This window comes from Coffea arabica, chromosome 7e (assembly GCF_036785885.1).
Source record: "Coffea arabica cultivar ET-39 chromosome 7e, Coffea Arabica ET-39 HiFi, whole genome shotgun sequence".
Classification (NCBI taxonomy): domain Eukaryota; kingdom Viridiplantae; phylum Streptophyta; class Magnoliopsida; order Gentianales; family Rubiaceae; genus Coffea; species Coffea arabica.
Genome location: NC_092323.1, coordinates 10,045,316 through 10,099,516, shown reverse-complemented (window position 1 = coordinate 10,099,516; position 54,201 = coordinate 10,045,316). Strand labels below are relative to the sequence as shown.

The following is a 54,201-nucleotide window of genomic DNA, read 5'->3' as shown; positions in this document are numbered from 1 at the left end:
ATCCAAAACTATTGCAGTAACTTGTCAGAGTTATCCCAGTCGAGTTGAGTCTTGGGATATTTAAGAAAAAATGTTCTTATTAAATCATAACATATTTTTTAATCATATTTCCGTTTTTTCAATCATCATTTTTGTCAACATATATTACACCACAAAGTGCTACACTTTTATTTACAAAAATTATTCCAAATAAAATCAGCTTTGAATCTCCAGGCCACCATCCGCTGGGCTTCTCTTTCAATCTCTAGGAGTAATTTGGAATTATGATAGCAATCCTTTCATTGCCAGATCAAAGGGAAAAACTGATCATTTTTTTTGGAAACTGAAAAAGTCGACTGTCAACTCCCATCACGTGGTCATCATGCGCAATTTTCTTGATTGCTGTCCAATCTGGCTAATTAATCGGAATATTGGTCAAAAAAAAATTTATCGGACATATATGGTTCTGAGAAGGAGTATGTCCCCAACTATTGCTGCCGGGCAGTGAGTAATTAACCAGGAAAAGATTTATCGGACATGTATGGTTCTGACAAAGGGTAAGTCCCCAACTATTGCTGAAATTTTTTGGTTTTTAAAAAAAAACCGGCTGCTTCCGAGTTGTGTCAGCCCGGCAGCGGTCAAAATTTTTTTTTTAAAAAAAAATTTGTCAGCCCAACAGCCCGTTTCTTTTTACCAACTTAAGCTGAGAGGTGGTAAAAATGTAGTACAATAACATTGCTACTATTTTTTCTTTTTCTTTTTTTTTGGGTGAACAATTACTCGTATTTTATGTCTCTATTTGGGAAAATGCAAGTTTTGGTCCCTAAATTTTGGACCATGGATACATTTCATCCTCAAAATTTTTGATGCAACACATTTAGTAACTGAATTATTAATTTTTGAATAATTTCATCCTCGGATAATTAATCAATTTGAATGAAAATTTGCCCAATTAAGTAAAAAGGTTTACACAACTTAAAATCAGCAAAATTGAATGAATATGTTCACTTTTCCAACTCAAATACCTTTATTTCCAACTCCAATTTTTGTTCAAATTGATTAATTTCCCATTTGAAGATAAAATTGATTAAAAATTGATAGTTCAGATACTAAATATGTTATGCTGAAAAGTTCAAGGGCATTTTCCCATCTCTATTTCATTCTTGGGGGAATTTGACTTCACTCAAAATGTATATTTAGCAAAGAAATAGATAGACAGTAGTAGTGGTTGTTTGTGGATTAAGTATAAATTATTTGAAACTAAGCAAACTTTGAACAAGTTTCAATTAGTATTTGTAAAGTGGAACAAAAAGCAATTTATAGCATAAATCAAATCAATAGTAAATGGAAGTAATTAATTAGGATTCAATACTTAAAACTCCAAAATCAAGATTGACACAGTTTGCAGTTATGGAAAAAAATGATCTTAAAAAAAATTAAACTAGATTGGCTAACAAGGGTGGAACTGGTTTTATGGTGAACAAATAACTGAGAAATAATTAATGGCACATTTTGGGAAATGATTGTGATAATAGTAGTAAGGTGAGTAAGTGAGTTCGCATAAACGGTAGATAGTACGTTTTTGTATGGTGATAGTGATTAAAATGATAAAATCAATTCTATTTTCTAATTACTATATAGTAAGTGAAGAGATATATAACTTGAAAGCATTTCCCTAAGCAGATCTTCCCATTTTGGCTTAGAAATTTTAACATCAGACAGGCAGCCTTTGTTTGGCTTACATTACGTAGCTAGGCCAGCCTATATATATATATATATTTTAATTAATATCCAGTAATGTAGGTACTGTCGGGCTGGCAGCCTGGCATCACTGACACAGCCCGGCAGCCAGTCAAATTTAAAAAAAAAAAAAATTTGTTGACCACAATAGTTAGGGACATAGCCCCTGTCAGAATCATACATGTCCGATAAATCTTTTTTTTACCAATATTCTGAGTAATTAGCCGTCCAATCTAACATCCTACAATTTTTAAGGTCCTCGTGATCAAGAGGTTCAGCCAACAGCCCAAGGTGGAGGTGGGAGATCTTGACTTCCCACCATATATTTGTCACTGTTTGCTCCGACAGGACATCATTTGACAGTGCTTATCGATTAAACTCTCCTCTCCGTACATTAGGTTAAAATAAAGGATTAAATGCAAAAATCCCCCACAAATTATATACCTAATTGCAGTTTACCCCATAAACTATAATAATAGGCATTTTGTTCTCTTGAATGATATGTTTGGACAACACTACCCCTACTATCTTAAATCCTTTCATTTATTTCTATTATTTTTTTCATTTTTTTCCTTTTATTTTCTTTTTGTTCTCATTCTCTCGTGGAACTAGCCAACATCTCTCTCCGATGTGAAAAGACTTACATAAAAAATTTTAATATTTTTTAAACTGCTTTTTTAATTTGTTTATTTGTTAAATTCATTCTTAATAATTTGTCATAAACTCTTTGTTATTACAAAATATATGTAACTTATATTGTAAAGTGTATTAATCTAGTAATTCAACAATTTAAGTACCTATAAACTAATTAAGAGTTCACAGTTACTCAACTACTTATAATAAAAGTAAAATATTATATATCACATAAAAAAGAAAAGTTAGCAATTGTTATTTGTAGTGAAATAAAAAATAAGAATAAACAACAATAGCAGTTCGTTTTTTTTTTTTGTTATTGATACTACTAATAATTGATTAATCAATTTCTCTATTTTGTTATTATATATTTTAAAAGTTCAATTTCTTAAATGACATTGACTTCAACATTTGGAGAAAAATCTTGTATTCCATAGATTTTTTTTTTTTATAAAATATTGACATATGAAATTAAGAAATAAACAAATTTTGACTAATCTAGTCTACTTATTTAAACAATGTTTAAAGAAAAAAAGGAAGAATTTAAAAAGAAAATGATAGGGAAAAAAGAAAAATAACAATGCTTAAAATAAAAGGGGTAGATTTGTCCAAACATATCATTCAAGGGAGCAAAATGCCTATTATTATAGTTTAGGGAATAAACTGCAACTCGATATATAGTTTGTGGGGGTTTTTTTTGCATTTAACCCTAATTTATTATACCAATATATTGTTAATATCATCTTCTAGTTAAATTCTACCTCATAAATGAATATAGTAAATGAGTTGATACCCAGATTCTAGTTTTGTTCACCATGTTGTAGCACTAGATAATCTAACAATTTTATGTGAAATATCAGTCAAAAAGAAAAGGGAAAAGAGAACAAGTAATGGGCCCAGACATTTAACCTTTACGATCAATTTGTTGCTCAAGTTATATGTTCTTCGGGGTGCTATGATTGTCCGTACAATCATAGCTTGGAATGAGATGATATTACGTTCGAATATTCTAAACTCTTTACTTTTTTTTTTCCCGCAACGGAATAGAACACACACACAAAACAATGATTTGACACGCAGCAGGCATCAGCAAACCGGTCTGAAAGCAATTTAAGGGATCCACAAGAAACACCCATCCAGTCAATTGGTGACAGAAATATGCTCCTATAGATCTTAAATTCAGAGTAAATATCCCACGATCAACCGATGTGTACTGAAGTCTTTGAATAAGTGTAACTATTTCCTGTTAGTAATGGTATTTTTTTCTAGTTTTCCTCGAAGCCAGATCTGGAATTATCTAAATGCTTTCTTTTTTTTTTTTGATAATGAAAACGGAGCTTCATTAAAGTAAATCTGCTTTTGCAGCGTACATAATCTCCTTTGGGAAGTTTACAAACCAGACGTGGCTTCCCTCAAGTGACAGAGACAAATGAGACAATAAATGAGCAGGAACATTGTTCTTCCTTCTTACATGTGAAACCGTATGGAACAAAAATCCTTCAGCATATCTCTAATGCCTCTGATCAAGTTACCTGACAGCGATAAGTCAAGACTTTTTTTTTTTTTTTTTTGATAAGGGAAAAAACCTTTCATTGCAAATCAGCAATAGCGGCCTTAGTAACCGGCGTGGGGAAGTTTACAAACCAGACCCTACTTCCCTCAAAAGATAATGATAACTTAGACATGATGTGAGCGGGGACATTATTGGTCCTCCTCACATGGCTAACCTTAACAAAATCAAAAGAATGCAGCATGGTCCTGATGCCATGGCTATTCATTCTCTGGACAATACCCAAGGCATCCCCTTCTAGAGTGAGATGAGAAATATCAAAATCTTTGGCAAATTGTAAAGCTTTAAGAAAAGCCAAGCATTCCACATGCTCTGCATTAAGGGCCTCCGAAACTCTTTCAGCCATTAAAGCTTCCACTTGTCCTTGAGTGTCTCTCACCACAACTCCAATTCCAGCCCCAGTTATTTAAGTGCTTATCCAATTCCACTTATCTAAATGCTTTCTGTCATGTTCTCGTGGCATACTACCATACTTGTATGCCAGCTCTAAACTTGTATAAAAATGTTTGACCCTATCCCTAGTGATTCCAAATCTTCAAGAAAGTCTTCCTTTGGGACAAAAAATAAAATACATACATATAAAGTGTGTTTGCACAGGAGATTATTTGTTCAAATTTATTTGTTTATATCATCGTTACAATTTTCAATACATTTTTTTATCTCACATACATCACATCATAAAAAGTGTTACAGTAAAAATATCTCAAATAATTTACAATCCAAACACACTACAGGCATCATTTGGCAAGTAAATTTTTTGGGTATTTGTCTAAAACTTTACTGTAGTTTACTATAGGAGTTTTTAAAAAAATGTTTGAAGTGTGTTTTTTTTTTGAATATTTTGAAATGTATAATTTAAAAACTTTGAGAAATTTTCTGAAGTTTCTGTAGCCAAAATTTTTAAAAAATTTGTAGTAAATAAACTTGGCAAAAAACTTATCTGATGACAAGGCAAGACGCAGGAAATGACGGCGACTTCCTTTTTTTTACTCCAATTATCACGTAAACGTCGCGTTCAAACCCATTCTTGATAAACATGTTCCTGCATTCTGTCCACGTGTATAATTCCTTATGTAGAACAACTGATTACTTTCAATATAACAACAGGATGGCCTTTGTCTTACACACTCTTCTCTGAAACTTCGCTGCCATGAACCAATTCATCAAGAAATCATTGGCAGGCTGGTTTTATCACGGCCGGAAAAGAGTTGTGCCTTATTGTGTTAAAAGAAGTACTCGCGGGCTAAGTCAATTGACTTCAGAGAATCTTGAAATTGAGTCATCATGGCAGTCCATGGAGGGTCTGGTTAGATGTTCTGCCAATTATGTTCCTTTGACACCAATAAGTTTTTTGAATCGATCAGCAAAGATTTTCGGAGATAGAACATCGGTCATATATGGTTCTGTCAGGTACACTTGGGCAGAGACTCGTGCAAGATGTCTGAAGTTAGCTTCTGCTTTGGCCCAGCTGGGGATTTCTAGAGGGGATATTGTAAGTTTTTATTTCTCCTACAAATATTTGGTTATTTCTTGCTCTAATGGCCGTTGGAATCAATGCTAAATTGCAGTAGCTTCAATCTATTGTCTAATTGCTTTATTATCTGAAGTTCCGAGCAAATACGGGGGTAAAAAAACTTGAATTGAAATGAGAGGATTCTTAGGATTAGACCTGCTAATCTAGTGCGAGTGTCATGTGTAAGTTTTTTCAGAAAATGCTCTTATAAATGGCTTAGATTCCCGTTGATGTGGATATAGTCATTTATACTTATTGTTTGGTACCCTATTATACCTTGATAAACTGGCAAAATCTACAAAATAATTGATTCTTGCAGTTCTCCTCAACAGAGAGAATCTGATATTGTTGATTGTTTCCTGTAAATGCAGCGTCATCTACCTGAACAAGTTTAAAATTGACTAGATGCGCAAATGCAACATTGGGTGTGTTTGTTGAATGGTACTTGTAATCCGTTGAGTTAGTCAAAGCATTGCAGAATTCCCTTTTTTTTTTTTTTATGAGCAAAACTGTTCAATTTATTGATAGAAGGAATCAGTGCTTGCACTCTAGCAGGGACCATCTTTACATTTACTATATACTCGTACTGTTCCCATCTTATCTATAAATACTGCATTGCTGAAATCATTTCTGGGTAAATAAGCTCAAACGCTGTACATATCAATCATTAGTTGTTGGATGCGGGATTTGAACTGAAACGACTAATGAGGGCCTGATTGATTTTCTTACCAGTTCAATTGGGGAGAATATATAATACTCGGCCAAATGCCATCAATATGCTTTACCACGACTCTTGTGCAATGTGCAGAATATTTCTAAGTTGGCATGGATTTTTACTTCCTGAACAGGTTGCTACACTGGCTCCAAACATACCAGCAATGCAGGAATTGCATTTTGCAGTGCCAATGGCTGGAGGAGTTTTGTGCACGCTCAATACACGCCATGACTCAGCTATGATATCAGTCTTGTTGAGGCATTCAGAAGCCAAGGTAATCTTTGTGGACTACCAGTTTCTTGAGGTCGCTCAAGGGGCATTTGATCTTCTTCAAAGTGCCCAAACAGAGCCTCCAATTCTGGTAGTAATCCCTGAATCAGACAACTCATGTCCCTCCATTGATACCTCTAACAGTCATGAATATGAAAGTCTACTGTCAACCGGAAATTGTCAATTTCCTATCAGGTGGCCTAAAACTGAATGGGATCCCATAAGTGTAAACTATACTTCTGGCACGACTTCGCGACCCAAAGGGGTTGTTTACAACCACAGAGGTGCTTACCTAAATGCCATTGCCACATTTTTTATTCATGGCATGGCCTCAGTGCCTGTTTATCTTTGGACAGTACCAATGTTCCACTGTAATGCGTGGTGCCTGGTTTGGGGATTGGCGGGCTTTGGTGGAACTAATGTTTGCCTTAGACGTGTTACTCCAAAAGACATCTTTGACAACATAGTTCTCCATAAGGTCACAAACATAGGTGGGGCACCAACCGTCTTAAACATGATCGTCAATTCGGCACCAAGTGATCGGAAGCTACTTCCTCACAAGGTTGATATTATGACTGGTGGTTCACCGCCACCTCCCCAGATCCTATTTAAGATTGAGGAGCTAGGCTTCAGAGTATCACACCTATATGGACTCACAGAAACTTATGGTCCAGGAACATCTTGCATGTGGAGGCCAGAGTGGGATTCTCTGCCTCCTGATGAACGAGCAAAGCAGAAAGCACGACAAGGAGTGCAGCATCTTGGTTTAGAGGAAGTTGACGTTAAGGATCGTGTCACCATGGATAGTGTGCCTGCTGATGGGAAAACAATTGGTGAAATTATGTTTAGAGGAAACACTGTGATGAGTGGATACTTGAAAGATTTGAAGGCAACAGAAGAAGCATTCGGAGGTGGGTGGTTCAGGAGTGGTGATCTTGCTGTAAAACATCCAGATGGCTACATTGAAGTTAAAGACCGTCTGAAAGACGTCATAATTTCAGGCGGTGAAAATATAAGCAGTGTTGAAGTAGAAACCGTTCTGTTTAGTCATCCAGCAATTCTTGAAGCTGCCGTTGTGGCGAGACCAGATAATCATTGGGGTCAGACCCCTTGTGCGTTTGTGAAGTTGAAGGAGGGTTTTAAGGTTGATCCTGAAGAGATAATCAAATTTTGCAGGGATAAATTGCCTCATTATATGGCACCAAGAACAGTCATTTTTGAAGACCTGCCAAAAACATCCACTGGCAAAGTTCAGAAATTTATCCTCAGGGAGAAAGCGAAGGCCTTGGGAAGCCTTTTCTAAAATGAAAAGCTAAGCAGTTATTCAACTTATCCGTGGAGCAGAAAGTGTCGCAGATTCTTGCTTCCCCTCTTAATACTGATTTTCTGTTACTGGTACAACCTCTTGCGGTCACATTGAGCTCGAAATCTGATGAATTGGAAAGATGGTGGAAAGAATCCAGGGGAAGAAATTTGGAGAAAGGACCGAAGGCAAGTTTGTCTTCTAATCCGAGACTTCGGAAATTGGACTGCCGGCTCCATTCTTGGGAGCTGCCTCATGAATCATGATATTGTCTAACCCCAGAATATCATTCTTCCCATCACGTCATAACTCATAAATGATGCTTCATTCTTCGGCTTGATGTCAGGCTTCAGTTGATAATCCTTTTTTCTCTTCAGAACATGATACTACAGTACCCAGATATGCTAAAATAACAGGTTATGCTCAGTGGTTTTAGCCTGGCAGGAATAACCACAAATGATTAGTGCCATGAAGTTCTTTATCGTCTGTAATCAAGTATCGTGTACATTAAACAACTTCCATGAGAAACATTTATAGCAGAACATGCAAAAATTTCTTTCTTATTTTACTTTGTTGTTTCAAATGAGAAAGTATGCAATCATTAACAATCTCTCTGGAGCTAGAAAAGTCGGCTCCCAAGGCACCTTAGAGCGATCTAAACTTGTGTGTTCAATTCTTATGTTTTGTAGTTAAGGGGTTGTTTATTCTCTCATTTTCTTTCTTCTTCAACTATAGATTTGGGCCACATATAGATTAGTCTCTGCCCCAAAGAGACCCCGCAATACACCAGCGGAGCATTTAATGTTGAACGGTGACAAATTGTGATCCTCTCTCAATCATGTTTTGCATAATTGATTCTAAACATCTCCATCATTCCTTGTATCATCTTCTTCATAAGACTTGCCTGCAAGTAAACAGCATGCTTTTAAAGGAAACTAAAGATAATGTGGTAGGAAGATACTTAAAAATGGTAAAAAGATCAATCATCGTCAAAGGAATCAATTCTCTTTGCAATTAGAAGTTAAGTTTCTATTTTCTTTCTTTGAGATCTTGATATGCTCATACAATCTTACCACAAAATATATCATACGCTTCCCTTTTTGTTTCTTTTTTAACTAAACAAATAAAGTTTCAAATCTATTAAACAATAAGGAAAAAAGAATAGAATCTTCATAACTTTCCAATTTATAGTTTGCATGAAAAAAACTTGCCAATTTAAATTATGTAGAAGTTAACAACGACTGTACTGTTAGATATGTATATTTAAGTGGACATAATAAGCTTGATCGAACAATCCAAATTTACGCATCAAACCAAAACAACTCTCTCAATTTTCTCGTGCATCCATCTATATGTCGAATCAAAGTAATGCTAATTTTGATTTGATATTCAATCCAAATTCATTTGACGTAGATGAATTTGGATTATTTTCTGTGTTGCAAAGTTCGGGTGAAGTGGATGATATGGATTTGCAACGTGTGAATGAAGAAATCGATTCATTTATTAATTTCTCTGCAATTGATTATGACAATAACTTTTCTCCATCGCCGCCACCACCACCACCAAATTTACCACCTTTCTCTCCCCACTTGCCTGCAAATCTACTTGATCCCATATCTCTGAGAAGACAACTCGATAAAGAGTCTGCCTTTGTTGCTTCGCTTCGTGAAAATAATGTAAGATTTATAGAGTTCGAAGCTGTAGACTAGAATAACAACTCACAGGTATATGGTTTATAGTTATTATTGTCATCAGTTATATTTAATTTGTGGAAACTAAGGTTTTTTTTTTTTTTTTGCTCGCCACTTATGTTTATTTTTGGAAGGTACAGGATGTTGGGGCGGAATCACTTAGATTGTCATCTAACATGCAAGAAAATTGTCAAGAACAACTAGAGACAAATCATCACGATCTTGCTATTGATGCCAAGCTTAAGAGAAGAAAGGATTCTAATACAGCAGCAGCTAGGCGATCGAGAGCAAGAAAGAAGCAAAAGGATATACTGTGCTTGAAACACAATTTTCTGAATTGAGGGAGCAAAATTTGTCCCTGTCAAAGCAACTTGCTGACATAAAGGCCTCGTATGATGGGGAAACGAACGAAAATACAACGTTAAGAGCTCAAGTTGACAACTTAAGGGCGGAGGTGCAGAAGGCGGAGACCAATCTCAAAGGCATAATAAGAACCATGCGAGGCAGACGATAGTGCCTAACAAGACAAGGCACCATTGGAGGAACGTCGCCTCGGGAGATAAGCTAGGTTGATAATTATATTTAGGTTGATAAGCTATTTTTGCATTCATATTTTACTTGACAGGAATGTTGCTATTGTCTATAGTTTAAAAATGATTTATTTGTTTTTGCTTTCGATTAGAGACATAATTGTGGAATGGAACTAGCTACTAGTTTCAAATCAATGCACTAATTTCATCAATTCTAAGTAAAGGATACAACTTTACAACCTAAACCCCAATGCCATAGCTCAGAGTACATTAACAACGAACGAAATATGACCGAGATATACGACCTTTTTCGGGCTATAGCAAAACCTACAGCTGGAAACTCACTCATCATTCAGGGAATGACTGCTGGATTTTGCTCCATATTAAGACGAATGAGGTAGGGTTTTATGATAAAACCAAAGTATATATAGTTTTCGATTTTAACAACACCTGTAACAAGTGCTAGATCATGATCATAGTATCGAGCCGTAGGTTTTCCTTCCAAATCAACAGCGAAAGCCCCTCCATTTTTCTGCAATAGTCGTGGTGGTCGGTCTAAATACTTTCCGGCAATTGCCATGATCTTCCGGATGAAGGCGTGCCTTTGTACAAGCTCCAAAGCATATGTAACTTCCTGTAATTAGTCCACCAAGAAGACAGTAAAGGTTCTATTTAACTCTTGATCTAATGCACCAGCTAAATAGCTATATGAAAAATAAGTAAAAGCTCAATCAGTACAAGCAATTATAATAGTGCTTGCGTACGCTTTTACCATGGTTAAAGCAATCCAATATTGGCCTTCTCCATCGTACCGGATGTTGTCGGGCCTCCCAGGCAAATTGTCAACAAATGTATCCACTGATCCTTTTCTTTCACCCTTTAAGTAATATCTTTTACACCTTCTCCTATAATTTGCATTCAGTTAAAACAACTATGAAAAATGTAGAAATTTTCTCCAATCACCGCTAAAGCAAGAACACACACATATCTTATTCAATTTACTTGGTTGCAAAAAGGATATATACTTCACAATAATAAAAAAAAAATGTTGTTCACAAAATATAACGTACTTACATTCGTGTTTCACAAAATATAACAAAATCTTGATCCGGTGAAACGGCTACTCCATTAGCAAAATACAGATCTCGCACCAGCACTTGAGTCACTTTAGTTGATGGATTATAGCTCAAGAATCTACCATAAGGTCTACCTTCAAGAGAATCCCTAGCAACCTCAGAGATGCTGTACTTGGACGAAGCATCTGTAAAATAGATAGTTCCATCCTCTGAAATATCTACCCCATCCGTTAGTTTAAACTTTGTACCATCAGCCTCATCCGTCAGCAATTGAATTTCTCCATTTTCTGTGGCGTTCAACAATCCCTGTTAGCAATATGTAGTTTGTTCTCAAACAAATGACTGTGTGTATATTTCGTTTTTCAAGAAGACGTAAGAGAAAACCGTACAAACTTAAATTTACGTGTAGTTTGCTAAAAAAAAAAAAATCACACATAGCTTAATCGAAGTTATGGTTTAATTTGGCCAATGATTGAGGAACATATATAGTCAAATATGGTGGCCCAATCAAATTATTATTATTATAGATAGAAAAGAAAATTTGCTTCTAAAGTTAAAGTAATGGAACTTGTTTGAACTGAACTTGTCTTAGTCCTAACCCACATCTAATCCAAACAGTTAGAAGTGGATACAATCATGCATGAAATATGAATAATTAGTCTAGCAAAATTTAATGATAAAAAAAAAAAATCAACGATCACATATATCTTTAGAATTATTAAAGGCGAAAAAAAAAGGAAGCCTGAATATTATTATTTTACTAGAATATTTCTAACCTTATCAGCATCAGCTATGATAAGTTCACCATGAAGTCCAAGGACCAGTCCAAGAGGCCGGCCGCCAGTGTTTAACCAATTCTCGACGACCGAGTCTGCAGCTGACTCGCTCACCGTGACTCGCTTGATCCAGCCATCAGCACAACCAGTGTACAGTTTACCTGACTTGGGGTCATAAGCTATGTCTTCTGGTCCCAACAATTCTCCAACTCCAATCTTCTCAGCTCCTTTAAGCACTTGAGCGTTTCGTTTAGGCACCGCGAGGGGCTTTTTCTGAGTTAATTCGTGGGCCGGGTAAGGAGCAGGATTGAAGGGGTCGACTTGGTAGACGACGACTGCTAGAACAACTGGCAAAACCAATGATATCACGAGCAAATTTGCAAATGAACATAAGCTTTTTCTTCTCGTAGTCGTATCAATGGAAGTCTCAGTTGATGATGATACGGCAGACTCGGACATGGTTCGTCCGTTTTTTGCAGAAGTCTGATGAATATTGCTTTAAAAACAGTTATTCTTGTTTTCAGTCTATTTAGCTAGGCAATAGTAGCTTATATATATATATCACACACCGAAATACATCACCCACAAAGTGTTGATTAGCATTCAGTAAGACTGCTGCCAATTGGAATTGCTAGTTAAGATATGGCCATTCTAGATGGATGATGTAAACCATCTACCTTCAGAGTAGTTGATCAACTATCTTGACTTGTATTATTTCCAGAATTTTCTGAAAGTATCTGTTTGGTTCAATGGTAGTTTAGTCTATTTTGAGTTATCCTTTGGTTCATTTAAATTCACCCCCTCTCCTTGGTATAGAATAGGAATATGAGTAGAATAGGAAATCTATCGTGTAAAAAAAAAAAAAAAAAAAAGGATGGATGATGTAACTTATTTGAAAAAAATATGCCCAGCTCAGATTAGCGGATGTAAGGAATAGTCGTGTGGATAGTGCTGGGCCGCAGCCACCCATTTTTCGCCTTGCCAGCCACCCATAGTGCTAGGCCTGTCTGCTCATTTTTTGTGGGTTTGGACTCTTCACGCGGAAGGCTTTTGGTATTGGGTAAATGAATTCTTTGGAAAAGGATGGGATCGAAAGTTTTGGCACCTAAACTCCAATGTGGAGTTATATTTCGAGTTCTTAAATTTGGGCTTACCTATTGGGAGCATTTAATGAAATTGAGGATAACGAGTGTTAATGGCAATTCATGTGGGTATGTAGCAATTTATGTATCTAAAGCAAATCGAGGTTTTGTTGAAGCTGAATATAATTTCTATATTGAAAGTTAAGGGTGTGTATTACTTTGTTCATTAGCAGGAGACTGAAAGCCAGTAATTGTCTCTTTAGTACGTACCTGATAAAAGAATGGGTGAAATTGGTTTAATTCAATATTCTTTTTCTGAGAGAACTGGATAACTTATTTTCACGTCTTTATAATATGCGGAAAAACTTTACACATGTTACGTACGTATGTATGCTTGGAAAAATGAAGCAACAGGCCTGCTAGATTGAAAAAAAATTAAGGAATTTGCATCCTTTTGTAATCTCTTCATAGTAACAACATCAGGAGACATTTACAGAGAGAAAGTGAATCAAAACTTTAACACAATTAGTAACCTATGGTGATCTTATTCGGTTTGAGAGTGTTGGATTAATTTCATTCTCTCGGCTAGCAAGCTGTGACTATTCAAGGACATTGCCCTAGCTTTTCAAACTCAATTGTAACTTTGAGCATTGACTCCGTTGAAAATAAAGCTCCAACAGCTTCTTTGTATTTTTCTTTTCCGGAAACGATATGTGAATATATTGATGTCAAAAACTGTACAATTAGGAGCAAAGAGTACTCGAGATGGCTTTACAGTTAGCGTACATGATCTGAAGAATTATGATTTCCTCATCTAGTGTGATGTTTAGAGCAAAAGAGCTTATTTTAGAGCTTATATGATTCTTATCACTACTAACTAGACAAAAGCAGCACACTTGAAAGAACCCCTTAATTGATGAATATCTTCCACTAGAGTAGTCATTCCAACAGCTTCTTTGTAGCTAGTCTTAAAAACAAAATAATAGTGCAGCTGCAGTCTTACTTGTGAAGAGGGTTTTTTATGTTATAAACAAGGCGTAAAATACACCGTAAGGGGTTTAGGGTAGTTACGATTGGCCTTGTACGATTGGTATGATTATTATACTTTTTACATAATTTGGTGTATACTCGTACAAATTTGTTATATTTTATGATGTGTAACAAAAGTGATATGAGTTTACACCAAATTATAAAATACAACAAAAATTTATAAGTGTACATCAAATTATAAAATACAATAAAATTGTACCAAATCATGAAAAGAATATAACAACTGCATCAATTGTATCTTAGGTCAATTGTGCCTGCCCCATTCTGCAATGTGAGACAAATGTTAGAGACTGGTTATTAGAGTCAATGATCCACATATTTGTCTCACGGCGCAACCCGATCTATGACGGAACTTCTCGTGAAGGGGTAGCCTTATTCACGTACGGGTAAGGCAGCTAAAGTGTTTCATCAGTAGAATCCAGGATGAGGCTTCTCATATATTCAGTATCACTGACTGCAGGATATTGCTTGATGTTGAGACGGATGATGTAGGGTTTATCAATCGAACCAAGGTATATATGATCTCCAATCTTATTAACCCCTGTAATGAGTGATAAATCACGTTCATAGTAATGGGCTGCAGGTTTTCCATCCAAATCAACTGCCAAACCCCCTCCATTTTTCTCCACATGTGGTCGCCCTACGTGCCGATCCATAATGGCCATGATCTTTCGGATGAAGGGATATCTCTGTGCCAGATCCCATGCATACGTGATTTCCTGTTGGTGCAAAATGCACATAAAAATAAACGAAAAAATAATCACCAATAAGCATGAGCTTATTAAGAAAGAGATTCTTTAGGTTTTGGTATAATTCATTACCGTGGGTAATGCAATCCAGTAATGCCCTTGTCCATCATATCGAATATTGTCTGGCATTCCAGGCAGATTTTCCACAAATATGTGCACTGATCCTTTTCTTTCACCATTGATATAATATTTCTTGCACCTTGCCCTACAGATGAATGCATTTAAATCAACTAATAGAAGCCAATAAGAGAGCTGAATTTTTGACATAGCAGTTCAATAGCTTTAGAAGAACTACAGAAGTCAATAATAGTTCTAAATTACCACATCCGTAAGAACATATGTAGGCTATCCTATATCTGAAGTCTTGCCTGGGCATTTCTTAATATTCCAAAACTGGACCTTTACTCTTTTTCTTTTTCTTTTTTTTTTTTTTAAATGAGGAAAGACACCTCTTGTTTAGATGCTTCAGCTTTAATCCCCAATATCAGGTCAGTACTCCTCGATCCACGATGTCAATTATCGATGTCAATTATTGAAGATTTCTCATTGAAGCCAATATTCATGCACCTCTTTTTTTTTTTTTCTATAAATGAACGATCATAATTTTTTCCAAGATGTGCAAAAAGTTCATAGCCACCCCCCCCCCCCCCCCCAAAAAAAACAAAAAAAAACGTTGGTAAAGAACGTTGTGCAATAGTAAGGGGACAGCTTTACAACGTTCATTGTTTGAGGTCCCAAATTTCAAGAAAGAAATACTGGAAAAAAAAAAGAAGAAAAAAGAAATAGTGTACTCACATGGGGGATTCACAGAAAATAACGAATTTCTGATCTGGAGAGACAGCAACCCCATTAGCAAAGTACAGATCCCGGACGAGGACTTTAGTCTCCTTAGTTGAAGGATCATAACTCAATAATCTTCCAAAAGGTCTGCCCTCAAAATAGTCCCAAGCAAACTCCCAGTAGCTGTACTTGTACGAAGCATCCGTAAAATAGACAATGCCATCCTCTGCAACATCTACTCCGTCCGTTAGTCTGAACTTTACACCCTCGGCCTCATCCGTTAGCAGCTGAATTACTCCGTCTGCCGTCGCGTTCAATAGTCCCTGACACAGTTTTATCATCACATGCTATCAACAAATGTTACATGAGACTATACTAGGAAAATTTTGTGCTCGATCGGGTTATGCATGAAAAAAAAGAATTGATGTTGCATGAAACTATACTCGGAGAATTTGCACTTGGATTTCACAAGTTGCCTTGTTATTCCGTTCAAACGGGTTGTGTGATTTTTATTATATTGGTTGTAAATTAGTCCAGCTTGTAAAGATTAGCATTGTCTAAAAAATGACGTATTAAATAAATTGTACTGCTACTCTTTTGGCTTTTGAGGATATGGTCCGGGAGAAAAGTCTCCCTGGCCTTCCATCAGAACACTGAAAATAGGACAGAGGCAGTACTATAGTATAGTATTACCGAACCCAAAAGAAAATTCTTGATTAAATTTATTTTCTATTTCTCTTGAAGCGTTGAGAAAATGAAAGAAAAGAAAATTCCAATTACGCATCTAAAAGATTTTTTAATTTCGACAAGCTTGATTATACATTTTATTTTTTTTTTCTCTAGACACGATAAAATTCCATTTCGTACTTATCCGGACTAACTGTTTCGCAATATGGCTTCTAAATTTGCCTCTGATCTCGTTTGACTGACCTTTCGAATAATGAATTTGTTTTCCCTTCGGTATCGGAAGAGGCCGTTTGAAGCGTTCAAGCATAATCAATTTGTTAGATGGAGGAGTAGGTACGTTAACAACATTAGTAATTAAAAACGCAGTCATTTTTTTAATGCTACCTCGAAACCATTACTTGGATTTTAGCATTGATGACTCACCTAGATATTGCCAACCTACTAGTCCTGATTTCTTTCTTTTCTTTTTCATTTATTCCAAAAACAATTATTTATTTTCACTAATCTTTTGGCACCGTGGACCAGGTATAGAAGCAGCCACTCCAAATTAAGGATGAACGGCTGTTGAACCAAAAAAAAAAAAAAAGATTGAAAAGATGGGTCCTATCACTATAGAAGACGTAACCCTAAACGAGGACCGTCATGCAATAAACACGAATATGTGTTTGTTTGTGATAATTGATGAACATTTGGACTATATCTATTTATGTTTGTAATGAATTTATGAAAACCTGCGATGAATTATGATATTTTAGTTATATTTATCATGCCAGGTTTCATGTATAACTTTTAGAAAATTTATTATTATCTCAACTTAAATTTAATTTTAAGTTATATTGGTAAATGTATTTTAGGGTTTTAAGTTATTAATAATCATATTAGATTGTATATTAGCCGTTAAGTTTCAGTTAAGTTTCAGTGTAGACTGTAGAGTAAAGAACTATGAAGCAAAAAAAAAAAAAAAAAAAAAAAAAAAAAAAAAAAAAAACGTTGAACCGTTGAACCGGCCGGTCGGACCGGTCGGACCGTGAACCGCCCCTATCTCCGGTTCGCTGGCCGGTCCGAGTTTAAAAACATTGATAAACACGAATATGGAAATGCCTTTGTCCTAACTTCAACTACTCGTATAACTAAATAAATATAGTGTCCTAATAATAATGACATTAGCATTAGGTGACAGGACGTACATTACCAATCAAGTAATTATGGAGCAATAAATTTCGGATCAAATATCACAATTCAGATTTTGCTAACTAGTAATTGATATGATCGATTAACCAATCAAAAACTAAATAGCATCCTAAATTTCACTATTCTCAGACTTAAAAATTATTTACGTAAACTTCCACTGAAAGAGAAAGAGAAAGACAAAAACAAAAAGAGAAGAATGGAACAAAAAGAACCCGAAACGGCGAGAAAAGCTCAACTTCACCTACCATACTACGTTACTAACCTTGTCCGCATCAGCCACGATGACTTCTCCATGGTGCCCACAAACAACTCCAAGAGGCCGGCCGCCAGTGTTTATCCAGTCCGCCACGACCGAGTCGGCTGCTGAATCGTTCACCGTGACTCGTTTTATCCATCCATCCTCACAACCAGTGTAGATAACTCCGGACTTCGGATCGTAAGCTATGTCTTCAGGCCCTAGCAGTTTTCCGACCCCAATATTCTCTGCTCCTTTAAGCATGTGAGGGTTGCTCTTAGGCACTATGAGGGGTTTCTTCTGAGTCAACTCGTGGGCTGGGTAAGGAGCAGGGTCGAAGGTGTCGAGTTGGTAGACTAAAACTCCTACAACAACTGGTAGAACTGATACGAGACAAGCAAGGGGCCACCGGCTCCTTTTGGTTCTTTCACCGGAAGTTCCGCCGGACGATGAGGGAGATGGGATGCGAGTTGATTCGGCCATCGGTGCTGCTCAAGCCTTTACTCAGAGGCTAAGCTATTTTTAGCACTTGTTCAGCAGCTTGTAGGACAGGAGGTGCTGTACTTGTATGATGTATGGTTTATGTGGTTACAAATATCAAAATAAAAAAAGAGAGGAAAGAAAAGTTAAATAAAAAGGAAAAAGTGATGGTACTACGTATTTTGCCGATATGGTTGTCGACATATAAATGGAAACAATAATATATATTATATTCTTTAAAAGGGTAATGATATTGAATAAATTTTATACACACCGTAAGTAAAATTTTAATTTCAAATTCAAATGTTACATGTATGTTATATATATCTAATAGTAATGATGTAAATACTGACAGACAGTGTATATAAGATTAATCTAACGATATTTAATCACTGTTTTGACTTTTGAACTCCTTATGCACTCTGACAGTGAAAATGATGTGCAAATGAACAGTGAATAGACGTACAATCAAAAACTAAAAAAGATTGCGTGAATGTCATTTTCCCCTTTCAAAACATTGACCGGTTAAAAGGACGTTAATATCATTGTAGAATGAGAACTTGAAGGTACTGGGGCTTTGTCTAAATTTATCCATCGGCCATGCACGTCGGGGATGACAATCTTTACAACAGTCAGTGGTCTCACGATTGGTATCTTATATTCTTCCAATCCACATCCAATTATTACCTTTTATTTAAAAGCAATTTTCTTGATCAAGTAAATGCTCGATTCTGCAAGTAGTACAAGTCCCTTTGCATCTCTTAATGTACAGCAACATATTTGGAACTCTAATATTTTATGGTTCTTTAATTCGACAGAAAAAAAAAATTGAAGTTTTATTTTGAATTTCTTATTATAGTATGAAATCATCAACTAAGGACTACATATTTTGTTTTGTTCTCTCTATATAATGGATAGAAAAACCTTTTTTCTTTTCAATCTTCCCATGATTAAGCAATGACCTTTCTTTGGCTGGTCCACTATATATAAGAATCTGCTAATTCAGTTTTGTGACTGAAAATTACTTTGGACTCTGAGGAATCTGCTAATTTGATCCGGTAGCTTGTTTTGATGGTGTAAATCGAAGACTGAAAGTTATGGACACAAACCACCAGCCATGAAAAAGGTTGTACTCTATTTTCTTCTTTTCCTTCAAGGATTCGGTGATTCTGCTACATTCATTCCTGTGATTTGGATGCATACCTTAATGATTCGGATATGTCCAACAAATTTGGAAATTAGACGGAGAAAACCGTGCGGCAAAATTATCAATAGCAGATTGGAGATTGAATAGGAACAGGTTGTGAATCTTTTTTCTTTTAAGGTTACAATTCATATTTATTCCATTAAGAAGGAGGAGGTGGAACCAGGCTAATCTTAATTGCCCAAGTTCGAATTTTTAGTGCTAAAATATCCTAGATTTTCAGGTGATATTGTTCGAATTTTATTGTGGACCCAAAGTATATAAATAGTCGGCTATTTATAAAACTAAGCAAGAAGTCTATTTAATTGAACATAATGTATTAGGTGAGATGAGGTTAGAGCTTTTGGATTAAAAAAATTTTATAAAATGTGCTTTTCTTTTTTCTTGACACCCACTTTTTACTTAAGATTTGTAGAATGATCAAGATTATTATAGTCTTTTCATAACACAAAATGAAGGTAAGTGTTATTTTTCAAATCTCAAGAGAGTTGGTTGCAATTGTCAGAAACAAATGCACTTTGGCGTTGGGTAGAATAACAAATAATGCAAGAAAACAAAACAGTGAACTAACAAGTAAGAAGAGCACTACTCTACAGTAAAACTTCTATAAATTAATAATTTTGGAACCATATAAATTTTATTAATTAATCAATAAATTAATAATTTGTTAATTTATCGACTATACTTGCAATTCAAAGAAGCACTCATTTACTCAACTAAAGTTTTATGCTATTTTACAAAAATATAAATTATTCTTTTAATAAAAAAGGCTAAAAATCTATAGAATATAAATCAATCCATATCTACTTCATTTACAAGTATAGTTTAATTCTATTGATGTACATAACTGATATCATTTTTCTATTGTCAAGAGGTCATAAAGAATTATGTAATATAAACCAATTCAAAACTATCTACTTGATTTGCAAGTATAATTCAATTTTATTAATGTACGTAATTGATATCATTTTTCAATTATCAATAGGTCAAAAAGACTGAGGAATTGTAAATGACAGATGCCCACCTCCATTTTATTAAATACTTGCAGTGAATCAGATTAACAATATTATGTATATAAATGATAAGGAAGTATCTCATTGTTAAACTATCGCTTCCCATTTGAAAGACGTTCCTAAATAACTGGCCAAATGCATAAAATATTATGTGATTATAGTAGAGAGTATCCAAAGACTTATTATATTTTAGGAAAATATGATATGTAATTTTAGTTAACTATTAATTTATGATATGAATGGGACCAAAAGATTATATAAAGTTTTCACAAAAATTATTATCCTATTGTTTTATCAAAATTTTAGATCAAGTCGGGACAAAAAAAATTTATTATTTAATAGATATTATAAATTTATTGATTATTAATTTATAGAGTTTTTGTTGTATATACACTCCCTTTGACCCGTCCACCAATTAACCAATCATGGAAGATATCGCAACGTCATCACACGTCTGTCTCACTTTGGCCCTCCACTAACCAACCAATCGTGGAAGATACTGCAGCATCATCATACGTCTATCTCAATTGTCAAGAAAAGACGAAGGAATTTGCAACTCTGAAGCTTTAAGATACCACAATTTAGATAAGCATTACAAATCTTTACTATACTAAAAGCGTCAGTTGGCTTTGCTACAGTGAAAATGGGCAGGATATAGCGTGATTTGTGTGAGCTTGAGGGGCGGTTTGGTCTTTTGTTGTGGGCGGTGGGTTTGTGCTATCAGCTGTCTGCATGGCCGTGGAACTTCAATGCTGTCCGCGTGGCTTTGCTGCTGTCTGCATGGCCTTGGAACTTCGATGCTGCGTGGCTTTGCTGCTGTCTGTATGGCTTTGGAACTTCGGTGCTGTCCGCGTGGCCACAAGAAGTGCAAGCTTTATTACACAAAAGTTTTTTGAAGACTGATTGCTTCTGTTTTCCTGCGCTTCAACTGCTTTCGACCCCTGTGGGAAAAAAAAAAGCATATCCGCTGGTAATGATCTTCCAGTTCCGGGGAGAATTCGATCTCCTCTTAAGCTCTTAAGGCCTGGAACTCTTTTCCCGGCCTGGTACTAACTTCCGACTAAAGAAGGAGAGGAGCGAAAAGCCTCGTTCACCTTTTGGCCCAACCCCTCCTGCTTACTCCTTTTGTTCGGCCGCTTCTAGGCAGTATGATTTGGAACATCTTTCTTCCCAATGACCATTACTGTGTCTCGTTCGTTTCTTCGCCTGTGCAAATTCCTCATGTGATCAAAGCTACAAAGCCCTAAAATCTCATCAACCACTCCTGCTGTCTCTTCCTCTTGAGAAATTGGACAACCCAAGAACTCGGCAAGATGTTTCAGGTTACAAGCTGGTTCTTGTGTCATTTCTTCATACTTCAGAAAAAGTACCTTTTGGGGCTTGTCCAAGCTTGCTTTCCAGTAACCTAAAACATGATCCCAAACAGGTCCAGATAAGCTCACTCCCTTACAAAACAGGTCAAAAAATTCCTCGAAAGAGGTTTCAGTACTCCCCAACTTATTAGTGAAGCGCCAATACGAGACAAAAATATCCTTAATGTTTCTGCATAGATAGACAATCTTGCAACCCGAGTTCATCACTGACTCCGGCAGTAGCACAAGCGGGCAGTGGGTTCCAAGCAGTCTTCTTGATCCTTGGAAAGAATAATCAGGGTGCTGTTTATCATAAGGGTTAGGATATTCCAAGTGTAGCACAAGAGTATGAGGATTTTGGTTGAGCAAAGGGTGGTTCTGGTTGATGGGATAAATATTTCGGTTCATCAAGGCAAATGCAAGGGCCTTCAGCCATGTGGTGCCCGACTTGGGAGTGGTGATTATTAGGACATCACTGTCTCGAGCCTGGAAGTGCTTTCGAAATTCAGCGAGCCCTGGCATCTGGATAGTACTGAACCAAAAGCCATTGTACTTGTACAGGTAAGAACCTTGCCATCTCTGTCTGGGGAGAGTAGAAAGCAGGTTCTTGCGCTGCTGTTCCATTAGTTCCTGTAGATCTGAATCTTCTGATAAAGGAGCTGAGGAGGAGGATGGAGATGTTGACATATTGGTGGCTTTAGGATTTGCATTGAGTATACTTGATTGTTGCTCGGTTCTTCTGTAGACATTTATATAGCCTAGCTCTCAATCCGAAGATAGTTGGAGGCAGTGGGAGCTATTGACCCCACTGAAATTTATAATGTATATCCATAATTTTATCAGTTTGTCCCCATATTTAAAGTTTATTGTCCCACTCCCAACACTTGATATTCTTTGAACCATTAGATCTTGATCTCTAAAGATATATTTAAAAAAATGGATTAAAAAACTTGCGGGCATGTCTCACATATATATATCTATCTACCTACCTATACTAAAAGCAGGAGTTTGCAGTTTGAGTTCAATTGATTTGGTCCGCTTATCAGGCTTGTGATTGGTTATTGCGAGTCCGATTATTCGTCACCATTTTATATCGGAATCGGACCTGGCATAACGAACATAGTCACCGCCCATCTTGAAATGCACCGTGAAGATTTTTTGGTATCATATATGAGGCTGCAAATGGATCGAGTCGAGTCGAGTTTTGACTTAATTAAAACGAGTCTTGATCTCAATTTAATTTTCCCAAACTCGAATTCGAATTCAAACTTGAGGAGCTCTCAATGTAAAACTCGCGTGGCTTTGTTATGGGCACTGAATAAGGAGCCGCCGAATACACCAGCTACGCCTAACATTGTTATGGGCACTGAATAGGGAGCCGCCGAATACACCAGCTACGCCTAACATGTGAAATGAGAAATTCCATTTCAACGAAAATTTTGCCACTTTGGATACATTGAGCCCAACAGAGATAGAGAGAGCGAGAGATGGTCCTGCACTCGTGGCATCTACCTTTGACTTTGATTTTCAAACCCTCATCTTACCTTTTAAACATTTTCAGTATAGATTGTAGAAGAAACAACTTACCATGTTGGACGAAATTCGTACTCATTTTTCGTAGCCATTTTGTTGACAATATTAATAAAACTCAAACCCATTGTTATAATGGCTCGATACTAGAGGTGACAAATCAACCCACCTAATTAAATTTACCTATACCGGTCCATGAATAGATGGTATAAGTTCAAAATTTTTGAATTAAATTTTTATATTAATTTTTATAGTACTTAGTTCAAATTTTTATATTCTTATTATTCAATTATTAAATAATAGATAATTTTGTAACATAGAGTATAAATGAAAAAAAATTGGTAATTAAATTTATTAAACATTATAAATAAATATTTAAAACTAATAATGGGTACAAAGAGTGGTATAAATTGATAACTTGTTTTGCAAAAATAAATTTAAATGAGTTTACCAAAAGTTAAAATAAATAAGTTGTAAATGGGTAATTGAGTTACACAATTCATTTTTTGACTTACCCATTTATACCTATCTAATTAAATGAGTATAAATGAGTTAATTTACTTATACCCATTACCCATTTTATCCAACCCAAATTCGTACTCATTTTTCGTAGCCATTTTGTTGACAATATTAATAAAAATCAAACCAATTGTTATAATGGCTCGATACTAGAGGTGACAAATCAACCCACCTAATTAAATTTACCTATACCCGTCCATGAATAGATGGTATAAGTTCAAAATTTTTGAATTAAATTTTTATATTAATTTTTATAGTACTTTGTTCAAATTTGTATATTCTTATTATTCAATTATTACTAGAGGTGACAAATCAACCCACCTAATTAAATTTACCTATACCGATCCATGAATAGATGGTATAAGTTCAAAATTTTTGAATTAAATTTTTATATTAATTTTTATAGTACTTAGTTCAAATTTTTATATTCTTATTATTCAATTATTAAATAATAGATAATTTTGTAACATAGAGTATAAATGAAAAAAAATTGATAATTAAATTTATTGAACATTATAAATAAATATTTAAAACTAATAATGGGTACAAAGAGTGGTATAAATTAATAACTTGTTTTGCAAAAATAAATTTAAATGAGTTTACCAAAAGTTAAAATAAATAAGTTGTAAATGGATAATTGAGTTACCCAATTCATTTTTTGACTTACCCATTTATATCTATCTAATTAAATTGGTATAAATGAGTTAATTCACTTATACCCATTACCCATTTTATCCAACTCAAACCCACCCAAGTCACTCATTTCAACACCTCTACTCCATACTTTATATTCAAGCCCAACTTTTTGTTTTCCCACTTTAGCTTTCTTGCTTTGTTTTACCTTGAGAAGCAAGAATTTTCATGATAAACTAAATTTGTTCTTCACTACGATTTCCCTTGTGTTCCAACAAAGGAACGTTTAACTTAAAATAAATATTTCAACCAGGGGAAAAAAAAACCAGTTTAAAAACAACTACATATAACGGTTGATATATACATACACTGATACATCTATACCTTCTATACAAAATGACTTTCTAATTATCAAATGCAATCATATTACCAATTATCATCGTTTAACCTACTCCATAAAATTAAATTAAATTAACACAAGTTAGGGCAACCTCGCGCGTAGCGCGAGGCCTAAAAAACTAGTTCAAGATTAAATGCGGGACATGTTTCAACGTTTTCCAGACCATTGCTTCTCTGGAACAGCACAAAAATGAGCACGTACGTAGCCTCAATTCTTGGTTCAATAATTTTATTATTTCTGCTGCACAAAGTTGGGTTTATTTTTATTAATTTGATTCATATCGTTGGAACAGGAGACAACGTCCAAAAAACGAAGTAGTTGAATTGTTGGTTGCATGCAAGAGTAGCAAGACCAACTCCTTGTGGGATTTGCCTTGAAATCCCACAAGAAGATGAAACATCCAAACTCAAGGTGGAATGCAGTAAATGCTTCAATGTGTTCAAGTCGATGACTTTCTTGGAACAACACTCAAATGTAATATATTCTTCATTCAATCACTTTCTCGATTCCGATTACATTAACTTGATGTATTTAATTTAGTTCATTTGATTGGTCTCCAGCAGGAAATAAAGGCACAGACGACCTAAAAAGAATCCATAACAAAGTTATGTTGGTCTTGCTTTGCGAGCCGCAACTGGGGCATATACAAGTCTCTTTCACAAGTCAAGGTACTACTTTCATCAATTCACTCTCATATATTTTTGCTCAAGTCTTCATTTTGGATTTGGTACTTCGTTTATGCATTTTTAGCCTTTTGTTTTTATGGGTTGTTTAATGATCTTGAAATTTATTGTAAAGAATTATTTGATTCCACGATAACAATTACCACAACCCACCACCTCCTTTCTCCTTTGTACTCTCCCTCACTCTTCCTCCTCCTCTTTCCTCTCCCCCCCTTTTCATGTCACCAGCATAAACAATTTGAACAATACTAGATTACATGAACTACAATACAAAAATTCTGAACGATGACAAAACTTATATAAGATTTATTTCTCTTTTAAAATTAATTCAACACTGGCAGCGTTGAATGAATGATAATAATATAAAATTTAAATTTGATATTCAATTTTTGCACGTTGATCATGATCCAACGGTGATAGTGTATGTACCATCAATGTATATAAGATTTACTCATTCTTTTATGCTTAATTTTCTGTTATAACACTTGTTCTTTTTTTTTTTTCGGCCACCATATTTCTGGTTTTTCTTTCTTCGGTTGCTTGACTTTCCATTAACATGTATCTTATTGCCTGTTGGCAAAGTCTCCATGCTATTACACGTCTGAAGATAAAGCATAAGGAGTGCATCTAATCAAATTAGATACTGAAAACTCACATGGGAAATTTATCCCCACTCAAAATAAAAATTGATGAATTTTCCATTCAGTGCTCAGATAGACCAAGTCAGCAGAACACAATTTATTACCAACAAATGTTTGTATACTAGAAAAGTAAGCAGAACAGTAGGCATCTCACCCAGAGGCATAGGAATTTAAGTTGCTATTTTTAATCCTATTAACTCTTGGATTTGATGATTTGACATGTATCCCTAGGACTTAATTTTGCATAGGACAATTATAGAAATTAGAAACACACAACATTGAGTTCAAAGTCCTGAAAACTACTTAAAAACATAAAATAAAATAAAATAAAAGACTTTTACATAAAGCCTTTCTTTTCTTGGGGGAGAAAAAAAGGAAAGACAGAGATAAGTAGCCTATTCCTATCTTTTCATTGAAAGCCTTATCATATATACAAAACAAACTGTCGTTTTTGCAGAAGTTTAGAAAACATATTTAGAACTACCGAAATAGATAACCAACTCAATCAGAGCTTCTGGTAAAAACACAGAAAGAAAGTGTCCTGATGCTTATGAATACAGTTTCATGTCACCGACCTCCGTTTTCTTATTTTCCTGCAAGAACCACCATGGTCCATCCTTTGCTAATAGTCTGAAAAGGAAATACACTAAATCAGATGTTCTTGAAAATTGATGTATGCACTTTGCAGGATGGAGCAGTAGTATTCCATCACATGTAAATGTCTCAGTCTGAAACCAAGATAAAGTAGCAAAAACAAGCAGCAAAAAGGTATTATAACAAGCAGCAAAAACAACATTGTTGGCATTCGTCAATTCGATGAGGAAAAATGCAGCAGAGGAAATAGGGACCATTAACCAAGATAAAGCCCAAGTCAAGATTGATGCAAGAACTTAGGTGAAACTAATAATTGAGGCATTAGTAGTTGCTTTAACTTTTGTTGTTAAGTAGATCTATGTTCTTCAACATCTATGGAAATTAACATACTATGACAGATGCAATGGATGTACCAAACCATATGGTTTTGTTGAAGACACATACTTGATCTTACTTGACTTGTTGTATATAATTTAAGGATGCTCACGCTTCACTACGTTTACCAGACATGTAGCTGTATTACAGCGAAATTTAAGAAGCCAATTATGAGTCATATATTCCTGCAAACACCTCTAACTGAAGTTTCTATACGAGAAGATTACGGTCCCTCCACAGGACCAAAAATGAAAAAAGTTTCGATACAAGAAAGTTTTGTAGGAAGCAATGTTAATCGAGGACCATATACAAATCGTAACCACATTTTCAGATATAACCTTAAGTAGCCGGAGCTTACCTCATATACCCGGCCACAGTACGCAACCCCATGAAGATTGTCAAACCAGACCAAACTCCTGAAAGACCAACTATTGAAGGAGCATAGAGCAGAAATGCTGATGATATTGCCCCCACGACCATCTACAAATCATTTCAAGTCATAAGAAGCCATTTACAACAAAATGTATGTTCAACATATATTGCTTTTCCAAATCTTATGGACCACTTACCATGGAGCAAGCTGCAAATGGGAAATCTGAAACTCCATAATGCAGCCCATCAAAAATATAGGCTAAAGCATTGAGAGGTTGACTGGCACTGACAAACTGTAGACAAAAATAAGCATTATCAGGGACACGAGAGGAAAAAAACTGAAAGCTTAACTGCGGCATGCAGAATCATTCACTAACCAGTAATCCGGACTTAACAATATCCAGCACTTGCACATCATTGGTGAACAACTTGGCTATTGAAGGAAAAGACAGACCCAATATAACAGCTATAGAAATGCCAGTGAATAATCCTGTCTGCATAATGTAATTGCTAACAGATCAACAAATCAAATATAATGGATATCTCCAAAATAATTACTCTCCCAGGGAAGCCCAACACAGATTGATGCAAGAGATTAACTCACCTTTATAGCCATATAAGTAATTTCTTTTACTCTTCCATAATCACGTTTTGCTAAAGAACTTGCAATGAGTGCCTTCAAGTTGAACAAATGGTAAAGAAATCAATCATTCACTGAATCGTACTAGATGAGCAAAATTTGCATTCTCTAATGTTATTTCAATACAATAGTGAGTATATCAAATGACAATATGCAAGCCCATGAGGACAAAAACTTATACAGATCTATTAATTCTAACTCAGATTTATTTTTATTGCCTTGACAAGGAAAGAGCATAATTGGCAATTATACACAGAACTGACTTCTTTGCATCTTGAATACATGTTAGAAATGCAAAACTGCCTTCCAGAATTAGCAGAGAATTGTCAAACATAATTAGTTTTCACCTGGCCAGCCGCAGCTTGGGCATCTACGAGGAGAGATGCAGACAACCATACTTGCAAGCATATTTGATGGGCAGCCATGGATAAGGCTCCTTGACGAGCAGCCATTGATGTGCTAAGAGTCACAGTCAGGACAGCAGCAAGAGTTCTTCCAAGAAGAAAACCACCTACATACAATTGAAAAGTGAAAATGACATATGCTTTCTTCAAAAAAAAGAGCCGTGCCACCCCACCACACAAGTGAAAAAAGTAAGAAACTAAATGAAAACTCTTGATTTCAAACTTGTTGGCAATTATTTATCTCATCTACAAAGATGCTATCTGTTTCAAATGAAAAAAATTAAAATGATACTGACATTTGAAGATTAAACCAATTACTTATTATCGGTATTACATTCTTATCGAAGTCATTTAACATGAGCTAAGAGAGACTGTAAGCACCTTGAAAGGAAATTAAGGAACCTACTACAGCAAGAATGGTGAAAAATTTTAATCAACAGGACCAGATCATATGAGCGAGAGACCAAGAAACGATGGCGCACCAGATTTTAAGTAGTCACCAAAGTGCAAACTTTTCAAACTGGGTAGCAACAATGCCGTTCTCTTATTTAGATGCCATAGCATCAACAGGGTCACAATATATCTGACATGTTGAAATATAGGATTGTCAATGCCAGATGTAAATTGGAAGCAACAATGATGGTGAAAGTACTTACTGAGATGCGACTGTGGAAATGGCTGCACCAGTTACTCCCAATTGGAAAACATACATTGCTACTGGAAAGAAGAATACAGCTGCAAAATTTCCAAGCCCTGCACGTTCATTTTATGAATCGCTCAAGACAAGAAAACAAAGTGATGTCACTGGTGTCTATTTACCAAAAGTATTCTAAAGTGTTCTGGGTCTCATTCCCTAGTATAATTGTGTAGATGCAACTCAACATGAACTGTATCCAGCTCTTAACCAATTACTTTAAGGATAGGAAGAGATGAACAAGGATATCTGTTTAGTAAAGAAATGAGATTTGTGTTTATAATGGGGCATGCTATCACACATCAAGCACAATCTACTTAATCGGTTGAACCATGACTTCTTTGAGGCAGCTGTCACTTAAGTGAAGACGAGCTTTCTTTCGTTCGCTAACCGAAGCTGGAGAAGTAAATGAATTGACAATGCACGAGTCATTTTAGTCACCTAAAACAAAACTATTACTTTATCTTTTGTTCAGAAAGAACATGAGAAATAAATGAAATTTCATAAACATGCTACCAAAAGCTATTATTACAATAGAACATAGCAAGGTGAACTTCTGGTGTCTAATGACACTTCCAGTATGCTCCTGTGTAAGCTGATAAAATTCGCAATTACTATAGTTTTGTCAACATGTACAATCTTACCTAAACATAGAACAGGAGTCCGAGTATCCTTAAAACCACGTAGGATGCCCTGAATAGCCAGAGAAAGAACAACAGCTGGTGCACCAAGTGCTCTAAGTTTAAGAAAGTGTTCTGCTGGGATCCGCATCGGAGAAGCCTGTTAAAGACGAGAGATGTCAGTAAAGGTTCTTGACAGCACCCGAATCTGAATCTAGAAAATGGTTTAACCTAACATGTGGTTCAAACCCATGGAAACATGTAGCTTGACTTGTAATGTTTGTCCTAGACAAGTACCACTCACCATTGATATACCCATCATGCTGAGAAACACTCCTGATCCAAAAAACATTGCTGCAGCCTCAAACAAACCAATTCCCATGGACAACACCAAGGCAGTAGAGACAGAGGGAAGTGTCATTCTTTCATCTGTATCATCAAAGATTTCATAATTATCTGAACAAACGTAGTCTTTTCATTTCAACATCCTCAGCTTCCATTTAAGCTAACCTGAAGAAGATTCTTCATTGCCTTGCCTAGAAATGTCTTCAGCGACAAATGAAGTTGCCACGCTGAGGAGAGGGATATTGAATACCTTTGATATAATGTTAAATATGCATATCGATATCCCAGCAGATGCCAAGTCCAATGCACCTTTTAAAAAATTTAATTTCAAGTCAGAAGCTTTAGAAGCAGTGGACCAGGGTCCATGTTGACAACATAGTGTTTCAAAGCAAACCAAGATTTGTTACTAGGGCTTAACACTGGAGGAAAGCATGTACAAAGGCTTACCTAGCTTTCCGATGTAAGCTGTTTCCATAAGTTGTGCCAGTGGTTCAATTGCTTGTCCCGCAATAGCTGGTACAGATAGCATAATAAGCTCAGTTTGGACACTTGGGGTCTGTTGCTGTTCTGAAGATATTCCTGTCAATGCACTGAGAACCACGATTCAGGAATTTTATGTTTTCTGTTGTTTCTTCATTTGGCAGGAGACGTTCAAAGCTATAACCATTAGCTAGAAGTAAGGAACAGGGGAAACAATTCTACTGCTGTATTTTGTCCCAACTCAAACTGTGATATCTGCCAAAGGAGGTTCTTCCTTGAGCCAAAATTACATTAAACCAAGCAAATTCAAACAGTCCAGAAAAGCGTGCAGGTTCTTTAATAAAAGCACATATATCAGACTCATTCAAATCTTATAATATAGGAAGACAGAATGAACCACTAGCATCTGTCTGTAACGCTGGAGGATTTAAAACGTTAAAACCATAAGAACAAAAAATTTGAAGAAAAATGGGAAAAAAATATTCGCTGTAGATTGGAACCTGAGTCTTACATTGCTCCTTCATTTGATCCATTGATGAGCTTCTCTCTGGTTGATGTAAACCTTTCCTGTGCACCAGAAGTACCAATCTCATACTCCAGAGCACCTTGATCACTTACATAAGCACAATTCTTAACAGCATTATTGAATCTGAACCCTTTCCTCTGACTCACTCCAAGAAAATGATGATTACTAGAAATCCCACTCAAAATTCCAACTCTAAAGGCTTTCTTTATCACTCTTCTTTCGCATTTTGTACCAGAAATCCCAGGAGCTACCCCTCCATGAAGCTTAATTGCCGCCATTTCTTCCCACTTGAAGCCGATCAGTATCTGGAAATTCAACCAAGCAACAAAGGAAAAAGGAAAGGAAAAAATGAAGATCTGTCTTAAGTCTTGGTTATAATGCTAGCAAGTATCTCGTGTTAATTAAGAAATGTTAAGGATTTCAAACTGAAAACGCTGGATTTCAACAACCCTTTTGATAACATAAGCAAGGAATGCTATTTACTAGTTCTATACGTCAAGAACAGCAAATTCTGGGCCCAACCTTAAAAGACTGGAGCTTTAATGCAGTACAAAAGCATACAACATTCGAATTTGCAAGAAGAAGAAGAATAATAGAATTACCTGAGGCTTCAAGTGGAGAAGAACATATAATCTGAAAGACAAACCAGGCCAGAAAGTTGCTATGAATTTTTTGTCATTTATTATGGACTAATGTGTGCACTGGTGTGTGTCTGCGTGGCCTGCTTTGGTGGAAAGTATGTATATACGTAAGTGTGATCACGACATATTCTACAATATAAGAAATGTGATGAATGATATAAGGCTTTGAATGAAGGAGGGGTGGGTAGTTGGGACTTGAGGAAATATGATGATTTGGTAGAAATGTGGCGGCAAATTTTATGGGGCCCAGTTCCATTTTATATAAGTAGTCTTTTCAGTCATTATATATATATATTTTTTGTAATTATATATGAGTATGTTTTATACTATTACGAATTCTTAGTACAAAAAAGAGTTCTAGACGAATATATTATATTATATTATTACAATTCTTAGTACAAAAACGAAAAAAAAATGGAAATTGCTTTTTTTTCATATGTGATATGCTTTTTATATAACATATATCACATTAAAGAAGTGTTACAGTATTTTTTTCAAAAAATTATTTCAAATAATCAAATATCCAAACACACTTTATTATTTTCGTTTTGCAATTCTAATTTGGTTGGAAAATGCCAAGCTGATACAGCAAAGTCTACCGACACTCCGTACCACCGGAGTTGGACAATCACATATGTTAGAAATGATTCATAGAGTATTACATGTTTTTCTTGGCATATTACACGTGAAACATTATTGATAATTTGTTGGAGACTATTAAAACAGTTGATGATATTCTCCATTCCATTTGCTTGCTGCTGATTCATGCAATTTTAAAGGTGGAAACAATTGCTGTTCCATCGTTAGGAAGACCCTACACTGATAATTGCAAGAAAACCACATGTTTTGTATCTTTAGAGTTTGAGGTACCAATAATGCAATGAATTATTGGGGGTTGTGATTTGTCTGAGATCTTTCTTTCTTAGTAGAGACTAGAGAGAGAGATCTTCTTGAAAAGCACAATACATTCTATTTGTTGGAGGAAAACTAGTACTGTCCTTCCCATAAAACTAAGTGATGATTCAATGCAATATGATAGCAGTCTGAGAAAGATTTTTGGTTCAATGATAGTCATAGTAGACTCAATTATTATGGCATTTTCATCCAACAAACAAACAAGTGAGAATCATTTGTTGTAAATAACCTAAACTTGGGATGAGAAAGCTCATCACCAATTTCAATTTCACAGATTAGTTGAACATTATTGTTCTTGCTTTTCAATCACAATCATCAGTTGCTGTAGATTTCAATATCATCTTTAATTTGGGTAGTTTCCTCTCTGCTGTGCTGAATTAACAGGACATCACATGTGTCTGATAACATGTTATTTGGTCAGTGGTCTCCATCTCCTGAATCATTGGAGCAACTACACTTCATACGTGGTCTCAAATTTATTTGTCCCACTGGCATTCTTGACCCCATGAGAGGACCAAATTTATATGAACAGAAAATTTCTGAAGTACGGTGGTTTTACACTTTAACAGAAGAAACTATAGAGACAGTAGGTTGTATCTAATCTTCAACCATGTTGCCCTTGGATCTGGAGAATACAATCTGTGCTCGTTACAGGAGTATGGTTTTTGACAACTGAACATCAGGTTGTGTAGATTATATCAATATGCGAGCATGGAATGGAATAAAATGTGGAGACAACTTAATGCAGCTCCACCTAAACAGACTGAGTTACCACAGATTCCTCAACTATTTCATATGTTTAGAACAGGGAACAAATTGAGTCAAGAAATGAGGAGCTGAAGAAAGATGAATGCAACAGAAGCAAGTAATGCTTCGGAACTCATTGCCGTTCAGGAATCACTGCGACCTGTGAAAGACAAACTTGAGTTATATGAAGATAAAAGGAAATCCAAAGTATTCATGTCTGACTTGAAAAGGTTAGCTTGATAAGCACACTGATCTGAACCAACTCCTCTCCCTTCGATATGATAAGTAGCCGAGATAAACAATTTTTACAGCAATCTAAAATCTTATCTAATATTTTTTTTTTTTAAAAAAAAGAAAGGACAACCCTCATTTTCTTTTTGGCTCTTTCTATATATTAAACATTTATGGTCTAAAGAAGGGGTAATTATCAGATCAAGTTTGTTTTTTAGTATGACAGTAAAAGGGCCATTACCACCAACCTTAGTTTCAAGTTCGTTCCTGTCCTGCAAGAACCACCACGGACCACTTTTTTGTGATAACCTGAAAATGAGAAAAGATTTAATGGTAAATCACGAGATGCACAATATCAAGCGTAGCGAGAAACTACTTGGTGAGAATTCTTAAATCACTGAAAACGTCGAGTCCGTTTTGCAGGAAAAAGAAAAACTCAAGGGCACTTCACCCTGACTCAGGTTTGAAGTTAGCAGCGTTAGGCAAGAAAAAGGAAGAAGTCACCAAGACTCAGGAGAAGTGACACGGATAATATTCAGAAATTTTCAGCAATAAAGCTGCTGTAGTTTCTAAGATGAAACTTTCCTTTTGGGGTTTCTGCATAGACAAGTATTGCAGTACTATTGCATTTTGGAAGAGAGAACCCATAAAAGCAACAATCTCAGTGCCGAGACAAGAAAAATTCCACTGCTGCCATTTACCTCCAAAATCCACTGATGGAGCGCAACCCCATGAATAAAGTCAAACCTGACCAAATTCCTGAAAGACCAAGCATTGAAGAAGCTTGGATGAGAAATGCTGATGAGATTGCCCCGATGACCATCTGAAAAGTTTTTGGAGTTGTAAATGAATGTCAAGACGTACAATGTAAAGGTAAACATTCTACTATTAAACATTATAGACAGGCCACATACCATCGAGCAACCTGCATAGGGGAAATCAGAAACACCATAATGGAGACCGTCAAAAACGTATGCCAGAGCACTAAGAGGCTGACTGGCACTGACGAGCTGTGAAGGCACAGATATTTATGTCTTTTGGAAAGAAACAGGAAAACTGTTAAAACTGAAAGAAGTGCAGTCATAAACATACCAGTATAACAGATCCAATTATATTTTGCACTTGTGCATCAGTAGTAAACAATTTGGCCAATAGAGGAAGAGACAAGCCCAATATGACAGCTAAAGCAACACCTGTGAGTAATCCTGTCTGGAGAAGCATAGGTGGCAATATATCAAAGAACATTAAATAGTAGGGAGATAGGTGAGGTGAAAAAACTGTTCAGATGTGGTTGAAGGAAAGCTCAAATGAGGAGACATGAGCGACTAAACCACCTTTAAGACTGCATATGTTATCTCTTTGACTCTGCTGAACTCAGCTTTAGCAAATGAACTTGCGATTAGAGCCTATAAACAATAGTACCATTGAATTAGATGCTTTCTGCCATCAAGATAGCACCGAGAAGTTAAAACTAACTGTCCAGTAACACAGGGCAAAGAGCTCGGGTTAAACGAACCCATTTTTATGAGAAATTTTCCCAGATGAACGTTTGTTCCATTGCATATGCAAGGACTCAACACTCAGCATGTAAAAGTCCATTATCAATCAGCTAATTATCAAGTTCAAGTCTGTAATGCGAATGATTTTCATATTCCTTGAGAGGAAGAGGACTGCATTTTGTAATCATCTGAAAGTTCACTTCCACAGAGTACAGATCGAGTAACATGTACTGTTTGTGAGGTCCCCTCCGTAGAACGTTAGAAACAACCCAATAACATTCTAATTCAATTCTAAACATGCAATATTGAATACAATACCTTGGTGTTCATTCAATACTACATGAACCAATGAGCAAAGCGTGATAATTCTGTTACCTGAGCAGCAGAAGCTTGAGCTTCAACTAGGAGTGGAGCAGCCAACCAAACTTGCAAGCATATCTGATGAGCAGCCACAGATAGAGCTCCAAGATGGGCAACCATTGACGTGCTCAAAGTCACTGTTGTTGCAACAGCTACAGTTTTTCCTAGAACAAAACCACCTGAGCAGAAAATGTGTATGAATATGAGATGTTTCCTTCAGCTCATGCAACTGCCCAGTCTCTACATCCTTTAGGGAGAAAATCGAACAGGAAGGAAAAAGATTAAAGCAACAGTTTTCATAAAGGCTCTGATGAAAACAGTTTTAAGATCTCTTCATGTTGGAGAGACCAACATGGTCCAGGCCTCAGAGCAAGAATATCAGACATAGGAGATTCCTTGGTGGAGTACATTAAGGTGGGTTGACTGTGAAAAGTGGGATCAATGAAATTCTTATCAGATTGGACAGACATTAATGACATTGCCTCTTAGCCCAAGATGCTAGCTAAAAGAAAAAAAAGAAAACAAGGAATCAAATTTTGCTCCAAAGAGAGAGAACAAGTAACCAGGACATAATCTGATCCTAAATCCAGGAAAATAACCATTTACCTGATCTTAAGTAGTCACCAAACTGCAAATTTTTCATATTGCAGAACTGCAGTATGGTCCTCTTGTTCAGATGCCACAACATCAAAATGGTGACAATGTATCTGAAATGTTGAAACATGAATATATTATCATCAGAGACAGGTAAAAACTAGTTGCTTTGGTGCAAGGACCTACTGAGATGCAACTGTGGAAATTGCTGCACCAGTTATACCCAAGCGAAAGGTATACATGGATACTGGAAAGAAGAACACAGCTGCCAAATTGCCAATTCCTGCACATTCATTTTCCATTTGTAAAGATAAGTTGGATAATTTAAAGAATCCTAAATTCCAACAGGACCATTCAAGAGTTTCAACAACAAATTAGTCTTGCCTAAACATAAGACAGTGGTCCTTGTATCCTTGAAACCGCGGAATATGCCTTGAATGGCAAGAGAAACCACTACTGCTGGAGCTCCAATTGCTCTGAGTCTAAGAAAGTTTTCAGCTGGACTACGCATTGGGGAAGCCTGTTAAGAAAATAAGATCCTTGGAACCTTACTAAACACTCAATGATGTATTGAAAGTACAAATTCCTATAGTTGATACAAATTGTAGAATATATACTTTGATTCCAAGTATAAATATGTCCGATGCTTTCCCAGTTTTATCAAGTTCGATACACGTAAAACTTACTGTTGATACACCCATAATGTTCAGAAAGAGTCCTGATCCTAAGGTCATTGCTGCTGCCTCAAATAATCCAATTGCAAAAGATAAAGCTAAGGCTGTAGAAACTGAGGCTAAAGCCCTTCTTCTATCTGTTTGAGCACAGCAGTTCAGTAAAATCTTTGAGACCCCCATAATATTAACTGTAGCACCCATTTAAGTTTACCTGGAGTGGTGTCCTCGTGTGAGTGTTGAGAAATATCTTCAGCGACAAACGAAGTAGACAGACTAAGGAGAGGAATGTTGAACACCTTAGATATAACATTGAATATTGAAAGTGATACTCCGCCTGCAGCCAACTCGAGTACACCTTAAAAAAAAAAAAAGAAATTCAATTAGGCACTTACCAGACCATGCAGCAGAGAAACAAGTTGGAATGGAAGAGGAACAAATGTAAGCCTATGGAGGTGACAAATGTATGTGTATTTCATAACTAACCTAGCAGATCACAAGCAAAACCACTCATCACATTACCGTGTTTCCACTTCTTAGCCTAAGTGATTAAAATTGACATCTGCTATTCATAGGCAGACATGCATCAGTGAGAGTACAAGTATGGTAGGAAAAAATTTGGCCAAAAATAAAGAAGAGTACTCATGAAAGTAGATGAGTTTACCTAATCTTCCAACATAAGCCGTTCCCATGAGTTGTGCTAAAGGTTCAATTGCTTGTCCTGCAATAGCTGGCAGTGACAGCATTGCTAGCTCACAAAAGACAGCTGGAGCATTGGGTTGATCCTTTAACGTTCCTGTCACAGCTCTAACATTCGCAACACCACATTTCCTTATTGTTATTACCCGTTTATTTGCAGCTAAGTAATAACATTTCTCAGAATTGGTGAAAACAAAGAATTACATGCCAGGCCTATTTGCGGTCCAAGTCCAGCTGAGTTTTATGTGGCTCGACCTGAGCTGTCCAATCCCCCACCCCGTCTTTTTTTTTTTTTTTGAAAAAATAAAAGGAAAAGAAGAGCTTTGATGATTAAACTTACCAGCCTAGATCAGGCCACATCAATCATAAGCCCAATTTGAGCAGCTAATTGTGACTAGAAGTTGCGCCTATAAACTGTACCACAATCCCTTCCCATTTCTTTAATAGTAGTATTTCTAATTCACAAATTTAAGATGTCACTATCACCCAAAAAAGGAAATGGAGAATCACCATCGGCAAGCAGGCACTGTCCAATCTGAATCACCTCACGGTAGAAACCCAAAATATGTATTAAGGTTAAGAAGCACGCTCAGCTCTGATGCCAGGACAATCCAGATAGAAATCAAAATCAGGCAAATATGACAAGAATCAAGTGGTGCATTAAGTCTCATACTTACATGTCTCCTTCATTTGATCCGCTACAGAGTCGCTCTCGGGTTGAAGTACACCTTTTTTCCACATAAGAAGAAGAACCCGCTTCATAATTCAAAGAATGCTGATCACTGACTAATCCAGAATTCGGAGCAGCATTGTTGCATGTCAATACCTTCCTCTGATTTGCTCCAAGAAAATCACTATGAAGAATCCATTTTGAAGAATTTTGTAGATTGGTAGCCTTCCTAATTGGCCTTCTTCCACATTTACCCGCAGTATTCCCACGAACTAGTGTAGCACCACCAGAGAGTTTAATGACTGACATTTGGGCTCAATCAGAATGTAGCAAAACCTGCAAAATATCACACTCCGACTGATTCTTCCATAAGAACCCACACCAAATTCGATTATTTCCAACTCTTGGATCCTCATTTTTAATACTGATTCTTTGACTTCATGGCACGCTTGCATATTTTTAAGGTGGAGATATGTTTTTTTTCTTTTTTGTCAGTCAAAAGTTCTTATAGTCTTTCAGTCAGGAAAGCTGCCAAAAAGAATTCAAGAAAAGCCATCCCAGGGAGTCAAAAAAAAAATGTCGAATGAAGCAAGTAAACAAACAAATTTCTCAACCGTTCGAAACAAGCATGAAGTGGACATTACAAACCATAAAAAGACTCCAAAATAGAGATGGAGGGAGACAAGAAAAGAAACACTTAACTGAGATCAATCTCGGTACTCTGTCCGCCGCCAACTCAACCAACAAAAAATATGCAACTCTGATTATTGCAGACATCTTTGACACATTTAAGTTCTGCTACTTGCTTGTGAAATATTACTACTATTCTTTGAAGTTTCTCCTCGCGGATCAACTGGTCAGAACTCTTTTTTTTTTTTTTTTTTTTAAAAAAAATCTTTTTCGAAAAAAATTTCTGAACCCTGTAGAAATTTTATTGGAATGACAGCGTAAGTAGCCTAGGAGGTACAGTTTCAGAAAGCTGTTGGGAAAATTCTGTGCATTGCTACGTTGTTCACGAGGAATTTCACAAGTACTTAAGTGTCAGGAAAAACATGTACGGACGTGTATAACTCTTTGCCAATGTTTTAGGACCACAGGAAGAGGGGCATGACGAAAAGGACCCATAGTTATTTTTCTCTAGTCTTGACTAATAGTACTCAAAAAAAAAAAAGAAAAAAGAAGAAAGAATCTTGACTAATATTCATGATTGTATACATGGTCTGCTCTGGTTCCTGAATCAGAGTCTTTAGTTTTTGATAGTTGAATAGATCTCTTTTATTACTACTATTACGTTACCTATTATTTTATGGCGAATGGGTGACTGCTGTAGCAGCAACATAACGTTGAACCTTGACAAATATTTTTGAAAAGTTGATTCTAATCATTTTCATCAATCCTTGCTCTTATTTGTAAATTACAAATAAGTTGAACCGATACAAATAAATATACCACCCGTTTGGTTGGAATTCCACAATGACAATGACAATGACAATGACAATGACAATGATATTCCATTTCTTTTTATTACTATAATGGATTTCCTATTTTTGTTCTTCAATATTTTTTCTTGCTTCATAATGGAATGGGCTGATCTCTGAGCCAAACCACCGCCAAGTAGCAGCCAACAATCATAGCCTATGACATCAGGAAACATATATAGTAGTTCCCAAAACTTCACAAATTCATCTCAAATTCTTCAAATCATCTCCACCCATGTTAGTGAAAACAAAATTTCAATTGAAATTTAACAAACTATTTTTTTTCCAGTTTGTACAAATCTGAAAACCCACCACCATCACTACCAATTGCTAATTTAAAAAAAAAAAAAACAATTCACCATGAATACCCAACATCATGAAGAAGAAGAAGAAGAAGAAGACTCAATCATTACCAGCTAAATCAGGAGAAGAAGAAGATGAAGAAAACTCAACCATCTCTTGCTTGGATCCCACGGTTGACCTATATATGTTGGAGGAATCTAGAGCTGAAGGGTTAAGGGAAAGCTTGGAAAAGGCGGTAGAAGCAAGGGGTGCTACGCGGTGAGAATGTGAGTGAAAGAGGTGTCGAGAGGGAGAGAGTTTTTGGTGCAATGAAGGTTTCTTTATATTATTTTTGTGGTTTGGTGAGTAATCAAGACAAAAGTGCCCAATTTACTCTGGAATGGCCATTGAAGAGTTTTTGTTCTTCCATTATCATAGATCATTACCATTGCAGTATTCCAAACATTATCAATGACCATCATTGATGGCCATACCCATTGCCTACACCCTAAACCCTCCAACCAAACGGGTAGAGGGTTTTATTACTACTCTTACATTACCTATTATTTTATGTTGAATAGGTGACTGTTGTAGCAACAACATAAGGTTGAACCTTGACAAATATTTTTGAAAAGTTGATTCTAATCATTTTCATCAATTCTTGCTCTTATTTGTGAAATTACAAATAGGTTGAACCGATACAAATAAATTAGGGCAAAGAGTCCCAGTGGCCCTCAAACTATTAGATGGATGAACTTTTGGTCCCCAAACAATTACAAGTAAATTTTTGGCCCCCTATCTATCCAAAATACAAAATGTTAGACCTTTTGTCAAAATCAGCAGTTAATATCGACGGAATCTACGATTACGTGAGACGCACACCGAAATACGAAGGACATTTTTTTCCACAATGAGCTGTTTACTTTCATCACTATCTCTCCCTCTGTCTGCCATTATCGGCTACTGCTGCAACTTCCCGACTACCAGTACCGTGGAAATGATGAATGTAAAAATGGCTGCTTTAAGAGTGAAGCCAAACAAAACCTGCATGCAAGGGGCACTGCAGAGCATAGCCACCAACCCAAAGCCTTAAAGGGGTGCTGGGTCTCTCGGTGACGGTAGTCAAAAGCACAAAGGCAGCCACCAACATAAACCCCAAGTTCCATATCAAATCAAGAATCACGAAGGGCCTTGAGAATGGACATTCTTGGCCTACTGGGAGTGATGGGCCACGACCACAGTCATCCTCATGCTCCTCCCTCTCCTCCTCCTCATCATCATCATCGTAATCATTGAAGAAAATCCTGTGGTGGTTCAAGGTGGTGGAGGTCAGTCTGGAGAATGTGGTGGCTATATTGGTGGGGGCCCTTGTGTTATTGTTGGAGCTGCTGTTGTGGCCATTCTGAAGAAGAAGCAAGCCTTGCTGCTGGTTCTCCAGGTCCATTTATAGGGATGATAAAATTCCAGTGGCTGCAATCTACTCTTTTGTCCGATGAGAGAGAGCTGGTGCGGTCGGTGGCGGTAGTGAGTTTTGTTTTGTTTTGAGAGACACGGTTACAGTAGCAGCAGAGCAAAGAAATGCTCTGTTGGTCGACTCCGCTGCACTTTGGGAAGTGGGGGCCTACTGAGGATTGAGGAGAGACAATCACTCACTCATCTGTGCAATTCTCTATTTTGCAGTGACTTTCCTTTCTTGTCTTCTTACTTCTTCATATGCATCTCTTTGCTATTCAGCTACATTAATTCTTTTCAGAAACCCAGGTATGACCTCCGTTGAACGGCTGCACATCTCCTTGTCAATTCACTGCCAAAATCTGCAGCCACCATCCGTGCATTCCACAAATCTCTGCCCAGCAGCCACAATCTGTGCATGACCCTCGACATTTTCTCACACCTGTACAATGGGAAAGGCGGATTGTTGGTTTCTCGCATGCTTCCAGTTCAGCAACTTCTTTGGCTGCAATGGAGTTTTTCTTTGTTCAAGTTCGGGAAGGAGTCCCATTTTACCGAGTGGAACACAGGTCATTGTGGATAAAAATGCCCTTCGTATTTCAGCGTGCGTCTCACGTGGTCGTGGATTCCGTCAGTATTAATTGCTGATTTTGACAGAAGGTCTAACATTTTGTACTTTGGATAAATCGGGGGTCAAAAGTTTACTTTTAATTGTTTGGGGGCCAAAAGTTCATTCGGCTAATAGTTTGAGGGCTACTGAGACTTTTTGCCCAATAAATTATGTGTTTTTGGTCTAACTAGTGTACAAACTAGTCCAGAAAACGAGGAGCATGAGTTACGTCTCTTTGACTTCAATATCGAAAATCGAAAATTGAAATTTTCCACTATAAAATAAATTAAAGGCTGCTCTGGCGACGGACGAATTCGTCTTATTGAATCAAATTCAAGTAGTGAGTTCGAAATTATCAAGTTCTTCAAAGTTGTCTTCAAGTTCTTCAAAATCGGAGTTGGAGTTTATTTTACCTTACTTGATCTTGACCAAATTGAGCTTAATCGAGCTCAATCGAGTTTTCAAACTCGATTTTTTTAGTAAATTTCATAATTTTATAATAAATAATTAAAATTTATAGTATAAATATACTACTCGATAAGGTTTGACAAATACTTAAATTTTGATTTTTCTACTCGAATTTGTACTCGACTCGATTATCTTATCAAGCAACTTGAACTCGATCAATATCAAGTTCGATTTGAGCCTTTGCCAAGTTATTTGTGAACCTGAGTCAAGTAATTTGATTGATTTACACCCAAAGTTGGCCAATAGTTCATTTTGCTTTGTGTTTACTAAAGCCAGGACGTCCCTCTGATAGGAGAATGCATCTCCAAGGGAAAAAAAGAGCCAATGCAGTCAAGTATCCAAAAAATATAGGGAAAATGATCGGTTTCATCCTTCACATTTCACAAAAATATTCTTTTCGTCCCTCACTTTTAAAATGAAGCAATTTCGTCCTTAACATTTAAAAACTAAAATTATTACATCCCTGAACCCAAATTTCAATTTGAATCAAACCACCAATCAACCTGATTACAAATTTTGGGGGTGTAATTGGTAGATCACTTTGTTAACTCAACTTGATATTCATGTAAAATTTAATGAACCTAAAAAGAAAAAAGAAAAAATTATAATATAAAAAAGAAAGATTAATCTTTTCTACATTATCATTGTATACACTGACGGTTTTATGTACCGCCATATCATTTTAATTTAAATTTAAACACTAAATTTTATATTTATGATACACATCTAGATTCGCAAGCGGATATACTAACGGTGCATGAAAAATTTATCAAAAAAAAAACTCTACTATTCCAATACAAAGAATGGCCTTTTATGTTATAATTTTTATTTTTTTGGTTTAATAAATGTCATGTGAATACGATGAAGTTGACCGAATGATCTATCAATTCTATTTTTGAAATTTATTACTGGGTTATTGGATGGTTTGATTCAGATTGAAAATTAGGTTCAGGGATGTAATAGATTTAATTTTTAAATGTCAGGGACGAATTTGCTTCATTTTAAAAGTGAGGGACGAAAAGAATATTTTTGCGAAATGTGAGGGATGAAACATGTCATTTTCCCAAAAATATATTCCCCACCCAAAAATAAGGCATCCTTTGGATTACAAAATTTTGGAGTATTTGTAGAAAAATATATTATAATGATGTAATGTATAAATGATAAAATTGTAATTAGAAAATGTGTCAATAAATTTTTTTTTTTACAAAAATTCACAATCTAAACAAGGCCTAAATTACAACAATAATAGTATCGATTTACTCTTCATGCTGATGCAAGTTGCTCATCTTGTTGATCTTATATCAAGGACGATAGAGCAAATTAGATTATTTCCTTCATTTCATGCCGTGATTGCCGCCATGCTGGGCTTATCTTTCTCCCTTCCTAAGACGAGTTATTCCATTTTGGAGCATCTTTGAAACATTAGCTATTGGTAAAGATGACTAATGATGATATAGATTGGTGTTTGGAAGAAAAAAAGAAATAATTAATTTAGAACAGTAATTGAACATAGAAATGTTTCCCCACCCAAACTTTTTATCACCCAAAAAAAAAAAAACTTATAAGTGTTCCCAACCCTCCCACTTAATAAAATGCAAACGTCAAGTGTTTCCTGTCGGTTAGATTCTCCTTCCCCAACAATAGGACGGAGTAGGTTATAAAAATATTATCACAGTGGCAAAAAAAAAAGAAAGTGGTGCCATTTGGAAACACTCCAAATCTGGCATATACACTGTCAAAACAGGATACAATGAGTGCATAAAGAAGGCAGGAAGAATGGAAGGGACAACAAAAGAGGGATCGGAAGGTAGCAGAAATGGGCAAATAGAAAAGTGCTTCAAGAGTTTGTGAAAACTCAACATTAAGCACAAATTGAAATTATTTATATGGAGGTGCCTTAAACAATTTCTGCCGACAAATGAGCTAATTCATAGGAAGACCAAAGCTGGAGAAGACAGGAGAACCCTGGTGCAAGTACTGTGGAGATAAAGTGGAAACACTTGAGCATACTTTATTCTTCTGTCCAAAGGCTGAACAAGTTTGGCAAGTAGCACCTATTCAATGGGACGGATTACTAGAGAGAAGATGGAATTTCTGGGACTGGTGGGAAGGATTAATTGAGGCATTGAGAAGAGAAAATGGGAGAGACCACATCAACCTAACTGTTAATAAACTATGGAACATTTGGAAGGAGAGAAATGGGTTCCAGTTTGAATCAAAAGGAAAGAAGGAAATCGAAGTGGTGCAAAAAGCCTGGCAAGAATGGGAGGAATATGATAGATGTTGCAAGGAACAGGAACCTCACAGGTCAAAGAATGAGAACGATCTTAAGGGGCATAGAGAAGAAAGAAGGAAAAAGGACCACATAAACTTGCGAGTAGCTGTAAAAAGTAAGCAAACCAACAGAAAAGTTGGGTGGGAATCACAGCAGTAGACCCACGAGGGAAGTTACGCTTACGGGTGGCATGGGCTATGTCAGAACAACATGGAGGGACTAAAAGAAGGGATAATTTCAGAAATCTCCCCTGAGGTTTCTGACAGTTTCACTCACCTCCCCTGAACTTTGCAAAATATCATATACCTCTCCTGAACTTATAGTTGGAGTAACAAGATCAGCCAATGTCAGAAAAATGAGCATTAAAAAAATATTTTGAGGAATGAGATGATATTTGTGTTCTACATGTGCCCTTTTTGCTTATCCACAACTTGAGATAAAGCAAAAGCAAAAAAATGAAGTAATAAGTTGAACCAGATAGAGACAAATGCAGATGGCTTCTTCAAGCAATGTTACAATGCTATATATATATATTTTAGCTATTAGACATTTAATTAGCTAATATGATCATTCAATTAATTGAAACATACTTCTAGTGATATAAAAAAATGTATAGTTTTATAATTCGAGTGATTAAAAGTATAAATTTTTATTAGTTAAGTCATAAAAAAATATTATTTGAGTGATTAAAAGTATAAATTTTTACTAGTTAAGTCACAAAAAAATTTCACTATTTGGTTAATTGAGTGAATGGCAATTGCAGTTAAATAAATAGTGTAATGATCAAATAACCAAATTTTCAATAGTTTAATAACTCTTTTTTGCGATTTTCTCTGTGGAAAATGAAATGAAGTAGCAAGATACTTCATTTCATTTAGTGCTAGATACTTTAGTTGAGATTTTTTTTAAAAAAAATTAATTCACACTGTAGTTAGTCGAATTTATTCAACAAGTTTCGTTTGAATACCAGAATTTCGGTAGATCCGATTTTCAAAAAATTCAATAACCCAAATTGTGTTGCATCACTTTATGAGATAATGTAATATACAATTTACGTCATTGAATTTTGAAAACCAAATTTACCCAAATATAAGTAATGAGTTACACTAGATATCCAAATATAAGTAATGAGTTACACATACCTCCCCTATTGCTATAAAAGTACCTTAATTTGGGTAACTCATTAATGCTGTCATTGATGATATCATTAATGAGTTACATATACCTCCCTTGTCTTTTATTGCTGTGATATCATTGATGATGAATTGACAGATAATCTGACATACCTTAATTGACAGATACCCAAATTTAGCCTTAGAATACTACTATTCCAATTCATTTTGCTTGAATGGATTGACTCTATCCCTTTCTTTGTTTTATGCATTTTTTCAACCCTATTATCAAAAATTTCTACTCACCAACCCAAATGTCTACCATCTATTATGAGTCTACCATGATTAAGGATAACTCCAGGGACCTAATCCTGGAAACAGACAGACTTGCTTGGACCAACAGATGTGTGATCAAGCAATCACTCTATAATTTTATAGAACATATATAATACAAAAATAGGTAGGCCAGTGTTTCATCATCTAGTTAGGTGCAACAAATACGCGTCATCACTTACAACACAATCAATTCCAGCCTATGTATCTTAAACGTACGCTTCAATTTGCCTAATTAAATCAAATTACAGCGTTAAAGTCAATTGTTTGGCTCGCCCGAGTTCATACAGCTACTTGGGTTGGTCCCTATCTACTTAGATTAGTGTTAACACTCTAGCCTCGTTCATGGACCCAATTACGTAATACTACAGTCTGATTCTCCAACCGTATCAATCTCATTGTGCTAAGTGACTGGAATGATAAAAGTACGCACGCAGCTAATATTTAAGGCCAACCGATCGATTTCCACTAGCTGGCAAAGTGATTAATTGATATGACCCTATTGATCTTTTTCGTCGTCATGCATCAAGATTCAAGGCTGCATCTAGACAACCATCGTTTTATCAAGAAAGAAAGACAGGAGTTAAAATTCAAAATAGAACGTCCTACATATGTGAAGTTTTATCAAGAATGACATAAAGCTGACTAGGATAAGTTAAAATTCTACATCAGATACCAAATGAAGAAGAATTGGAGGCTAGCCTAGCTCTTAAGTATTTCAATATCCATCAATTGCCATATGGATTTCTGGGCACGCAGTTGATATTAAACGCGGAACTAAAAAGTTGCAAGAAAACGCGTTTGTCATCCGCGTCTCTAGAATGTCAAGATTGTCAAATGATGATGATGATTCGACATCCGCATGTCTAATAGTCTTCGTCGCCGCCCTCACGTGATCAGCTCAAAGGAAGCTACAGAGAAATTGCGTTTTGAGAAGTTGCGTTTTGAGACATGTTCTCCCATGACAAAGGAATTGCTGATGCATTTTTGCTGAATCAGCGTAGTGACGTCCTTGTCTTGATCACTTCAGCTGGTCTTTATTTATTTCTTTTAGTTTAAATATTTGTCTTATGGTCTGACACGACATTCACCGTATCTCCATTATCGCCCCATGAGCCAATCAATCTGCTATTTCAGAACGACATCATGCGGCAATTATGAAACTCTGGCACCATAGTTACTACATTGCGTGATTAGCGAAGAATAGTAATCTTCTTTGTTTTATTAGCTGGAGGTGGGGTTGAACTAGATGGAAAGTAAGGTGAGAGGAATTATAAGTAAGAGGTTTTTGATTCAAGACTTCTCACTTATTAAAAAAAAAGAAAAGTTCTTTGTTTTATTGTATTCTTAACTGTATATAAACCATTTTGAGCTCCACAACTGAGGATATATATGAAGTGTCTGATCCGGCGTTATCATCAGATCATGCGTGCATTTTCGAAGTAGAGGTCAGCCATCATCTTTCTGATAATGCAAGGCATGGTCGTCTGCTCAGCAAACTAGACCATGCGCGCATTTTTGAAGTAGAGGTCTGCCATCATCTTTCTGATAATGGAAGGTATGGTCGTCTGCTCAGCAAACTATGTACCTCTCACTCCCATTAGCTTCCTAGAGCGTGCAGCATTTGTTTATGGACAAAGGGTCTCCATGGTTTTTGGAGATACACGGTATTTGTGGAAGGAGACGCATGAAAGATGCATCAGGCTGGCTTCTGCTCTTTCTCAGTTGGGAATTACCAGCGGCGACATCGTGAGTTTCTCATCAACCCATCTATAATATTTGAATTCTGATTTTAGTAAGAGAAAAAGGATTGAGAAATGAAACTATAGCTCTAGCCCTCCTTCTTTTTTTTTCTATAATTTTTTTTTTGGGAGGGGGTTTTTGAAGGGTTGCAGTGATTACACGGATTTGGCTCCTCTCTAATAGATTTACTCTCCATTTCCCATCCACAATATACGTCTGAATTCATGACATGTGTTCTGATTTACTAGAAAAGAATATGATCATTTTAAATTTAACTAATTCTAATCGTTGTTAATATATAAAGACACGTGTCATTCATCTAGATATACAATACGAGAACTGGAGAGAGAATCCGTTGGAGAGAAGTCAATGATTCCACTAGTCTACAAATTGATAAATTGATGAGATAAATTGATTTGAGGCTACAAAATTGATGGACTCATTGGAGTTCAGTCTAGTGTGAGTTTCTTCAGTCAAGTGTTTAAAACGCGTATTTGGTACGGGGCCTAAGTGTTGTTGACCATTCACACTATAGCATGAAGTGCGTGTCACGGAAAACACCCGGCATATGGTCTTCTTTTTTTTTTTTTTTTTTTAGTTTCAATAAAAAATTCCTAATTTCTTTTTCATGACTTTGTTTCTTATACTTTTTTTTCTCATGTAGTTTATGTCAACATATCATTATTCGCTGTTAACATGATTAGATGACTAATTTGTAAGCTAGAATTGAGGCCTTGATGCTTCGTGATTTTGTTATTAAAGAAACATAAAGGTGTGGGTGTGAGCAATTGAGCATTACATAAGATCTCATAATTTCTAGCAAAAACATATTGAAATTTAGGATTTTAAGTTTGTTATTGATGATTTTATTGCTTAATTTTGTTGTGATTTATTTGAATATGATTTTAATTTGGTATGCTATATATTGATACTTGTAAATTGAGTTTGTTTGAACCATTGGGCTGTGTTTGTTATTTTATAATTTTGCTTGTTAGATAACAATACTTCATTTATGATTTTTCTTAATTATATCAAATGCTTTTGTATTTATTAGTATTATATGTGTGTGTATAATTTTTACATTAGTATTGTCTTTTCTTATTATTTTAAATATGAAAAAAATTCAAAATTTGTGGGGTTTACACTCAGGACTTTCGTCCTAATTGGTTGAACATATAATACCTTGTCTAACACCTTCGCCCAAAGCTTCACCTTGGTTCAATCATTTATGTTGCCGTGCTGGTTTGTTTTGGATTGAGAAATTTGATGAAAGATTTAAAATCCGACCAAATTGCTCTAGTTATTTAAATTGTTTAAGATACAATTAGATTTGTTATTCATAAATTATCTAAATACATTTTAAACACTCAAAAATTGATAATTTTCTAATCCAGATATCTCTTTAAGTAATTCAAACAACTCGACAAATTTGAGAGGATTTCAAATCTTTCGTCAAATTCTTCAATCAAAACAAACCATAAGGAATTTTGAGTTCGATTTTCGGTTAAGATAACCATGATCCATGCCTATATTAGCCAGAAAACCTTTAGTCTTAACTCTTAGTCTCTCATGCGGTGCATGAATGACAGGCCGAGCAGGATCATTTCGTTGATCATTCTCTAATTTGTCCTTTTGTGGGACGACCATGGATAGTCCTGAACTTAATTAGAGCTCTTCAACATTTTTTCGGCTTTTATTAAGTGAACAATTCGTTAAGTAATCAGCCTTGACAATTTACCTAGTTAATATCAGATCCTTAACACCTAATAAATTTCTGATGAATCTATTATTCATCTGCAGATTTCTCTTTTTTTTTTTTTTAAAGCCGATAGATTTCTTTCTGATATAAACTTCCATTCAAGAGTTGGGCAATTTTCTATGTGAAAAGTTACTGAAGAAATTGAAAATCCTTTTTGTCTCGATAGGTTGCAGCTGTGGCGCCCAATATACCAGAACTTTATGAGCTGCAATTTGGAGTTCCAATGACCGGTGCTGTCCTTTGTGCCCTTAACCCAAAGTTGAATGCAACGACTTTAGCCGTCAAACTGCAGCAGCTAGAAGCCAAAGCAATTTTTGTAGATTATGAGTTTACCAAAGTCGTCCTGGAAGCGCTTGGATCATTATCTCAGACTAAAAACAATTCTCCAGTCCTAATCCTAATCCAAGAAAACCATACAAATGCTTCCTCAGCCACTCCAATTAACTTTCGACTGGATTATCATGCACTTCTTGCAACAGGGAAACTGGATTTCGATATCAGCTATCCTAAATCCGAATGCGACCCAATTTCAATATGTTATACTTCTGGCTCCACCAGCAAACCAAAAGGAGTGATCTACAGCCACAGAGCTGCCTATCTAAATTCACTTGGAGAAATTTTTAGAATAGGCATGCGACAAAAGCCCGTGTTTCTTTGGACAGTAGACATGTTCCGATGCAACGGTTGGTGTTTCCCCTGGACGATGGCCGCATTGGGAGGCACTAATATATGTCTCAGAGATGTAACGGGGACAGCCATTTTAAATTCCATTTTTCTTCACGATGTCACCCTATTTTGCGGTCCACCAATCCTCTTAAGCAAGATTGCTGAAACGCTAGCAGCTGATCCGCAACCGTTGCCTCAGAAGGTGGATGTTATTGTTGCAGGCGCAGGAGCATTGCCCGAACCCCAAATTCAAACCAAACTCGGTGAATTAGGTTTCAATATTATTTGTGCATATGGGATGAGTGAAGCTCTTGGTCCAGTAACGTCGAGAACAATTAGAAGATCCTGTCACGGCGTAACGTCGCAGCTAGATCATGAAGATGCTAGAACAAGAATTCGCGAAGGAACGCACAACCTAATAATTGAGGGAGCCGATGTAAAACATCCTACAACCATGGAAAGTGTCCCAGCTGATGGGAAAACTGTTGGACAAATAATGTTTAGGAGCAATACATTAATGTCGGGGTACTTGAAAAATGCTCAGGCAACTGAGGAAGCCTTTGAGGGAGGATGGTATAGGACGAAGGACCTTGGAGTGAAGCATCCTGATGGTTATATACAAATGAAGGATCGGGCCATCGATGTGATCAACAGTGGGGGTGAGATTGTAAGTTCTTTAGAAATTGAAGGCGTGATAATTAGGCACCCTATGGTTTCAGAGGTTGCAGTTGTTGGAAGGCCTGATGAGTTACTTGGGGAGACACCTTGTGCTTTTGTGAAGTTGAAAGACGGGTGTTGTATTGTTGAGGAAGAGATTATGGATATTTGTGCTAGTCATTTGCCTGAGCATATGAGGCCTAAGAGTGTTTTCTTTGGGGAATTGCCCGTAAATTCCACTGGTAAAGTACAAAAATTTGTTCTTAGAGATAGGCTAATTAAGGGGGATGGGAAGTCCCTCTAGCTTAGCGTTCATCTGTATCTATCTCTTTCTGCGACTTTTCATGACAGTTCATATTTTCTTAATCAACCACCATGGTCCCTCTCGAAACCCCCCAAAAAAAAAAAAAAAAAAGAGTTATTGGTCATGAGAAATAAATTGATCTCATGAATGACGTTTCTCGACCATGGACATGGAGCCCCATCCATCTGGAACAACTATATTTGAGAATGGTTGATGGTGCATTTTTTTTAAAAAAGAAAAAAGAAAAAAGAATACATATCAAACAATTTGTGCAAATTAATGATTATGATTCTAAGAACGCATGTTTGTCTACCGTTAGGTTGGTAATCCTAAATGAAGCTTTTGATTATACAAATCATAATATATTTGAATTTTGGGACAAATAAATGCAATGGAGCATTTGGTTGATCCTTTAGCGTTCCTGTCACAAAATGACCTCTTCTTTCACAAAAGTGCATTATTATATTGAACCAAGGCGAAGACGTTAGACAAATATTATATGTTCAACTAGTGAGGACGAGAGTCATGAGTGTAAACCCCACAAATTTTGAATTTTTTTACAAATTTTGAATTTTTTTAATTTAAAAATATATATAAAAAAAGACAATACTACTATAAAAATTACACACATATATATATGTGTGTGTGTGTGTATGTGTATTATTAATAAATACAATATATAGCATACCAAATTAAAATCATGTTCAAATAAATCACAACAAAATTAAGCAATAAAGTCATGAATAACAAACTTAAAATCCTAAATTTCAATATGTTTTTGCTAGAAATTATGAGATCTTATGTAATGCTCAATTGCTCACACCTACACCTTTATGTTTCTTTAATAACAAAATCACGAAGCATCAAGGTCTAAATTCTAGCTTACAAATTAGTCATCTAATCATGTTTACAGCGAATAATGATATTTTGACATAAACTACATTAGTAAAAAAAGTATAAGAAATAAAGTCATGAAAAAGAAATTAGGAATTTTTTATTGAAAAAAAAAAAAAAAAAACCAAATACCGGGTGTTTGCCATGACACGCACTTCATGCTACCGGATAGATGGTCAACAACACTTAGCCCGTCCCAAATACGCGTTTTAAACACTTGACTGAACTCAAGAAACTCACACTAGACTGAACTCCAATGAATCCATCAATTTAGTAGCCGCAAATCCATTATCTCATCAATTTATCAATTTGTAGACTAGTGGAATCATGGACTTGATTTCTTTTCAATGGATTCTCTCTTCAGTTCCCACAGTATATATCTAGATGCATGACACGTGTTTTCATTTATTAATAAGGGTTAGAATTAGTCAGATTTAAAATGACCATATCCTTTCCTAATAAATGAAAACACATGTTATACATCCAGATATTCAGATATACATTGAGGATGAAAAATGAAGAGAGAATCTATTAGAGAGTACTCAAATCCGTGTAATCACTACACCCCTTCAAAAGCCCCCTCCCCCAAAAAAAAAAATTAGAGAAAAAAAAAAGAAGATCCTTTTTCTCTTACTAAAATCAGAATTCAAATATTATAGATGAGTTGATGAGAAACTCACAATGTCGCCGCGGGTAATTCCCAACTGAGAAAGAGCAGAAGCCAACCTGATGCATCTTTCATGCGTCTCCTTCCACAAATATCGTGTATCTCCAAAAACCATGGAGACCCTTTGTCTATAAACAAATGCTGCACGCATTAGGAAGCTAATGGGAGTGAGAGGTACATAGTTTGCTGAGCAGACGACCATACCTTCCATTATCAGAAAGATGATGGCTGACCTCTACTTCGAAAATGCGCGCATGATCTGATGATAACGCCGGATCAGACACTTCATATATATCCTCAGTTGTGGAGCTCAAAATGGTTCATCTACAATTAAGAAAACAATAAAACAAAGAATTTTTTTTTTATAAGTAAGAAATTTTGAATATAAAACCTCCTACTTATAATTTCTCGTACCTTACCATCAAGTTCAATCCCACCTCCACCCAATAAAACAAAGAAGATTATTCTTCGCTAATCACACAATGAGGTAACTAGAGTTTCAGAATTGTTGCACGATGTCGTTCTGAAATAGTGGAGATGCAGTGAATATCGTGGCAGACCATAATACAAATATTTCAACCAAAAGAAATGAATAAAGACTAGCTAAAGTGATCAAGACAAGGACGTCACTGCGCTGATTCAGCAAAAATGAATCAGCAATTCCTTTTTATCGCGGGAGAACATGCAAAAAAAAGCAATTTCTCCGTTGCTTTCTTTAAGCTGATCACGCGAGGGCGGCGACGAAGACTATTATGCATGCGGATGTCGAACCATCATCCATTATTTGACAATCTTGACACTCTAGAGACGCGGATGAAGAGCGCGTTTTCTTGCAACTTTTTAGTTCCACCTTTAATATCAACTGCGTGTCCAGAAATCTACATGGCAATTGATGGATATTGAAATACTTAAGAGCTAGCCTCCAATTCTTCATCATTTGGTATCCGATGTAGAATTTAACTTATCCTGGTCAGCTTTATGTTTGGATGGGCCAACCATCATGTTAAGAAATTGGCTTAATTTCTTCTAGGTAGATTTCTTGTTTTGTATGGAAGTAACTAGTTTCCTAATTATTTTTAGTTACTTGAAGTAGTAGTCAAGGAATTTCCTATTTATATGAGTAGTTAAGAATAGAAGTTATTCCATATTCTAAATCAGTGGAGGAATTAGTGGAGGAATTAGTATTGGTTTCCTATTATTATTTGAGTTTTGACCAAATAATATTCTCTATAAATAGGTGAGTTGACATATTACAAAGAGACATACAAGGAGCACAAAAGGCAATATGTAGCCTTATACATGGGGGTGAGAGAGGGTTCTTGGGAGATGAGAGATGGTATACAAAGGTTGGATTTGGGTTCAAATTGTATTCTTATATAGGGTTTTTCTCTCATAT

General features: G+C 36.0%; 7 protein-coding genes across 14 annotated transcripts; 2 read left to right on the top strand and 5 right to left on the bottom strand.

Moving 5' to 3' along the window:
- The first annotated feature begins 4,945 nt into the window (after window positions 1-4,945).
- Window positions 4,946-8,291, top strand: LOC113702414 (butanoate--CoA ligase AAE1-like). Its single transcript, XM_027223618.2, has 2 exons — window positions 4,946-5,414; window positions 6,284-8,291. The coding sequence occupies exons 1-2, from the start codon at window positions 5,073-5,075 to the stop codon at window positions 7,721-7,723; spliced, it is 1,782 nt and encodes a 593-aa protein (XP_027079419.1). The 5' UTR covers window positions 4,946-5,072; the 3' UTR covers window positions 7,724-8,291.
- Window positions 8,292-8,444: 153 nt separating this feature from the next.
- Window positions 8,445-12,609, bottom strand: LOC113701553 (protein STRICTOSIDINE SYNTHASE-LIKE 4-like). Of its 2 annotated transcripts, XM_072058783.1 has the most exons (5): window positions 11,797-12,609; window positions 11,019-11,326; window positions 10,717-10,849; window positions 10,395-10,578; window positions 8,445-8,627 (listed from the first exon to the last, which is right to left on the bottom strand). In XM_072058783.1, exons 1-5 carry the CDS (start codon window positions 12,253-12,255, stop codon window positions 8,581-8,583), a joined length of 1,131 nt encoding a protein of 376 aa, XP_071914884.1. In that variant the 5' UTR covers window positions 12,256-12,609; the 3' UTR covers window positions 8,445-8,580. The 2 variants fall into 2 exon arrangements, with proteins under 2 accessions (XP_071914884.1, XP_027078070.1); XM_027222269.2 differs by lacking the exon at window positions 8,445-8,627 and having other exon boundaries at window positions 10,126-10,578; window positions 11,797-12,608.
- Window positions 12,610-14,050: 1,441 nt separating this feature from the next.
- Window positions 14,051-18,180, bottom strand: LOC113701484 (protein STRICTOSIDINE SYNTHASE-LIKE 7). Its single transcript, XM_027222170.2, has 4 exons — window positions 17,598-18,180; window positions 15,473-15,780; window positions 14,750-14,882; window positions 14,051-14,647 (listed from the first exon to the last, which is right to left on the bottom strand). Exons 1-4 carry the CDS (start codon window positions 18,051-18,053, stop codon window positions 14,324-14,326), a joined length of 1,221 nt encoding a protein of 406 aa, XP_027077971.1. The 5' UTR covers window positions 18,054-18,180; the 3' UTR covers window positions 14,051-14,323.
- A 2,721-nt stretch (window positions 18,181-20,901) lies between these two features.
- Window positions 20,902-22,630, bottom strand: LOC113702028 (cytosolic sulfotransferase 5). The gene has a single exon (XM_027222965.2). It carries the CDS (start codon window positions 22,304-22,306, stop codon window positions 21,407-21,409), a length of 900 nt encoding a protein of 299 aa, XP_027078766.1. The 5' UTR covers window positions 22,307-22,630; the 3' UTR covers window positions 20,902-21,406.
- Window positions 22,631-26,412: 3,782 nt separating this feature from the next.
- Window positions 26,413-31,830, bottom strand: LOC113701551 (protein DETOXIFICATION 45, chloroplastic-like). Its single transcript, XM_027222266.2, has 14 exons — window positions 31,678-31,830; window positions 31,061-31,380; window positions 30,517-30,659; window positions 30,235-30,378; window positions 30,029-30,153; window positions 29,749-29,884; window positions 29,067-29,163; window positions 28,893-28,993; window positions 28,354-28,517; window positions 27,971-28,042; window positions 27,744-27,860; window positions 27,564-27,659; window positions 27,353-27,474; window positions 26,413-26,655 (listed from the first exon to the last, which is right to left on the bottom strand). The coding sequence occupies exons 2-14, from the start codon at window positions 31,351-31,353 to the stop codon at window positions 26,574-26,576; spliced, it is 1,692 nt and encodes a 563-aa protein (XP_027078067.1). The 5' UTR covers window positions 31,354-31,380; window positions 31,678-31,830; the 3' UTR covers window positions 26,413-26,573.
- Window positions 31,831-33,096: 1,266 nt separating this feature from the next.
- LOC113702404 (protein DETOXIFICATION 45, chloroplastic) lies at window positions 33,097-40,378 on the bottom strand. Of its 6 annotated transcripts, none has more exons than XM_027223596.2 (15): window positions 39,994-40,373; window positions 38,110-38,438; window positions 37,398-37,540; window positions 36,948-37,091; window positions 36,749-36,873; window positions 36,447-36,582; window positions 36,249-36,345; window positions 36,075-36,175; window positions 35,484-35,647; window positions 34,944-35,015; window positions 34,702-34,818; window positions 34,524-34,619; window positions 34,311-34,432; window positions 33,858-33,918; window positions 33,097-33,538 (listed from the first exon to the last, which is right to left on the bottom strand). In XM_027223596.2, exons 2-15 carry the CDS (start codon window positions 38,409-38,411, stop codon window positions 33,512-33,514), a joined length of 1,707 nt encoding a protein of 568 aa, XP_027079397.1. In that variant the 5' UTR covers window positions 38,412-38,438; window positions 39,994-40,373; the 3' UTR covers window positions 33,097-33,511. The 6 variants fall into 6 exon arrangements, with proteins under 6 accessions (XP_027079397.1, XP_071916008.1, XP_027079399.1 ...); XM_072059907.1 differs by lacking the exon at window positions 39,994-40,373 and adding an exon at window positions 37,943-38,027 and having other exon boundaries at window positions 38,110-38,234; XM_027223598.2 differs by lacking the exon at window positions 34,944-35,015 and having other exon boundaries at window positions 39,994-40,378.
- A 6,827-nt stretch (window positions 40,379-47,205) lies between these two features.
- Window positions 47,206-51,310, top strand: LOC113701494 (butanoate--CoA ligase AAE1). 2 transcript variants are annotated; one of them, XM_027222193.2, is made up of 3 exons: window positions 47,206-47,376; window positions 47,538-47,864; window positions 49,784-51,310. In XM_027222193.2, the coding sequence occupies exons 2-3, from the start codon at window positions 47,667-47,669 to the stop codon at window positions 51,242-51,244; spliced, it is 1,659 nt and encodes a 552-aa protein (XP_027077994.1). In that variant the 5' UTR covers window positions 47,206-47,376; window positions 47,538-47,666; the 3' UTR covers window positions 51,245-51,310. The 2 variants fall into 2 exon arrangements, with proteins under 2 accessions (XP_027077994.1, XP_027077993.1); XM_027222192.2 differs by having other exon boundaries at window positions 47,206-47,864.
- The last annotated feature ends 2,891 nt before the right edge of the window (window positions 51,311-54,201 follow it).

What these genes read in the sequence shown, in the direction of transcription:
- LOC113701551 (XM_027222266.2), bottom strand. Translation starts at nt 31,353, where the DNA reads ATGGCGGCAATTAAGCTTCATGGAGGGGTAGCTCCTGGGATTTCTGGT. An exon ending in GGATCAAATGAAGGAGCAAT is followed by an intron (nt 30,660 to 31,060) that starts GTAAGACTCAGG and finishes CGTGGTTCTCAG; the next exon opens with TGCATTGACAGGAATATCTT. An exon ending in TGGTGACTACTTAAAATCTG is followed by an intron (nt 28,518 to 28,892) that starts GTGCGCCATCGT and finishes AATTGTATGTAG; the next exon opens with GTGGTTTTCTTCTTGGAAGA.
- LOC113702404 (XM_027223596.2), bottom strand. Translation starts at nt 38,411, where the DNA reads ATGTCAGTCATTAAACTCTCTGGTGGTGCTACACTAGTTCGTGGGAAT. An exon ending in GGATCAAATGAAGGAGACAT is followed by an intron (nt 37,541 to 38,109) that starts GTAAGTATGAGA and finishes TGCGAATGTTAG; the next exon opens with AGCTGTGACAGGAACGTTAA. An exon ending in CCTATGCAGGTTGCTCGATG is followed by an intron (nt 34,433 to 34,523) that starts GTATGTGGCCTG and finishes AAAACTTTTCAG; the next exon opens with ATGGTCATCGGGGCAATCTC.
- LOC113701494 (XM_027222193.2), top strand. Translation starts at nt 47,667, where the DNA reads ATGGAAGGTATGGTCGTCTGCTCAGCAAACTATGTACCTCTCACTCCC. An exon ending in GAATTACCAGCGGCGACATC is followed by an intron (nt 47,865 to 49,783) that starts GTGAGTTTCTCA and finishes TTGTCTCGATAG; the next exon opens with GTTGCAGCTGTGGCGCCCAA.
- LOC113701553 (XM_027222269.2), bottom strand. Translation starts at nt 12,255, where the DNA reads ATGTCCGAGTCTGCCGTATCATCATCAACTGAGACTTCCATTGATACG. An exon ending in ATATTTTGTGAAACACGAAT is followed by an intron (nt 10,850 to 11,018) that starts GTAAGTACGTTA and finishes TGCAAATTATAG; the next exon opens with GAGAAGGTGTAAAAGATATT. An exon ending in ATTGGATTGCTTTAACCATG is followed by an intron (nt 10,579 to 10,716) that starts GTAAAAGCGTAC and finishes GACTAATTACAG; the next exon opens with GAAGTTACATATGCTTTGGA.
- LOC113702028 (XM_027222965.2), bottom strand. Translation starts at nt 22,306, where the DNA reads ATGTCAACATCTCCATCCTCCTCCTCAGCTCCTTTATCAGAAGATTCA.
- LOC113702414 (XM_027223618.2), top strand. Translation starts at nt 5,073, where the DNA reads ATGAACCAATTCATCAAGAAATCATTGGCAGGCTGGTTTTATCACGGC. An exon ending in GGATTTCTAGAGGGGATATT is followed by an intron (nt 5,415 to 6,283) that starts GTAAGTTTTTAT and finishes CTTCCTGAACAG; the next exon opens with GTTGCTACACTGGCTCCAAA.
- LOC113701484 (XM_027222170.2), bottom strand. Translation starts at nt 18,053, where the DNA reads ATGGCCGAATCAACTCGCATCCCATCTCCCTCATCGTCCGGCGGAACT. An exon ending in ATTTTCTGTGAATCCCCCAT is followed by an intron (nt 14,883 to 15,472) that starts GTGAGTACACTA and finishes ATTCATCTGTAG; the next exon opens with GGCAAGGTGCAAGAAATATT. An exon ending in ACTGGATTGCATTACCCACG is followed by an intron (nt 14,648 to 14,749) that starts GTAATGAATTAT and finishes TTGCACCAACAG; the next exon opens with GAAATCACGTATGCATGGGA.